Below are 53,914 nucleotides of genomic sequence, written 5' to 3' on the forward strand. Positions count from 1 at the left end.
ACTGGACTGCATCAAAGAAACAAGTAATCTAGAATACAGAAAAGTCATTGGTACAGTCAGCATCCGTTAATGTTCTCCATAAACTATAGATTTGAGGGGAACTTCCCTACTTGGACGAAAAGTATCTAAAACTGTAACTACCAGCATACCTAATACCGAAATATTGAAAATTTTCTCCAGGATGAAAAAAAAAAAAAAAGGCTCTCCACCGTCAGTAATTGTATTCGGTATGCTGCAGAAGGACGTAGCCAGGAGAATAAGGGAAGAAAAATAATTAAAGAGCATAAGGATTAGAAAGAAGTAAAACTTTTATCTGCAATTGACATGATTTTGTACTTTGAAAGTTCTGAGGAATGCACAGATAATTGAAATGAATGACTAGGTTTAGCAAACTCCCTGCATATTAAGCTCATTATGCAAAAATAGTTTTTTAATATACCAGCAGTGAACATAAAAAATGAAAAACTTAAAAAGCAATACCACTTACAATAGCATCAAAATTCCTCAAGTGCCTCGAGGGAACATTACCTAACTCCATATTTTCAAGAACTGTTTCTAGAAAAAAAAAATCACAAAACTTGAGAGGGCCATATCTAGTTAATGGATTCCAGGACAGTTTTTAAAAGATCTCAGTTTTCCCCCAAATTAATTCATATATTCAATGCAATCTTAAAAGTCCTACTAAGTTTAATTGAAATTAAACAAACTCTAAAATTCAAATGAAAATTCAGAAGACCAATAATAGTCAAGGCTATCTTCTGAAATAGAGTGAAAGAACTTATATTACCAGGTATCAAGGAAGAGCTGTCATAAAGCCACAGAAATTATTATAATTGGTGCAGAGATAAACAAATTGACCACTGGGACAGAAAAAAGATTCCAGAAACACCCATGTATAATCTAGTCACTTGGTTTTTGCTGAAGATGATAATGCAGTGGGGAGAGGATATTCTTTCTAGTAAATGCTTTGCCAGTTAAATTTAATAATTTAATAGAAAATAGAAGAGTGGGTTGCGATGGATTACAGATCTCAGTATGAAATGTAAAATAATAAAACTTTAAGAAGAGAACTTAGCAGACTGTATGTAACCTTATAATGAGAAAATTTTTCGTTAAGACCCCCCAAGTCACTAAACTATAAAAGCCAGTTAATTTGGAGTTATTAACTTTCTGAAACTTAGGTTTATTAAAAGTACCCCCATTAAGAACACAACTAGGCAAGAAACGGGGGAGAAAATATTTGCAACCTATGTATATGACAGCAGAATTGAGTGTAGAGGAGGGGGTGGTGATGGTTTTTGGAAGGCGCCACTTGGTAAACACTTGGGGCTCTGTGGGCTAGACAGTCTCTGTGAATATGTCTGTTTCAATAAAACTTTATTCACAAACACAGGATTTGACCCAAAGGCCACACTTTCCAACCCTGGATCTAAAATTGAAAAAGAATACAAATCAACAAGAAAAAAATAGAAAAATGGGCAAGAGATTGGGACATCCACTTAACGAAAGAGAATATCCAGATGGCCAGTAAACACGAAAAGGTATGTTATTTTTATTAGTAATCAGGGAAATGCAAAATTAGAACCAGCCCCCCACTGAGATGGTTAAAATGAAAGCATGAAAAAGAATCAAGTTTTGGCAAGGAGGTAAGCAACAGGAAGCCTACTCTGCTTGAGGTGTTGCCAACTAGTATGACCATTTTGGAAAGCTGGCACTTTGAACGTGCGTATACCCTTTTAACCCAAACCTGGCAGATAGGCGCATTTATGTCAACCAAAGGACATACTAAAATACTCATTGCATAAAACTGCACAAACCAGAATTCTCTGAAGGCAGGCATGCAGTAGAATGAACGAACCTAGTGGCATATTTCACTGCAGAAGACTTTTGAGCGTTGAGAACGAGTGAACCTTAAGTATTTGCAGTAGTAGCTTGGTTTCACAGAGCTGAATGACGGAAACCAGACACAGAGGCGCACACACCGTATGACCATCTGTAAAGCATAAGAACAGAAAATCTTTATGCAGTTAGGAATCAGGACAGCGGCTAGCCTTGGGCAAGGCTGAAAACAGTATTTATCTGGTGCTAGTAATACTGTTTCTAAACCTGGGTGCTGAATATCAGTGTTCTCTGCACTTAAGACGAGTGTCTTTCTCTGCATGTATATTGTTTTAAAATCCTGCATCATTTTGTGCAGGAAATATTCTTTAGTTTTAATGGCAACTACAGAGATTTCCTACACTGTGACCTTGAAGCTTAATATAAAGTATATTTTAAGTAAAATATTTGGAAAGGTGACTGGGCCATTACATATTTTGTCATCCTGCCCTTTTGCATATATAAATGGGTCTAAACCACCTCTTCCAATAAAGAACTAACGTGCGTAAACATTTCATAATTTTCTCAAATAATTTTCACATTCTGAACTTGGGATGTGTCTTCAGCATTACCGTCCTAGAGATGACCTTGCTGGGAGGTAAATCCTTGTAACGGTGACTTTGATCTGGTGGGAAGTTGTACTCAGATGCTTTCCACTTCGTTGTTACCAGCACAGATGTGTGTGAAAACTCTGTGACATGAAAAGTAAGAGCGCTTGGCGGGTTGGGGAGGGAAGAGGGTTGGCTGAGCTCAGCGGCCCAGCAAGGAGGATGTTTCAGCGTGGAATGGAGTGGATGGTGTGCACTTGACTTGATTTCCCCTGCCTCATACTAGACAATGCTTGAAGTGTATACTGGCTAAAAGAGCAGTGATCCAGGAGCTGGGGCTTGGCGGTGTGCTTTCCCGGCCGCCAGCTGCCTGTTCGCTCCCTCAATCCACTGGGCTTAACCAAGAGGCATGTCGTCAAGCATGGCCATGACCTCCCTTTCATCCCAGACAGAGCCTGCCTCTTTCATCATGGGATTGCCCCCTCAATCCCCATATCTACTACTGCTCAACTTGGGGTCAGTTAACTTTTCAGATTTTTTTTCTCAAGTCTCTTAACTATGCCAAAGACATGGATATAGACCACTTATAATTACAGAACCTCACCCCGTGCTCTTTACTCCATCCCAAATCATGCCCAGTTCTCTGGTCCGTCCAGCTAAGCCCTTTAAAGAGGGGAGATGTGTGCCCCATTTTACAAGAATGTTACAGTATTCCCCAAATTAAATTACACAAAGGCCCAAAGATGACCACCATGGTAATCATGACAGAAAAGTTTCCCTTTCATATTAAAGAAATCAGATTGCTGTAGTACCTGTTAGACTGGGGAACTAGTTGAATTGTTGACTTGCGAGCAGAGTATGGAGTGAAAATAAGGTCCCAAGATCCTCCAGGGGAAGCAGGACGGTGGTGTCAGCGGAGGAACATGTAGCATCTGGAGACGGCAAAGAAACAGGTGCAAATATCCTGGCATCTGCCGAGCAAGCTCCGCAACTGTTTTCTCCGCGCAGTCAACCAACCTGATGACCATGGAAGAGGAAACCAAGTACTTAGCTCATGACCACCAGACACCCCACAAGCCTGCCAGGACTAGGGAGTAGATGGAACACACAGGCAGATGTTCAGCCCTCCCTCCACCCCATACCACCCAAAGCTAAGCTTTCACAGCAACAGAAGAAAATTGGCAGGATTTAGTGGTTAAAAACGAGGAAAGGGAATCCTTCTGTAGCATGGCTTCTGGGGGGTGGACAAAGGAAATCCACACCAGCTTTCCCAGCTTGGGGGTACACAGGTTCTTCATAAACCCTCACTGGGAAACAGCAGTGTGAGTGGCTTTTCCTGTGGACAAGATTTCAGGAACTCCTGGGAAAAAAGAAGCTCAGGAAAACCAGAACACCACAAACAGCCTGAACTACCACCACTAAGTAAACATCCTCAGAGAACGGAGAGTGTATTGCTAATGTGAGGTAGGAGTAAGTGAAAAAGAGGTGAAATGTTGAGTATGACCAGTAAAAATTCAGGAGTTCAGATGAGCAGGTGACTGATGAGCTGGGAGATACTGTGTGGCAAGAATAAAATGTGCAGTGGGGGGGGGGGGGAAAAGTGGAGGTTTCTGCAAGGTAACAGGAGTCTCCGAAGTGGGGGAGACTCCAGCAGTGCAGAGGAGAAACTGCGTGGTGGGGGGAGTACTTAATTTCACATACTTGGAAAAAAACAAAATGACCTCAAAAAACCAGGGCTCCAAACAGAAAAGATAGGGAATAGCCATGCCTCATCAAGTGAAATGTAAGGATACTGAAGATAAAGTTTTGCAAGTTTCTTTAAAGCGCAATCACGCCAAAGAATAATTTCTGATCTTCCATTTCTGGTCACTGTGATGTAACAGGAACCAGATTTACCCTTCTGACTAAACTGAAAACTTGGACAAAATAAAGTCACGGCCTTGGGACAGTGGGCAGAGGACAGTGATTCCCCTGGGTGCCCGGCATGCTGCCTAGACAGACTTTCCAGCCCACAGTGCGGGAAAGGGCGCCCCAAGTCATTTGGGTGGGCTTTGAGAGTGGACCAGAGGAGAGCCCCCAAACCAGGGCCCTTGCTCTTCGAGTAGAGGCGTGGCTCTGGCCTGGGGTGTGGCCAGGGGGCGGAGGCTTGTCCTGACTCTAGGGGGAAATGGCTAAAGGGCGTGGGCGTGGTTGTGTCTTGGGGGAGTGGCCATAGTAGGACTTGGGTAGTGCATAACAGTGGGTGGGGCATGGCTGCCATGGAGGCGTGATCTTTGTGTGAAGGGTAGAGTGTAACAATAAGTGGGGCGTGGCGATGCCCTGGGGGCGTGGTCGGAGTGGGGAGTAGCTTCGGATGGGGCGTGGCTCCCATTGCAGGAGGAGTTCAAAGCTCTAGGAGCAGCTCAGGAGAGAACCGTCTGGAACTAATAGCCCTTGGTGAGCAGAAGGCCAGTGACAGGGCTGTGGGCGGACCTGAGAGCAACGGGAAGATGGTCAGGCCTATGGGCCGGTGAGGAGTTATTGAGGCTTGGGCTTCAGGGCCGTGCCTCGGGGGTGGTGGGCCTACCACGTGGAAGGGGGAGGGGACAGAAGGGGTCAAATGGGGGTGTTGGTGGAATAGGAGGCAGTGCCTGGACAAAGGGCAGGGCCTCTGACCACCCAGCCCTCACCACCTTGCCAGCAGCCCTGCCTGCCCGGCCATGTGGCGCCTTATGGTCTTGATGCTGCTGCTACTCCCTGTCGTCCCCATTCCCAGCGCCACTGCTGTTCCCATCCCGGATGCCAAAGCCCAGGACAGCCTGCAGGGCCTTCTCCAAGGTTGCAACCCTCTCTCGCTGGGGTTTGGGGAGAGGAAAATGACAGAGAGAAGAGGCGGGGCAGATGGCAAGAGAAGTCAGACACAGAGCAAGGGAGAAACAGATAAAGGGAAGGGGCCTTAGGGACAGAAACATAAAACATGACAGACGAAAGACCGAGATTTAAAAAAAAAAAAAAAAGGAACAAAACGGTGGTAGTGGGGGTGGACTGGTTTGACCCTCCTGGTCAAAGGGTGGACAGGGAAGGGGGTGAAGAGAGAAGGGGCCCAGGCTGGAGAGGACTTGCTGTGGGATATGCACAGCTTCCCCTCTGCCCCAGGGACCTAAGTGCCGCCTCAGGAACTGCCACTGCATAGAGCAGCGGGGAGCAGCCCCCTTTCCAGCTAGCACCAAACAGGCCCTCCTGGAGCCCAACCTGTTCTCCTTCACCAGGTTCTCAAGCTGCAAGAGACAGAGGGACGTGGGCAATCGCAGATCAAGTTACTCACTCCGGCTGTCCTCCTGGGTTATGAGCCCCAAAGTCCCAGAGGCTGGCCTGCGGCTCTGTGAGAAACCTCCACGGCTATAGGCCATCTGCCCCAGTCGTCTTAAAGGGGGCCTGCCCCAAAGGGAGACCTGGGGCCTCCCTCAGTTCCAACAGCCCACCCCCCAGACCCACTCGAGGCTCATCAGCAGCTGTTGGTTCTGGGGGTGGGCATCAGAGCGCTGGCAGGGCATAGACATGTACCCTTACCAGACCCCAGCTCCATTTAGAAATAAAGTCCTTTCTTACAGTCAGCTGTGCTCTTTCCTTTCAGGGCCAGTCCCCAACATCTGGCCAATTAAAAATAATTTCTTCTACATAATTTACAAGCCCCTGTAGCAAGATGATGTGCGATGCTTACCAGAGAGTGTGGCCTGTGTGAGTTTTCAAAAACATTTTGTCGACAAGAATAGATGTTGTTGAGTCCACTGAGTGGTGTCTGGAGGGAACCCCCCCACCACCTCCCTGGAGCTCCAGCTGCAAGCTCCCACTTCAATATTGCCTAGAAGGGTGATCACATTGGACTGTTTAAAAGTATTGGAGTCCTATTGTCCTAATGCTGAAATTGACAGTTAAAACACACTTTGATGAGTTGGTGAAAGAAATGGGTCATTCATAGTGGGGGACATCTACCTCCTTTCAGAGGTAAAGAAGCACTATTCAGTTATGTTTCAAGGTTAAAGTGATGACATATTCCTCTTTGGTTCTGTGTTCTGGGGACTGTGGGTGTGTCTGCGCCATATGGCAACATGGGCATGGCCAGCTGTATTCCAGCCTGTGAGGGTCCTGGCCATTGTCTGTATAAGTCCCTGCTTGATCCAAGCCAGAGGAGCTGACCCACAATGACATCTGCCTTTAGCAGATGGGGAAGCCAGGTGGATATGGTGGCATCAAGAAAGGGGGTAGAGGGCTAAGCTGATGCCAGAGAGGTTAGGACCATGCTGATAGAGTAGGCCTGGCATAAGGCCAGATGGATGGACCAGACTGCAATCATAAACTGGGCTCAGGGGCACCTGGGTGGCTCAGTCAGTTAAGCATCTGACTCTTGATCTCAGCTCAGGTCTTGATCTCAGAGTTTTGAGTTCAAGCCCCACATTGGCCTCCACGCTGGACACGGAGCCTACTTAAAAAAGCAAAACAAAAAACTGGGCTCAGGCAGGGCTCGGGGTGCAGAGCTGGTGGAGGAGCAGCTGCACCAGGGACCCAAGAAAGCATACCTGATGGAGTTATCAACCAGCAAGAAATGACACCCTACTGGTGCAGGGGGAGCCTGGCAGATGGTTGCTGTGCCCCGTTTTCAGGCCACAGTGTGACTTAGTTTGCTCTTTGGCTTGTCTCTGGAACCCCCAGGCCGATGGAACCATCCAGTCAGATGGCAGCTGCTTCTACTAACAAATTCCTATCCAGGACCAACAGGATGTGATATCGGGACCTTCTATATCCTTGGGGCCTGTGCCTCAAATCTCCAGACAGGTTCATCCAGCTGCTGGTTCAGTCTCTGTGCTAGGGCTTTGCTCATGCTCTTCCACTGCCTGGAATGCCATCTCTGTTCTCCTACCCTCAGCCATTAGGATGGGAAAACATGAGTCATCATTACAGAGCTCACAGAAGATACTATGAACATCCTATGCCAGTAAGTTTGAAAATCTGGTTAAAACATAACTTTCTAGAAAACACAACTTACTAAAACTAACACAAGATATGGAATCTATAGTTTACAATCCTCCCATCAAAAAGTCTACAGACTCAGCTCACCAGCAAATCCTCCTTAATGCTTTAGAAAAATATTGATGACAATCTTACATAAATGTCTCTAGAGAATAGAAAATGTGTGTTAGGAAACCAGAATAGCCTTGTTGCAAAACCTGAAAGGTAAATTTTGAGAAAGGACCAATGTCAATTCCATATCTCTCAAAAACACAGATGCGAAGATTTTAAGGTATTAGAATGAATCACCATTTTAAGACAAGTTTGGAAATGGTGACTTAATTAGGTAGAAAAAGCTCAGCCTTGAGTTTCTGGCCATGAGCTGTGTGTGTGTGCCCGTGTGTGCCCGTGTGTGCATGCTTTCAAGAGGAAGGGGAAGCAGGGGGTCTCCATTTCCTTAGCTGTAAAATGAGAACAGTAGCGCCTCCCACAAAAGGGGACTCCCATCCTCTTAGGCTGTCACTTTTGGTCAGCAGTGGGCTTATGAAAAGGTGTTCTAAATGAATTTGTCATCGAAGGCTTGGCATTTATTGATCACAGATCAAACTACCGGCTGAAGTTGTTTACAACTCCTCTGTTGTCTGGCTCTCGAAGGTACACAAAGTTCGTGCGGCAAACCGTCTGTTCACACACCTTAAAGCCTGTGTATGCTTTCTTGTCTTGTGAAAAACGTCTCCTGGTTTCTCCCTACCACACTAGGAAAGAATGTTTGGTCCCGCTTCCTCTCTCTCCCTCTCTCCCTGTTCCTGCCTGTGTTGAGGCTTCATGTGGTCAGCTGCTTGGCACAGTGTGCCTCTGTTTTGGGGGAGCTCCCCATCCTCATCCTTTCAGCCAATCTCCTCCTGCTCTCACCTGGGAGGATGGTGCTCCCTCTTGAACCTGACAGAATCTCTCTGACACAAGGGGCTCCACAGGAAAACATGAGATTTTTTGAAATTCCAATTTATAGGGACAAGTACCAAATTTCCTTTCCAGCAAGTTACACTCACACCAACTGTGTGAGAAAGCCTGTTTCCTCTCATCCTTGTCAGCTTTGGATTCAGAAACATTAAACACTTTTTGGCCAATATTTTTGCAAAAGGAAAATATTGCACTTCATTATTTATTTTCCATTTATTGAATTAAGAGTAAACCTGAGGGGACAGGCACTTCCATGATGGAGGAATAAGGACCTCTGAAAATCTTCTGTTCCATAAAAACAAAACATTGATGAACATAATGGTCATAATCAACTTTTCCAGAACTTTGGAAATCGATTAAAGGCTTGCAACGATTTGCAGAGACTTTATTCAAGAAAAATGGCTGGATATAAGAACAGTGAACTTCAAGCACTTGAATTTGCCTTATTTCCATGCCCCTCTCCCCATCTCTGGGGTCGCCTTGAAAACTGCCTGCTCTAAAACACAGGAGCAGTGAAAAGCAGCAGCCTAGCCGCCACTGGAGGGACCAGATGGGCTGAAACTCCCCAGAAGCTCCATCCCCAGGGAACTGTCAAAACTTGGCCTGTGTGGCAGCTCCCCAGAAAAGCCTCATCTATAGGAACTGTATTTTCCCTGATTGTGAGCTCACTGTGGGAGTAAAGCCCTATCCCCAGGGCATTTGTCAAAACCAATTAGTGGCCTTTTAATCACATTGTAGCTCTCTGGGGTGGTGATACCAGTTGAGGCAAACAAGAGGCTGGCCAAGAACTTAAAAGGAAAACTTGGGGGAAGAGAAGCTCTGACTTAACTCCCCCTTGCCTAGGAGACCATGCACACGCTCGGGAAGTACCATGGACAGCGTTAGTCTCACATCTGCTTGGCCTTGAGTCTCTGAGCAAGCAGAAAGGCTAGTGCAGAATGAGGGTAGCCCCAACACACAAGGGGCCCCTTGACAAAGCCTGGAAGACTTACCAGTTTAAGGCATGTATGGGAAGCTCTGTACAACCATTAGCTGAAAACTAGGATAACTGAGCAAAGGCTTCACACAAAGAATACAGACTTTACAGAATTAGTCAAAGAAAATAACACAACCACAAAGAGCAAAAACTCAGAGGAGGGGGAAGGCAATCCCATTGCCACACTGTTATTTAAAATACCCAGTTTTATGTAAAAGAGAGAGACATGCAAAGAAACAGGAAAGTGTGGCCTATACACATAAAAAAGCAGTCAATAAATACTGGCCGTGAGAAATCCCAGATGTTGGAGTTACTAGACAAAGACTTCAAAGAAGCTATTTTAAATATGTTCAAGTAAATTATAAAATCCATGTCGGTGGGTTTATGAGATATAATTTGTATGATGATAATAGCACATACAAACATGGGGAGAGAAAAAACAGGTATATTGGGGAGTGTTTTTATATACTATTTAAGTTAGGTTGGTATTAATCCAAGCTAGACTGTTTTAAATTAAGATGTTAAATCAGGGGATGCCTGGGTGGTTCAGTTGGTTAAGCGTCTGCCTTTGGCTCAGGTCATGATCCCAAGGTCCTGGGATCCCGCCCTGCTTAGTGGGGAGCCTGCTTCTCCTTCTGCCACTGCTGCTCCCCCTGCTTGTGTTCTCTCTCTCTCTCTCTCTCTCTCGCAAGTAAAATAAAATCTAAAAAAAAAAAAAAAATAAGATGTTAAATCAGAAGACAAGAAATAACAAGTGTTGGCAAGGATGTAGAGGAAAAGGAACCCTCATGTACTATTGGTGGGAATATAAATTGGTGCAGCCAGTATGGAAAAGAGTATGAAGATTCCTCAAAAACTTAAGAACAGAAATATATGATCCAGTATTCCCACTACTGAGTATTTGTCCAAAGAATATGAAAACACTAATTTGAAAAGATATATGCACAGTTCTGTTTTTTTGCAGCATTATTTACAATAGCCAAGATATGGACAATCAAAGTGTCCATCTTCAGATGAATGAATAAAGATGATGAAATCTTGCAAATGGCAAGATTGCAAATGGCAGGATTTCATGGATCTTGAATCCATGGGTGGACCTAGCGGGTATAATGCTAAGTGAAATAAGTCAGAGGAAAACAAACACCATATGATTTCACTCATATGTGGAATTTAAGAAGCAAAACAAATGAACAAGCAATGAAAAATGACAAAACCAGACTCTCAAATACAGAAAACAAACTGGTGGTTGCCAGAGGAGACATGGGTAGGAGAGTAGGAAATAGGTAAAGGGGATTAAGAGGACATTTATCTTGAGGCACATGGGTGGTTTAGTCAGTCAAGCATCTGCCTTTGGCTCAGGTCCTGATCCCAGGAGTCCCACACTGGGCTCTCTGCTCAGTGGGAAGTCTGCTTTTCCCTCTCCATCTGCCCCTCCCCTCTGCTCCTGCTTGTGCTCACTCCCTCTCCCTCACTCTCTCAAAATAAATAAATCTCAAAAAACAAAAAGAAGGTAAGCCCCAAAAATATGTAGTAAAGGAAACAGAATTAAAATGGTACAACTAGAAAACATCTATTAATACAAAAGAGGGCAATGGAGAAATAAAGGAATAAAAAAGACAAGGTGTACATAAAGCAAACAGGAAAACTCTAGAAGTAAGTCTCCTCCTTATCAGTAATTACTCTAAATATAAATAGATTAAACCCTCTGATCACAAGGTAGAGATGGGCAGAATGGATTAAAAATGATCCAGGGGTGCCTGGGTGGCTCAGTCAGTTGAGAGTCTGACTCTTGATTTAGGCTTAGGTTATGATCTCAGGGTCATGAGATCGAGCTCCATGTTGGGCTCCATGGTGGGTGAGAAGCCTGCTTAAGATTCTCTGTCTCCCTACCCCTCTGCCCCCCACCCTGCTCACTCACTTACTTTCAGATGAATGAATCTTTTAAAAAAATGTGATCCAGCTGTATGCCATCTACAAGATTATCACTTTATTTTTTAAAACATTTTATTTGAGAGAGCAGAGTGAAAGAAAACATGACTGGGGGAATATGGAGGGGGGTGGAGGGACCTCACTGGGAGCAGGATCCTCAGTGAGCAGGGAGCCCAATGTGGGACTTGATCCCAGGACCCTGGGATCACAACCTGAGCCGAAGGCAGACCCTTAACCAACTGAGTCACCCAGGTGTCCAAAGATTATCACTTTAGATTGAAAGACAAGAATTGCTTGAAAGAATGAAAAAAGATGTACCATGCAAACAATAATAAAAGATAAATGGAGTGACTAGACTGATAGCAGACAAATAGGGTTTTGTGACAAAAAATTGTTACTAGAGGTAAAGAAGAATATTTTACAATGACAAAAGGATTAATCCTTCAGGAATGCTTACAATTATAAACATACTTACACCTAACAACAGAGCCCCGAAATATCTGGAGAAAAACTGGTCAAAGAAGAAATCAAAAAGGAAATAAGTATTTTGAATCAAATGAAACAATTTTAACAATGTATAAAATTTTGTGGGACATGGTTGAAACAGTGTTTAGAGGGGAAGAGCAATAAATGTCTACCTTGGGAAAGAACAAAGGTCTAAAGCTAATGACACCTGCTTCCTCCTCATCATACTAGAAAGTGACTCAGATTCACCAAAAGGAAGAAGAAATGAACTAATACATGAGGAGAAATCAATCAAATAGAATATATAGCAAAGAATAATAGAACAGAAAAAATGGAGGAGAAAGTTGATGAAATTGAAACTTGATCCTTTGAGAAGACTGATGAAAATAGCCTCACCAGGTTAATTAGGGAAAAAAAGAGAAGCACAAATGACCACTGCCCACAGATCCTACAGATACTTAAATATGTGAACAATTTTATCCCAATAGATCCAGCAATTCAGATACACTGCACAAATTACTCAAAAGACACAAATTCACTTGAGCTTGTTTACCATACATTAAATAGAGGAGGTTCCTTTCGCTCTCTGGTTTGCTGAAAATTTTTCTCAGGGGTAGATGCAGATTTTAGCCAAATGCTTTTCCTGCATCTATTGAGATGAGCCTATGGCTCTGTTGCCTCCACATTTTACCTGATATTGGTCATTTATTTCTTCCTTTTGTCCTGATCAGTCTCACTGGGGATTTATCAATCTTCTGGCTTTCCCCACCACCCAAAATTGTGGTTTTGTTCACCTTCTCTATTGTTTTAGTTTTCCCATTTTTGGTGATTTTTGCTCTGATCTTTATTTTACTCCTTTCTTGTGCTTACTTTGTATTTAATTCGGTATTCTTTTTCCAGTGTCTTAAGGTGGAAGCTGGGTTTGATTCACGATCTTCTTTCTAACATAGGAACTTGGCACTCTAATTTTCTCTTTAACCCAGTGGTTGGCAAACCATGGGCCATTCAACAAACTCAGCCTACCACATGGTTTTCTTCCACTCCTGACCTAAGAATGCCTTTATGTTTTTAAATGGTTGAAAAAAAATAAAAAGAAAAATAATATTTCATGACACATGAAAATTCTGCCCAGTTCAAATTTCAGTGTCCATAAATAAAGTGTTACTGGAACGTAACCATTATGACTCACTCCCATATGGCTCCATTGGGACTACAATGGCAGACTCAACCAGGTGTAACAGAGATCAGTTGCAACAGAGACGGTGTATATCCATTCTGTAAAAGAGGAAAAGTGACTTCAAATACTGTACTTTTAAGACCTGGTGGAGTAAGATTATTTTGTCACTGATTTAGATGGCAAAGCCTTGTGTTCGCCATAGCAAACCATAACTGTGCTAGAAAGTACAATAGATATTGACCTTACCAGGCTAACACTCATCATCATCTTTCCAGCTCGTAGGAGAGCATTAGAAACATTAGAAAGCTTACAAGAGATGATCTCATCACATCAGACTTTCTTCACAAAAATAAAAACGAGGTTTGGGATGCCTGGGTGTCTCAGCCAGATAAGCATGCGACTCTTAATTTCCACTCAGGTCATGAGATCAAAACCCAAGTCGGGCTCCGAGCTCAGTGGGGAGTCTGCTTCCGGATTCTCTCTCTCTCTCCCTCTCCTTCTCCCTCTGCCCCTCCTCCTGAACTCTCTGTTTCAAATAAATTTATCCTTTTTAAAGATGAAGCTGAAATGAAACTGAGTTTCTGAGTGACCCATTTATTAGCCAAGCAAGGAAAGCTACCTACCTAATGGTGAGTCAATTAAATCGTGAGGGAGACAGCTGGGGGGAAAACTGTGTACAGAGAAGATAAACATATTCTGAGATGTCTGGCCTGTAGGTGAGAAGACGAGTCAAGGACATTGAGAACAACATCAATAGTCAATTTCAAAACAAAGCAAGTGACTTTGAGTGGTTTTCCTTGTCTCTCAGTAAGTTGACATCTGTTACTGATACCTCGAAGGTTGTTCATTTGTTTGAGAAGCCAATGCCAAGTTTGACGTGATTGAAGAAAAGCCGCAACAGATATCAAGACACAACCATGGGTGAGAACATTTTCAAAGATCAAGTTCAAAAGAGCAAATGAGGCTCACAGTTGACACTACTGATTGATAACACAGGAGAGGTTGGAATAGCTTTCAAAAAGTACCTGCTGATAAAGAAGGCAGTTAATTACCACAGACTCTAAATGCCTTCTGTCTTCACAGGCTTTGTACATTCATCAAATGAGGTCTCCTCCTGCCCTATAGATATTTTCGCCAACATCAATTGCCACGCATTGTGGAAGATTCGCTGCTTGATGAATTTTTTCAGCTTTTGTACATCCAGAAATTTTTAAATGTCTCCTTTCTTGAAAGATAATTTCACTAGGTACAGATTTTTTTTTTTCCTTTTTGGTTCTTTATAGCTATTCCTCCACTGTCTTCAGGCTTGCTGACAAGAAGTTGGTGATTACTCCTACATTTATTCCTCTGTATAGAATGCATCTTTTTACATTGCTTGACTTTGTCCCACAACTTGTTGATTCTTTTTCCTCTTGTCTTTATTTAATCTTGGATAGTTTCCATTGCGGTGTCTTCAAGGTCACCAATCTCTCCCGCATTGTCGCCACATGGTTTATGTTTCATTTGGACCCAGCTGTTTTCTCCTCTAGAAGAAGTTTGACTGTCCCCCTTTTAAATACTCCCCATCTCTCCTTGGCGTGACCAATCTTTCTTCTAGCTTCCAGAACATATGGAATACAGTTGTGATAACCCTCCCAGTGTCCTTGTCTACTAAATCTGTCATCTCTGTCATTCCTGGATTGGTTCTGATTGATTTTTCACTTCATTATGGGTCATGTTTTCTTGCTTCTAGCATTCCAGATAATTTTTTTTAAATGACGGATGACACATTACAGAGATAGTTTGTTATTCTCCATAGCTAATCTGTCAGGTTTCCTGGTGAATCTACAAACAAGTGAAATTGTTTTCTCTGATACTGTTCATCAGCCTGCGTTAAGACAGATTGTTCTGACCCCCTTGCTAGTTCATAGCCCCCCTTAAAATGTTCAAACAAGATTCACTGTCCCCAGGCTATCTGCAGTGTTTACTTTTCCCTTTCCCTCTTTTTTAAAATTTAAATCTCCCACTTCCTCCCCTCTCTTTTGCTTATTTAGAACTCAGTCCATGGTTTTGATCTCTGCTGTACACAAACAGCATGATAATGGTTAACTATATGGCTTTGTGTTTTTCTTTGACACCAAACAAACACAAAAGAATATGTATTTTTGGGTTCAAAAACAAGCAAAATTATATAAGGTGCTAAAGCTAAAAAAAAAAAATTATTTTCCCTTAGGGAATAGGGAAGAGAACAGTGGGGCAGGGAGTGAGGAGGGTCTCTGGAATTCTGACAGTGTTCTGTTTTTTCACTTTGTGAAAATTCAGTTGTATCATTCTGGGTAGTCTATCACATTTTCTGTAAGTCTATCACATCAATTGTAATGCTTATTTTTTTTAAGATTTTATTTATTTGACAGAGAGAAATCACAAGTAGGCAGAGAGGCAGGCAGAGAGAGAGAGGAGGAAGCAGGCTCCCTGCCAAGCAGGGAGCCTGATGTGCGGCTCAATCCCAGGACCCTGAGATCATGACCTGAGCCGAAGGCAGAGGCTTAACCCACTGAGCCACCCAGGCGCCCTGTAATGCTTAATTTTAAAATGATGACCAACATCTGGTAAAAATAACGTTGGATTCCTACTCCACATCTTATGGGGTAAATTGCATGTCGATTAAGCACTTAATTGTTAAAAAAGAATCAAACCACAAACGTTTGAGAAGAAAGGGTGGAGAAATAATTTTTATTTCAAGAGTGTTTCAAGTGTGATGTGCAACCTAGAAGCTACAGAAGAAAATATTGATGAATCTGACTACATTGAAATCAAGCAATTCTCCACGGCAAAACCCGCCATAAACAACATCAGAAGACACATAGCGAGCCAAGAAAAAGATTTGTAATTCCTCCTACAGGCAAGTTGAATTCCTTTAATATGTATATTAAAACGTAATCAATAAAAAGCTAAGAGCCACAAGCAAATAGAAAAAAATGGGGAAGGAAAGGGATACGAATGAACAGTGCAAAAAATAGAAATGCCTTTTAAAATAGGAAAAGGAGGTCAACTTCACTTACAGAGAAGTGCAAATTAAAATTATGCTGAGACAGCGCATTTCTACCAAATCGAGGACAGTCCAACAGCATCGTGTTGGTGAAGGTGGAGGACGAGCTGGTGTTTTCATATATTCCAGACAGGAGTCGTTAGTGCTATAATAAAGACGGAAAGTAAAATGTGAATCGCTAACAAAATAACGAAGAAAATTTAAAAAGCCACTGGGTGGCTCAGTGGGTTAAGCCTCTGCCTTCGGCTCGGGTCATGATGTCAGGGTCCTGGGATCGAACCCCACATCGGGCTCTCTGCTCAGCAAGGAGCCTGCTTCCCCCTCCCTCTCTGCCTGCCTCTCTGCCTACTTGTGATCTCTCTCTCTGTGACAAATAAATAAATAAAATCTTTAAAAACAAATAAAAATAAAATGGCTTTAAATACGATTTAAAATCCAAGGCATCTGGGTGGCTCAGTTGTTAAGCATCTGCCTTCGGTTCACGTCATGATCCCAGGGTCCTGGGATCCAGTACCGCACCAGCCTCCCTACTCAGCGGGGAGCCCGCTTGTCCCTCTGCTCCTCCCCCTGCTCGTGTGCTCTCTCTCAAATAAATAAATAATCTTAAAGAGAGAAAAGAAAAAGCACAAACCCGTTGACCCTAATTGCACACTTGCCAAATACCATGTAGATAAGGAAGGATATTTATTTCGGTATCGGTAGTAATGGCCAAAGATCAGAAACCCTCTGAATGTCCTTCAGCCCGGATTTGTTCAATAGGTGACAGCATCTAGTTGCACCTGGGTGGCTCTGTCAGTTAAGTGTCCAACCCTTGGTTTCCACTCAGGTCATCATCTCAGGGTCCTTAGGATTGAGCCCTGCTTCAGGCTCTGCACTCCGCCGAGAGTCTGCTTGAAGATTCTCTCTCCCCCTCTTCCTCCGTCCTCCCCTGACCCACCCTACTCACGTGCTCTCTCTCTAAAATAAATATTTTTTTTTTAAATAGCAAACAACCCACATCTGGGCATGCTATCCCACGTGTACTTAGACCATCTCTGTGAGGAGAAGCGGGTCTGATAAAAGCTGTTGCCTCTGGTTTAGAGGCAAGGTCACCCTTGGAATTTCTATTTTATTTTATTTTATTTTTAAGATTTTATTTATTTATTTGACAGAGATCACAAGTAGGCAGAGAGGCAGGCAGAGAGAGGAGGAAGGAAGCAGATTCCATGCTGATCAGAGAGCCCAATGCGGCACTCGATCCCAGGACCCCGGGATCATGACCTGAGCCAAAGGCAGAGGCATAACCCACTGAACCACCCAGGCGCCCAGAATTTCTATTTTAAAAAGTAAACAAAATGAATGCCTAAAATGGTTAAGACGACGATGGAGCAATTGGAAAACAAGGTGTAATTCAATGGAAACGGGAACAGTGAGCAGGCTACAGAACCATCCATTTCCACAGGGCTCTGGTCGTCTCTGCAACGGGGCGGTGAGAAGGCGAGAAGTCCATGGAGCTGAGTTTCATTGCTCTGCACCTTGGGGTATTTTCAGGTGACGGTGGCGGTGGTGGTGAAAGTGCCCACCCCCACCCCCGCCACCAGCCACCCCATTCTGAGATCTAGGCTGCTTAGTTCAAACTTTGGCACTTTCTCCATCCCAGTTTACCCCCAGCTCCCGCTGCATTTCCTCCATCACTGCAGGGAGGGGGTGGCCTCCGTCCCCCTGGCCCAGAAGTTTCCAACTCTCCCAGGACACCTCAGTTCAGATTTCCCAAGTCATCCTCCCTGCTCATCCCTCAGCCGCGAGCCTTCTGAGACCGCCGTGCCCCTCGGCACCGCAGCGTGGGGCCAAGATTGCTAACGAGACCCTGGGGCTTTGGGTGAAGCCAGACCCCTAAATGGGCCCTGGGAAACCTATTAAGTCCCTCTTTGCTTACTGCGAGCGACCCCGGGAACAGAGGCAGAGATCACGGGAGAAGAGGGGTAACGATGTGGTGCAGCCAGGCCTCCCCCTGTTTTCTGCAGAGTCCTCCTGTAGTCCGCTGCTACTTTAAGATTTGTGTCCACAGAGGAACTGCTGTTTGGGCTGTGAGGAGTGAGTAGCTTTCCAGGTGGGGAAGGACACTCGGAGAAGGTGTGCTTGGTTAGGGAGCGGCGGGAGATGGTGGCACGTGCAGGCTGCGGCGTGACTTGTGGGGAAGGCGTGGGCAGGAGATGGGGGGACCGACAAGGCCCGTGGGTTCCATGTTGCGATGGCCAGAACTTGCCCTTTTCCCACCAGGATCCGGGTCCCCCGCTCAGCCCAGACTAGATCGCCACTGCTGGGCATATCCCGCTCTCCCTCCGGGGTAGTTCAATGAGCAAGGTGCCCGGCCAGCTGAGATGCTGAGGCTTTAATTCAGGTAGCAGTTTGGGGTCTGGTGACCCAGAGTCTGGCGTGAATGAATGAGTTTTCAAGTTTTGGTCTCTTTTCTCCAGGGATGCCACGGAAGATGGGGTGTGGGTGCCAGGGACTGAGAGCAAAGCCCCTGCTGGAATTCACCAGCTTTAAACCCCTGTTTGCAGTGGAGCAGAAATCCCGTGGTGGTGGGCTCGGGGGCGGTCTCAGGTCCAGAAGCCTGGGGGACATAGAAGACTCTCCTCCACGCTCTGTGTCTCATCTCTGTCTCTGTCCCTTTCTGTCTTTCTCTTTCTCCCTGTCTCTATCTCTCTCTGGGTCTCTGTTAGCCCAGAGCCTGATGAACCCCTTGTGGTGGGGATGGTCTTCCAAAGGCCACGTGGCTTCCCTCCTGCTCTGCCTGCGGCTGCCCTCAGCAGTCACCGCGGCCTTCAGCAGTCACCTCTTCCTGTCCCTCGTCATGTGCCTTGTTCTCTTTCTCCCCCTCAGAATCTGCTTCTTTCTCCCTCCTCCAGGCCCCTTTCTCTTTCCCTCACAACTGGCTGGGGAGGGACCCACAGACAAGGCAGACACAGAGAAGAGCTCAGACTTCAAAATCAGACCAACCTGGGGACCTCTAGCTAAGGGAGATGCTGTGTGACTGCCCCAAGTCTCAGCTTCCCCATCTGAATTCACAGTGATGGTGACATGTCTGCCTCCCAGCAGCCTCACAAAGACCCAGTATTACTGTGCATGGGGCGCGTTTAGAGCACACCGTCAGGGCTGGACGTGTGGCAGTGACTGTCACAGCGGGGTTGACGCCGTGGTTCCGCACCACACCACCCCCCACGCCCCTCGGTGTTGGGAGGGAATATGGGACCGTGGCCAACAAAGGGAAGTTGGAGACCCTGTCAGTGTCCCCGGGCAGCTTTCCAAGAGGCCTTGGTGGAAGAGGTGCGGGGAGGGTTTAGGGAAGAAAAACCAAGGCCGGGCACTTGCAGGCTTCGGGGGCTTGGCCTCAGGCTGGAGAGGCCGGGTGACACTGGTCTGCCACCTACCTCCGGCTCTGCTGACGTGGCCTCGAGGCACCCATGAGAAGAGGGAGCAGCGGTGAAACAGGAAGGAGCGGCGGGAGGGGGTCGGGTGGGAGGGAGGCCCAGGCCGGTGGTTCCCGGGGGGCCTGAGGGCGCCTGAGGGATGGCCACCGTGTGGTTTCGCAGTGAGGACCGGAGGCAACCATTTGGTCCGGCCAGCTGAGGCTCCTCCGGTGAGCTTGCATGAGGTTTCTGAGGGGCGCAGTTTTAAGGACAGGGGTGTAGGAAGAGAAAGGTGAGAAGCAGAATATGTCTCTTAGTCGAGTGAATGAAGGGGACGGCAGGCCCGCAGACAGGGACACAGACGGGAGGCAGACATTTGGGAGAAATGGGAATGAATTCCCTCGCTTCCAGTAATTCAGCAATCAGCAGACATGACTCAGACTTTCCAATCCAGGAACCCGAGTTTAGCGCAGTTGCCATGACAACTGTGGGACAAGAGGGTGACACCTGGGAGACAGGGGTCCTCACCCACGCGTCACGTGTGACGTCAGCCCAGCTCTCCCCTGTAAGTAATGTGGGGACCGCAGGGTGTTTCAGGAAGCCCCCCCCAACCAGGCCCCTGTGTGCAGGGACAGGTCTGCTCAGGACAGGCGTGTCACGCGCTCCACGCGGAGCCCGTGATGTCCGTGAGGCAAAGTCAGAAGTCACACGGAAGGGCAAAGAAGGGAGAGTTAAGCGAGGAATTGTCATCTGTCTTCGGAGGGTCCTTCAGGGGGGCAGTGCTAAAGGCAGGAGGGCCGCGGGGGTCTGCTGTGATCCCTGGGGGAGAGGAAGCCTGAGAGGGGAGAGAACAGAGGTCTCCTGCTCAGCTGTCCTGCAGGGGTGGGGAGGGGTGCCCATCCACAGTGACTTCTGACTTCAGAGCTGAGCCTGTGTGGCTCCTTTCACATAAGGTCGAGGACGTTTCCTCGAGAAGTGACGCAGTAAGTAGTTCAGGACAGATTGAGTTGGAAGTGCCGGTGCGGGTGTGGGCAGTATTACTGATGGTCTTCGGCTCAGAGGAAGGAGAGGGTCTGCTGGGGGCTCAGGCTGCACATCACAGCTGGGGCCACGGGTGCTGGCGCTGCCGCTTATGAAGGCTGCTGTCCGCCGTAACACGGAGCAGGTGCACGTCTTCTCCGGGAAGGAGTCAGAATGGACGGGCCCAGGATGACCATGGGGGTGTCCTGAGTCCCCCTAAGGGGAGAGCGGAAGACATAAATAAGACAAAAGACAATGGCCAGGGCAGGTGAGGGCAGGAGGGTGTGTGGTCTGTCCTTGGAGAGCCTGGGGTGTGACCTCCCCGGGATGGGCAAGTGCAGGTGGTAGGATGGGCCTCTGGGGACAGGAGACTCTGGTGTTGTTCCAGCCCCTCACCCCGGGCTTTGTCCCAGGATCGACCATGTCCATACCCCAGAACCAGCTGCTCGGGAAAGAGCCCGTCCCTTCAGAAATCAGACCCCTCAGGCCACTGTCCACTCAGGTGCCTACCCCCACCTTCCTCCCTGTAAGGCTGGCCCGTCGGGTACAGCAACTATGCGTTCCAAATGCTGGATGGACCTGGGGACTGGGTGGACAGGTGTGCAGAGACCCCTGGGTGCACAGGGCACGGAGGCCAGAGGAAGAGCGGACGGTGGCTCCAGACATCTGAATTCCTGGGAGACGCTGGGCTGAGGGCAGAAAGGGGCAGAAAGTGCCAGTTTGGGGATGAAGCCCGGTGTCACGGATGGAAGGGGCGTGGGGACTGTCCGTGTGTTTTCTGGGAGGGATGCGCCCCCGCGACCCTCCTCTCCGGCCTGCCCGCCTGTCCCCCCTCAGGTCCCGACATGAGCTCTTGGCCAGAATCCAACTGGACCGCAGCACAGGAGTTCGTGATCCTGGGCTTCTCTGGGTGGCCCCAGGGGCTGCGGTTGCTGCTCTTTGCCTTCCTCCTGCCGCTCTATCTGGCCACGCTAGCAGGAAACCTGCTCATCCTGGGCCTGGCCATCCTGGAGCCTGCCCTGCACACCCCCATGTACTTCTTTCTCGGGGCACTGTCCGCTGTGGAGGTGGCCTACACGCTAGTGCTGACCCCACGCATGCTCGCCGGCTTCCTGCTGCCTCGGGGGGGCCAGGCGGTGGCCCGAGCCACCTGCGCTGCCCAGATGGGCCTCTTTGTGGCGCTGGGAGGCTCCGAGTGCCTGCTGCTGGCTGCCATGGCCCTGGACCGCTACCTGGCCATCTGCCGCCCCCTCTCCTACCCCCAGCTCATGACCACAGGGCTCTGCTGGTGCCTCCTCGCCTCCTGCTGTGCTGGGGGCTCTATCCTGGCCTTGGGGCTCACCACAGCCATTTTCCAGCTGCCCTTCTGCCAGGGTGGCCTCGTCAACTACGTCTTCTGTGACCTGCCGGCAGTGTTGGTGCTGGCGTGCGGGAACCGCCAGCTGCAGGAGCGGGTCCTGATGGCGGCTTGCCTGCTGCTGCTGGTGCTGCCCCTGGCCCTGATCCTGCTGTCCTACACCAGGGTGCTGGTAGTCATCCTGGGCATTGGGGGGCCTGCCGGCCGCTGCAAGGCCTTCAACACGGTGGCGTCACACCTCACGGTGGCCGTGCTCCACTATGGCTGTGCCACGGCCATGTACGCCAGACCCCTGAGCAGCCGTGACCTCGAGGAGGACAAGTTGGTCTCGCTCATCTACATCAGCCTCACGCCGCTGCTCTACCCCGCCATCTACACGCTGCGGAACCGGGATGTGCAGGGTGCCCTGCAGCGGGCAGTCAGCGGCAGGACGCCAGGGACCGTCCACCAGGCTGACCTCAACTAACAGTGCGAGCCAGGGGGTGACTGTCCTGAAATCTCCTTCACTGAGGGGAACCTCACTGCTCCGGAGCCGTCTGAGGCTCCCCAGGATGGGCTAGATGGAAACACGGTGTACAGTGTATGAGGACTCCAAAATCGGACCACAACCTGGTTCTTTGGCGTCCATGCACATTTCAAGCTGAACAGTTCCTGCTGGTGACCACGCACTGTGGGATATTCCGCAGCCCTTGTCCCTACCCAGTAGATGCCAAGAACATACCACTGCTCCCCCACACTTGAGATGCCCCAAACTGTCACCAGACATGGCCAAACATCACCCAAGGGACGAGGGAAGCCCTGGCTGAGAACAGCGGCTCTGACGTCTGGCCACACAGTATCCATTTGAAGAGAAATGAGTGCATGTGCAAGAGGTTTACAGCTGCGTTATTGATAATAGACAAAAATCGAAAACAAGCCAAGTGTTCATGAACATGGAATAGACACAAGATGGGGTGCCTGGGTGGCTCAGTTGGTGAAGCATCTGACACTTGATCTCGGCTCAGGTCATGATCTCAGCGTCATGAGTTCAAGCCCCACATTGGGCTCTGTGCTGGGCGTGGAGTTCACTGAAGATTCTCTCCCTCCCTCTGCCCTCCCCCACCCCACTCTCTCTCCTCCTCTTAAAAAAAAAAAGAAAGAACTAGACACCAACAACTTTGTGGCGTATTCACGTGACAGAATTGTACACAACAATAAGAAAGAGACACGTGTTCCTGCTGGCAGACACAGCCATGACACTGACTATGAGAAGCGAGGCTCGGAGAGTACACACCAAATGCCTCCCTGCTCATAAGGCCAACGACAGACTCATCGGTGCTGGCTGATACCGTAACAGGGGTTGCCTGGGAGAAGGGTCGGGGTTGGCACAAGCACCGGAGAAGTTCTGTATTTAGATCTGGCTGGTCATGACATGGGCATACATGTGTACAAATCCCCATCAAGATACTTACCTCGGGTCTGTGCACTTTGCCGTCTATAAAGTAAACCACAGCTGGTTCAACTGTTTGCCAAGTACGGCAAGACTTCGGGATTGCCGTGACTTTGCTCCTGCTGCTTTATGCCCCTGGTACACTTTCTTCCTCTCCTCTACCACCTGTGAACATGCCTTCCTCCTCTCGTGACAGAGTCTGCGACACCAAAATAGAATTTCAGCATGTGCCTCACTTCCCACTCGCCTACCCACACCCCCCACGCAACTACACGGTGAGCTCCTTAAAGCTAGACCTCAGACCCTGTCCTTCTAGTTCCAATCTGTGGACTTGGTGGTTCTTAATAAATATGTGATGGGAGGAACAAACCATGCATGAGCTCCTGAGTTCTCTGGAGGTCTCACATACGGGCTACAGGCCCGGGGCAAAGCTCCGGAGTCCTACCAAGAGCAAGAATCTGTCCAATGGAATCCTCCTCTGGGTTCTGTTGTCAGAGTGTCAGAACTGGCTGAAAACCTCAGCTGGCCAATTCTGGGGCCCAATTTACCAGTCAATGCAAGGAGCCTCGGAAGCAGCGGGCTTGTAACTTGGTGTCCTAACTGCATCTAGAAAACTCGGCAGACCTGATTGTACCAGGGCCAGAGGTCCAGATCGTGCGGGAGGGAACTCTTCCAAGAAACATTCCTCCTCCCCTAGAGTCCCATTCAGACACTGGAAGTCTGAGAGGCTGGGGAAATGGCCCATCTATAGGGGCTGCCCTGGAGCCCGGGAAGAAGGGAATATGTGAGGCCACACAGGGTTCCCAACTGCTTCAGATGGCTTGTGACGGGGGGGCGGGGGTGTGTGTCTCTGTCTGGCTATCCGCCCACCCACACCACCTGCTTTGTCACCTTTCATGTCTCCCTCAGGCCGGTGCTAGGAGGAGAATGGGATGTACCGATGCACATACGAGTTCTGGCTCCAGGCACCAGAGGCAACTCCCACCCCTGCCCCCCGAAACCACCAGGTAGGAGAAAGTCTTGTATTCTGAAGGGCCGGTGCGTGGCCATCTGTGGTTGTGCGTGGGTCTGGTTTGGCTTGGTTCCGGGGCTGGGCTTAGAGGAGGGGCGCCCCACTGGGTATGCACCACCGAGCAGCCGGGAGCTGTCCGAACCCCTCCTGCTGCACAAGGTCCTTTAGAATCTGGCGAGTCTCGAGACGCATCAAGTTATGGGTTCTTTTTTCCTTTATTTACTGATGTTGGAGATATCAGTGATACGTAATGACAGTAACCTCAGTTGTACAGCACAGTTTGATAGATGCGTATAGTGTAACATGATCACAAGCACAGTTAACATCATCTCACATTTGCCGCATTTTCCCCCTTGTGATGAGAACGTTGAAGATTTACTCTCTTAGCAGCTTTCCGACACACGACACTTTCCAGTTTCAGATTCTCCACCATCCCCCACCGATCTGACCTTACAGACCCTTAATGGAAAGGTCTGCAGTGGCTGTCCCCCCGTGGCCCCTTCCCTCTCCGGGGTATCCCCATCAGCCTCCCCAGGATATGAGGAACTTGCAGCAACGTGACAGTGAGAGGTCCCGGGAGGATCCCCAGGCCTGGCATGTCGGCGTCCTGCAAGCTGCCCAGCCCAGGGCCACATCTGTGGGCTTTGACTTTAGCGAGGAGCTTGCTAACCTCCTCGGGCCTTGCAGGGGGTGCTTGGACCATTGGCATCAGGCCACTAGATCCCTTGCCACCATGTGCCCGGGGTGGGATCCACAATAACCCACAGGGTCGAGGGCCAAGGTGTACAGCAACAGAGGGCACACAGGTCCCTGAATGCGAAGGCCCGTATGGCACCAGGAAAGATTAGGAGTCCCGGGGCCACCTGGGAGCACAGCTGGCAGAGAAGGAGAGTCTCTCTGTCCTGTAAGGGCACATAGGGCCCCTCTACTGTAGCCCATACTCCTGTCCTGGCCATTACCCCAGGCAACAAGTGCTCAGAGCCTCGGTCAGGCAGGTGCTCAGAGTGGGGAAGCTCGCTCACTTGAGGCCCGGCACCCGCTGGGGGAACTCGTTGGGGCATCAACAGGTAGAAGACAGACTCACAGCATCTCAAACCCACCCCCCGCCTCAGTCCACCCAGGTCCAGGAGGACTCTGGTTGCTTCTTTCCCAGCTCGCACTTTGGGATGGGAAGGACTCTGCACGATCAGCAGCCTCGGGGCAAAGCAGCGCCCGCTGAGGCCAGCAAGCTTGGGACCCCAGACAGACCGGCCCACCCAAGCAGAGCCAGTTAGCCAGCCAGGAGCAGGAAAAGTCATTCCCCGAGGACCCTCCCAGCCTGTTCCTGGGGCCAGCTGTTAGGACTTTGTTGAACTAATACTTGTTAAGAGGAGCGCTGGTGGTCGGTGGGTTCAACAGCAGGCCACAGGAGAACAGGAATCAGAGACATTTATTATTCACGGGGCCCTGGGGGCAGGGCAAGAAGTACACAGCAGGCCTGGAGGGGCCACACAGGGACATCAAGGCAGAAAGCAGAAAGAGACTGGACCCAGGGCACACAACTTTATTAGGGCCCGTAGGCTAGGACCACACTGGTCCATTCAAACCAGAGAAGCTGGGTTTAGGTAAGTGCCACGGGGGTCTTGGCTAAGGGGCGCATAAGGCAGACAAGCGCTGGCGAGCAGGAGTCTACAGCTTGCAAGGATGTGGGAGGCAGGCATGCGGGACCTCACATTTGCTCGTGGCTTTGCAGCTGCGATCCAGGGGCCGGCGACAGTGTCGGGTCCCCACAGACGGCGGGTCCCCGCAGACGGCTCGGCCAGATGTTTTGGGTGTGGAGCTGCGATACCTCGGAGCAACTTAGCCAGCTGTCGACAGGTACAGGTGCGTTATCTAAGATGCGAATTTACTGTTCACCCGCCTGGGCACAGGCTGCCTGAGCCTGTGAGCTCACATCTTGTCAGATCCGAGCCGTCTTTTCTTGTCTTCCTGTAGTCTGCCTCTTAGGAACTCCTGCTTGCTTGTAGCGTTTTAATCTAGATGCTTCTCTGTAGACAGACTCCTAGGAATCTGCTTTGCTCCACTCTGTTCCCTTTCTCTGCAGCTGAGTATCGCCTCCCGCTGGGCTTTCCGCTCAGCATTTTGGTGTTCACGTTGCAATGCCCATATTTCTCATTTCTAGACACTCTGTGAGCTCCCCTGGCCAGAGACCAGCTCTCTGGCTTTGTGCCTTGCTGTCATGTGGTTTTAAGTCTTTGCTTTCAATCATTTGTGAAGGTAGTTATTTCTCTAGAATTTTGTGTTTCCATGACCCTAAAATACTGGACGTTATTTTAAGTGTCTGTTATCCGTCTCGCTGTAGCTTGGTTTTTCATGTTTTGCAGCTGGGGATTATGAAGTCATGTGGGGTTTTGTATGTCAAAACGCCGGCAAATGTGGGTTGAGGGTGTTCCCCTCCAAAACGTATTGTGTTTGCTTCTGTCATCTGTTTCAAAACGGGGCAAATTTCTATATTGACTGCTTAGTTTTAAGACTGGGACAGGAATAAGAGGAATTCCAAATTCTGACTCATACAGGATGCTGGTCAGAGCTCATGAATCATCGGGGTAAACCTTTCCCCATCAGAGCCCGAAGGAGAGGCAGACAAGGTTCCGGAGCAAGGGAGACTTTTCGCTAGCCCCCCCCCCTTTCCCTGCGTGTACAGACTTCTGAAATTTCTGACTCTGTAAGTTACTTCAGGACCCACTCTTCGCCTTGTGTGCCCCACGGCCTTGCCTTGCGTCCTCCTTTGGTCTCAAACACCTGAGCTTTGGGGTAAACCAAGTTAAACGCTCGGGGCAACTCCAGCTTCTGGCCTCCAACTGCATCTTTGGCTCTCCGCTTGGCTTGCCTTGCTGGCACCTGGACACTGCACTAGTTTTCTTGCCAGCCCACCTATGCATTTAAAAGAATCTTATCTGTTACCGGCCATCATTTCTGGTCACTTATGGTGGAATGGCTTTCGCCTCAGGTGGACCACCGTTTTGCCAGGAAAGGGAGCTCTAACCTTACACGATATGAAACCTGATTATGAACCAGTGGGTGGAGAGATCGTCAGGAGAGGCCAGGAAATGGCTGGTATTCAGATCCAGCAAGCAAACAAAAAATGGGATGGGATGTTGGTCTGGGGTCTGGAGTCCTGGCCTAATAAGCTCCTGCTGCTCTGGGTACGGAGTACGTCACAGAGACAAAAGGGCATGATTTCATGTGGGACGTCCTGGTACAGGTAATTCCATCCACTCCGGTGTATCTGCCTGACAAGCTCACATTTACAGTCAATTACCAACATGGCTTAAAACAAATCAGACTCTTTCTAGGCTGCGTCCTCAGGAACAGACCTGCTATGTGCCCCCTGGGATTGCTCTGATGTTTATTAGACCTATTGTCTTAATGATTTAATTTTGTCACAGATTTCAAAGCCCTATAGCCACAGTTAATGCAGATAGACTTTATAATGAGGTATACCCTGTAAAAATGTATCACTCTAGAGCATCATTCATTGGTTTTAAGAGACGAGCCCTTCCTGATTCTCCTGACTAGTCCACTCTCCCCTGGGTTTGCATCTCCACACACCTACAGCAGTGGACTTCCTGCGGAAGGGTTTTCCACACTCACAACCTCCAGAAGTGCGACCGCCACCGACACGCCGGGACTCGGGAGCTGAAGCCCCCGCTCTCCCCTCACCCGTACAGCTTCTCCCGGGTGTGGATTCTGTGGTGGCGGATGAGGTTGGCCTTCTGGGAGAAGGTCTTCCCACACTCGGAGCACTCGTAGGGCTTCTTGCCCATGTGAGTTCGCTTGTGTATGATGAGGCAGGAGTTCTGCGAGAAGGCTTTCCCACACTCGCTGCACTTGTAGGGCTTCTCGCCCGTGTGAGTCCTCTGATGCAGGATGAGGTGGGACTTCTGGAAGAAGGCTTTCCCACACTCGCTGCAGCCGTAGGGCTTCTCCCCGGTGTGGGTCCGGAAATGGATGATGAGGCACGATTTGCGCGAGAACGACTTCCCGCACTCTTTGCAGCCGTAGGGCTTTTCCCCGGTGTGGGACCGGTGGTGCTCGATGAGGCGGGACTTGTGGGAGAAGGTCTTCTCGCACTCGGAGCACTTGTAAGGCTTCCCTCCTGCAAGAGCTGAGGCGGGCAATGACAGGCTCGTCTTCTGTGATGGCATCGTCCCGCCGCTGCCATCCCCCCCGGGTTTCTCTCTGGGGTGACCTCCCCGGCTAACCCTGCAGCCTAGCCCCTGGGCCCCATGCGCAGGGGGCTGCTCACCCCCATGCACATCCAGGTGTGTCCTGAGTTCTGATTCATAGGAGAAGCCTTTCCCACAACGCGGGCACCTGTGGGCTCTCTCGGCGCCGCCAGCTCCCCAGTGGGCACTCCGGGCCTGGTCCCCACGGAGGGCTTTCCGACACTGGTCACACTCACGTGGCCGCCCTCCAGAAGGGGGTGTTTCGAGCTTGGAGTAGAGAAACAGGTTCCCCTGTCCGTCACACTCAAATCGCCTTCTTGCAAGGTAGGCGTTGGGGCTGACGTCTACATTGCATGGTAGCCTCCTTCCACACGAGTCACATGTATGGACCTGCTGTTTTGAAGGAGCAAGTTTTGTGTCCTGACAGACTGTCTTTTCAATTGGGTTACACTCGTGGTGCCCTTTCTTTGTCGGTTCTTGCTTGTCTAGGAACACAACGTGCCTCAGAAGTTGGTCTTGGTGTTCCTGTGGTTTTCCTACTGGGTGGTCAACCTGCAAAATTTCTTCTAGGAGAAAAAAGTAATGACACAAACTTGTTAATCCTTCAAGGGTCAAGACCCAAAACTAAATGATTTCACAAACACTTAGGAGGAAGATTAACTTTGTGGTTTCACACCTCATTGCCAAGATTCAATCATCACAATCATAAACCTACTACAAACACGTTCTAGTCTCTTGGCTTTTTTTTCTTTTTAAGATTTACTTATCTTAAAGTGAGCCTGAGTGGTAGGGCCAGAGGGAGAGGAAGAGAGAATCCCAAGCAGACGCCGCGCCAAGCACAGGGCCCCACACGGGGCTCGATCTCACAACCCAAGCTGAAATCAAGAGTCAGATGCCTGACCGCTGAGCCACCCAGGCGCCATATCCCTTGGCTTTTGAAAGGAAAAAGTGGGATACTGAAAAGAGAGATTTACTGTGGACAGTAAATACACGTAGCTTTGCTATTAATGAGTTTGACACAGTCAATTGGGAAGGTGAGGACACGCAAGTAAAAGGGAATGAGAGAAAAACTGGAAAGGTAAGGGGCCTGTTGGTGTCCCCGTCACTGTGGCAACCAGGCAGAGGTTCTTAAATGTGGGATTCTGCATCCCGTGCTTGCATCCTCATTTGCTTTTAGCTTCGTTTACATTTTAAACCACAAACTGTACCTGCTGGTTTACCTCTCATACCCAGTCCCAGAGCAGCCAAGGAGATCCTTAGTTTAGAAATGTTACAGTTTCTTGAGTCCCACCACCAAACTCCTAATGGACAAAATCAATGCCTACTGACCTTCCGCCCTGCCTACATCATGGTGTCCCAGGTTGGGACCCAGCCAGGGGGTGTTTTTAAAGCTCCCCAGGTGATTCTGGTGTGCATCCCTGATTAATAACAACGTCCCTGAAACAAATGTTTGATAAAAGATCCTGGAAGGAAAAAAGGTCCCAGAAGGAAGAGGAAAGGAAGAGTCAGTGACCACCATGTGTGTCCCACAGAATAAGGACAAATAAGATAAACACTCTTCTCGGGATTATACTGGGACAGGGAGAAAGGAATTTATGACCCATTAAGCAAAATGGTGCCATGTTACATAGTTTTGAAAGAAGAGTCATTTAAAGTCACATAAAAGGGAGAAACTAAGTTTCTGAGGCATTTTACGGTAAAAGAAAAGACAACGAAATAAAAATGAGTGGCAAAAAATAAGTTATTTTAAAATAGGGACGATCTACAAATCCCTGAAAACATGAGGAAATCTGTTTCACAACCATGGGAGAAAGGGTCAGACTGAAGATTCTAGAGAAAAACTGAGCAAGCAAGGTCTCAGATGGGGACAGTAGGGTCAAAATAAAAGAATAAAAATAGAATAGGTCTTTCTCTAAAACCCAGGGAAAGGAGTGTGATCCCGTATCGTCACGTGATGTGTGCAGGTAGCGGGAGTCATTTGGGGCAACTCAAGGTCTTGGGCCAAGGCTTCCACAACTGCTTGCAAAGATCCAAGCCTTTTTAAGAAGCCTGAAATCCACCTGAAGTTCAGCTCTGTGACCAACCAGATGTCCACTCACCCCACCCTGCCCTGCAAGCTGGTCCTCTCTCACCTGGAAAGCTCCATCTGAGGATTTCTTCCTCCTCCATCCATGGTTCTTGCCCTTGCTCCAACCTGGAGATCACAGCTGGTTTGGTGACTTGATACCCTGTTGATGAGAAATATCCCTGGTTATGAGGATCTATGCCAAGCCACGTGGGCCATCTAAGGAAGCAGAAGGTTCAGGGGGCTCAAGAAACACTTCCATCTTGGCTGAAGAATGGGTTTCTAACTTGGGAGGTAAATTCACAAATAACGCGGGCAAGATAAGAGCCAGAGCCTTGTTGAACTGAAACCCAAGGCCAGACATGCTTAGTCCTTGAGAAGTTTTGCGTAAGCGAGAAAAGAAAGGAGCTCGGATAGAACTGGGAAACATGGGAAGCTCGCCTCACCCACTGAGACCAGGTGGCTATAGTTCTCCAGCATCACATCCCGGTACAGCATCCTCTGTGTGGGGTCCAGCTGCTGCCATTCCTTCCGGGTGAAGCCCACAGCCACGTCTCTGAATGACAACGACCGCTGGAACAACACATTCCTGATTAATCTGGAATGCTTGGCACAGAGCACCATGGCAAAGGTGTAGCAGTGATGGGTGTTAACACTTTTGATGTCAGGTTTCCCCATGTTAAGTGATTTGGGAACTTAACATGCCCCTAACTCTGTACTATATTTTGTGGAAGAGAAGAAAAAGCTCATTAGGAAAGATCTCGCTTCTGGATCTCTATTCATGCATTCATTCATTCAGTGTGTGAGCATCTATAGAAGATTATAGGTTAATGGCATTCTGCTTGGTGCTTGGGGTTGAAAGCTGAACGCAGCATTACTCTTGCTCTGACAGCTTCTGGAGTCTGGTGGAGCGAGATAAACGTTAAGACTTCCATATGGCTATGAGGAAGTATATTAAGGACAGAACAAAGACAGCAGTCAAATGTCTGATGTCAAGTTAAGCTTCACTGGAGGCTGCCTTTGTGCAGAATCATGAAAGATCAACAGCACGTCCTGATGTGCTACCCCTAAAGGGTATTTCCTATCAAGAGGCATGGCATGAGCAAAAGCAAGGCGTCACAAAAAAATCTGGTAGGAAGTGCAAATACTTGGGAATGTCAATGTAGAATTTGTGTGTGAGAGAGAGAGAGAGAGCACACGAGCGCATACATCACAAGACAAAGGGTTTTTCTCCTACAAGACAATGGGGACTCCCATCACGGTATTTAAGGAGCAGAGCTACAAGAGATGACAGGATGTAGAAAAAGGTAGGGAATCACTGGGAGAGAATGAGTAAATAAAATTAGGGCACAATTACAATCATGACATGAGATATTGTCAAAATTAAGGTGGCAACAAGAGGAAAAGAACAAAAGGATTCTACACATGCAGAACAGGGCTTGGCTCTCTTTTCTCTTCTCCTTCATCTTCTCTCTCTGGATGAATTAAGGACCAAAACAACAAATTATTTTATATTGAATGTGGTAAGACTGTAACCATATCTAAATCATGTTTAACACAAATATGGAAGTTAAAAGACAAAAACATAAGAATAACTATAATCAGATTTACTAATGGAAACACAATATAAAAGGAAGTAAAACCTGACATAAGTAACAAAGCCTGAATGTGTGAGGAAGTAAAGTGTAGAGTTGCCATATGTGATTGAAGTTAAGTTGTTATGAGGCTAAAAGAGACTGCTAAAAGTCTAAAATATTCAGTGCAAGCCTCATGGTAATCACACCAAAAAAAAAAAAAACCTGCAATAGATACACAAAAATAAAGAGGAAAAAATCAAAACATATCCCTATAAGATATTCTCAAACCACAATAAAGACAAGAGAGGAGGAGGGGAACAAAGAAACTACAGAACAGAAAACAATGAACAAAGTGGCAATAGTAAGTCCTTACCTACCATTAATCACTTTAAATGTAAATAAACTCAACTCCCCAAATTAAAACACATAGAGTGGCTGAATAGATAAAAAAAATAAATAAACAAAGACCCAAGTATATGCTGTCTGCAAGAGACTCACTTTAGAGTTCAGGACACATATTGGGTAAGAGTGAGGGGATGAAGAAAGATGTCCCATGCCACGCAGTAGTAACCAAAAGAGAGCTGGTATGGTTATACTTGTATCAGACAAGATAGCCTTTAAGTCAAATACTGTCACAAGAGACAAAGTCCTTTTATAATTATAAAAGGGTCCATTCAACAGAAAGATATAATAATTTTAAATACATATGCACCCAACATCAAAAGACCTAAATATATAAAGCAAACATTGATAAATCACAAGGGAGAAACAGAAAGCGTTACAATACCAGTAAGGGACTTAACTAGTCCACTCTCAATAATGGGTAGGTCGTCTAGACAGAACATCAACAAGAAAACAGCAGACATGAACAACGCTATAGACCAAATAGCTCTAAGAGATATCTACAGAACATTCTACCCAAAAGCAACAGAATACTCATTCTTGTCAAGAGCACACAGAATGTTCTCCAGGATGGATCACAGGCTAGATCACAAAACAAGTCTTAACAAACATAAGAAGACCAAATTTGTTCCAAGTATCTTTTCTAATCACAATGAAATGAAATAGAAATCAGTAATAGAAAAGGGGGAAATTCAAAATTATTGGAAATTAAATAACACATTTTTAAACATCATTGGGTCACAGAAGAAATCAAAAAGGAAATTATAAAATATCCTAAGACTGATGAAAACACAACAGACCAAAACTTAAGGGATGCAACAAAAGCAGTAGTAAGAGGGAATTTTGTAGAAATGAACACCTACATTGAAAAAGAGAAAAAAAAATCTCAAATAAACAATCTAAATTTGTACCTCTAGAAAAAGAACTAAGCTCCAAATTGGCAGAAGGAAATAAAGATTAGAGCAGAAATAAATGAAATAGGGAAGAGAAAATAATAGAAACAAAATAAAACTAAGAGTTGGTTTTTTGAAATGATAAACTGACAAAACCTTAGGCTAGCTAAGAAAAAAAAAGAGAAGACTGAAATAAATAAAATAGGAAATGAAAGAGGAGACATTACAGTTGATGCCAGAGAAATAAAAAGATCCTGAAAAACTATGATACACAATTCTATGCCTATGAACTGGACAACCTAGAAAAAAAATTAACACAATTCTAAAAAAAAAAAAAAAATACGACCTATCAATACTGAATCAAGGAGACACAGAAAGCCTGGGCATACCAGAAACACATAAAAAGAATGAAGAAGTAACCAAAACACTCCTAACAAAGAAAAGCCCAGGACTTCATGGGTGAATTCTGCCAAAAATTTAAACAATAATTAATACCAATCCTTCTTAAATTCTGCCCCCCCAAAAAAAAACAGAAAAAGAGGGAACACTTCCAAATTCCTTCTACAAGGCCAGCATTACTCTGATATCAAAACTAAAGACCTCACACAAAAAGAAAACTACAGGCCAATAACCATGATAAGTATAGATGTAAAAACCCTCACCAAAATATCAGCGCATCAAATTCAACAGCCCAGTAAAAGGATCAGACACCATGACCAAGTAGGATTTAATCCCTGGGATGCAAGGATGGTTCAACACATGAAAATCCAATCGAGACAGCACATTAACAGAACAAAGAATAAAGATCACAAAATCTGCTCAACAGCCGCATAAAAAGCATTTCGCAAACTTCAACACCCTTCATGATTAAAAGCTCTCAGCAAACTGAGGAAATAGGAAGAACTCACCTCAACACAATAAAGGCCATTTATGAAAATTCCTGAGCTAATATCACATTCAGTGGTGAAAGCTTTCCATCTAAGACCTGGAACAAGGCAAAGAGGCCCATTCTCACCTCTCCTGATCAACCCAGTACTAGAAGTTTGGCCAGAGCAATTGGACAAGAAAAAGAAATAAAAGGCATCCAAAGCAGGAAGGAAGAAATGAATGTTTCTGTGCTAGAAGAGGATGTGATCTTATAGAATGTGGGTCTCAAGGAGATACCTGCATTCTCATGCCTCCTGCAGCATCGTTCACAGTAGCTTAGAGATGGAAACTGCCTAAGTGTCCCTCAGCAGATGAATGGACCATGTGGTGTGCACATACTACAGAATATTGGCCATGAGAGAGAAGGACATCCCTTCATTTTGGACAACACGATGAACCTGGAGGACATTATGCAGAACGAAATAGGCCAGACACAGGAGGACAGACACTGCACGATCCTACTTTAATGAGGGCTCTAGAATGGCCAAACTCCTAGAACTAGAGACTAGTGTGGATGGTACCAGGGGCTGGGAGGGGCAGGGAAACGGGGAGGTGCTGGTCAAGGGTTCAGTGTTTGTTACAAAAGATGAATAAGATCTGAAGATCTACTGTACGGCCAAGGCTCTGTAGTTAACCACCCTGCATTGTATCCTTACTATACTGTGTGTAATGTTCGTCCACAAGGCCTCAGCTCCCTCTTGGGCTAGCAGGCTCCCTTTGCGCCCACCCCGAGCAGGTGGTGCTCCTGGGGGCACCCCACTGCTGACCCAGCCTCTTGGCCCTAGACGTGGGTTAAGCTTGGCCAGTCTGAGTTTCTCCCAAAGACCACGCAAACTGGCTCTGTGAGGGGACTCGGTTCCTATTTCTGGCAGAACTCCTGGGGGTGGGGTGTGGGCCATGCCTACTTCTGGCCTCCTGGATGATGTTGGTGTATGAGAAGGAAGTCACAGACGCAGAGGCAAGGGGCTGGAAAGTCTCCATGTGACACCTGCGTTCCTCGATGTGACAGTCTCTGAGTCCCAGCTGCACACCTGCTCCTCCCATGGTCTAGGTATTGCCTAGTTCTAGACTAGTTCTAGCTGGGTTTCTGGCTCTTGAAACGTGGATTCTGGCCAGCATACTTCCTGTTCACGAGTTCCTGCACCCAGAGTAAAGAGAGGAACCTGTCATGACTAATTCGAGAACACAGGCTGGGAGCAGACAACATCACTGACATCTGAAGATCACAGTGACCCCATAAGAAAGGGGGGCCAAGGGCAGATGTGTGAGGTCTAAGTCATGAAAAGAGGAACCTCAGAGCCCAGGAGAAAAGGCCAGGAGAGCTCTACCCATCTTCCCTCCACGCTCCTGCCAAAGACTGAAACTGAGCTGTTCACTCTCCATCTGTGTCCAAACTTACTATGAGAAGGAATTTGCAGAACATGGGACTCGTTCCTTCCTCTGCACAATGCGGTGTCTCCCCTAGGTTAGTCTGACATCACAAGGCTGTTTACGCAGAAGTGCAAATTTTGATTCCTTAAGCAACCGCGCTCACGGATTTCCACACTGATGGAAGATCCACTGTTTAGTTGGGGAAAAAGTCGCAGAAGCTTTGCTGGTGCTTCTGCCGCAGTGTGGTCATTACAGAGGACCCTGCCTGCTCATGCCATGGCCCGTCACGTGAACTCCTCAGTACCGAAAACAGCTTTATTTCCTCTAAGAAGTTGACATGCCAGTCCCAACAGACAACACAAGTCATACACTGGATGGAATCCGTCTTTTCCAAGAGCCAGCAATGTCAGACACAAGTTTATAGAGCAGCTCCTAACTCTATCCGCCCGGCCCTGCCCAGGGCCGCCTCCTTCTACTCATTTCCCATCTTCAGTGACCCTGGGTCCTGTTTGCATTGTTTTTACTGGATGCATTTTTAGACGCATCCCCAAACCCACCCAGGAAAGCAGAGTAGAGTATAAAGAAATGCCACGGGGCACCTGGGGGTGGGCACAGTCCGTTAAGCCTCTAACTCCTCATTCCAGCTCAGGTCATGATCTCAGGGTCGTGGGATCGAGCCCCACATCAGGCTCCCCTCTCAGCAGGGAGTCTGCTTCTCCCTCTCCCTCTGCCCCTCCTCCTGCTTGTGCTCTCACTCTATCAAATAAATAAATCTAAAACAAATAAAAGAAATGCCATACTCACCTGGTACATGGTCCTTCTCTGATGGGCCGGGAAAAGCAGACACCTGTGGAAGCAGAGACGGGGTGGGGAGAGGAGAGCACGTGAGAGGCCAAGCTCACTGCAGGCACAGGGGGAGGACAGGCTTCCCCCCAAGGACCCCACCACCACACAATGCCTTCGCCTTGGCATGTGATGGGGGACCCCACCTTGTGGGGGTCCACTCTCGACTTTTCTACTTAATCCACCTATGTATCTGTGTTTCAGTCATCAGTGTGCCATTTACTAACCCCTCCCCTCGTTCCCCAGAAATTAATTCATAGAAATTTATTCTGAAGAAACAGTCACGAGTTTAGGCAAAGAGTTAGGTGCCAAGATATTTATTACATTTTGTTAAAACTCCGAAATAAAAGAGGAAATAACAACCAATGAAGGAGGATGAGTAAACACACTACCTCCAAAGGGAAATGAACCCGCTATGTAACTTATGAAAATAAAATCATGGAAAACTATTTTAGCGACAGCATACTCATCACTGAATAAAAAGGTGGCCGGAAACTACCGGCTCCCACACACACAGACGCATGCACACACACATGCTCACGCAGAACAATCTCTGAAATGATGTAAGACAAAAAGGCTAGTGGTTAGCTCTGGGCAGTTGGGTCACGACCACTTTATAAAATACTTTCTTTGTCCTTAGATGAATTTCCTAACTTTTTCTATGACTACCAGGCACTTCGCATATAAATGTTACTTTTAAAACATTTGTTGTCTACTAAGCTTCTAACCCAAAGCTCGTCACCAGGCCTGCCCCTGGCAGTCATTGAGGACCACTCCCAGGAAAATATAAAAATGGGTTCCTGAAGGCCGAGTCCATTAAATGGAGTTCAGCTAGGGCGGGCGGGGGGCAAGGAGCCGTGGCCCTCCAGGCCCTCCCCGGACGTGTGGGGCTCCGTGCGCTCCTCCTCCCGCACCGGCGGTCTGTCCGCTGTCACTCCTCATCACAACCGCCCTGGCTCATCTGTGCTGACTTCTGCCCGGGAAGCAGTCCCGGTCTGGCTCTGCCACTTACCAAATATGGGACAAGATCTGATGGCTTCTCCTGAGCCCTCCTCCTCCTTTCCTCATTTTGCCAGGGAACAGGAACACGAAGGTTCAGGAGCAAATTTACTGTGGCTGGAAGCGTCAACTGGACCCCACACCTATCTCTCTCCTGAACACACACGAGGTTGATCTTACGTATGTTCCTACTCGGGACAGAGACACGCGGGAGTTGGGTCCGAGAAGTCTGCAGAGACACTAAAACTCTAGAGTTATAGAAACTCCGTAAAGAATTCTGAGGGTGTTTTGGTTTTAATTAGAGACTACCTACATTTTTAAAAATAAGAGATTAGTCAGTCAAGTTTGATACAATTCAAGCATGCCATGCTACGCATCAATTTAAACTATCATACAAGAAACTATCAGACATGGAAATCGCTTCTGGCTAGACCAGTAAGTGGGGGAAAGAAAAAAAAGGAGGATATGTAATCCATAAACACGTGATTCACAGATGGGTATCAGGTAGATGGATGGGATTTTCCCAGGTCCCTGGAGTTTCAGCTAAATTCCCAAACACCCCAAATTCTCCGGGGGAGCTGCTAGACCCAACCTGACAGATGCCTCCCTTTGGAGAAGGAATGGCAGAAGGAGAGGTGTCTACTGAAGGTGTACGTGGGGTTTTGCTTCTTTCCCATGCCAAGGGGGGTGGTTACAAGAGAACCAGAGGGAGCCTGCAAAAAGTAGGGGGGGTAAAATTGCCCCCACCATGGGCTGGATGTGTGCCCAGGTGCAGAACTCTGGGGCACATGGTGGTTCAGCAGACAAGGGGGGGCGTGCTCTCCGGGGACAACTTTGTGCATGCAGGAGCCCGGCAGCAAGAGTGAGCCTTGCAACCAAGGAACTCAGAAGTTAGAGGCCAGCAAGGGCCACCATGGTGATCAGGTGAAGAGAGGGGGCAGGACCAGGAGCCCTGTGCCCAGCCTCCATGTGTTGGAACAGGATGTGAGAGTTCCTGGTGGCACCTGGAGGGTGGGAAGGTAGGTGGGCGTGAATTCTACTGCAAGGACACAGAGAAGAAGGACCACTGAGCCAGGAACTGGGGCTGGGCACCGAGATCTGCCAGACAGCCTGGGCTGGTATCACAAGCTCTGCACCCCCAAAAGGCCATCAGGTGGCTTCCAGCATGACCGAGGGCAGCCAGCTAGGCAGGTGAAGCTACCAAGAGAACCAAGCAAGGAGACATCTGTGCTATTTTCCCCTCCTCCTGCCCTGCCCCTGGTGAAGAAAGAAGCAGTCCGATGAGGAGAACGAAGGGTTAAGGAAGAGGAGAGGCAGAAGCAATCACAGGCCTTCCATCTGGGGAATGAAGACCTGCAGCCCCACAGCGGGGAGCAGGGGAAGCTCAGAACTGGGCAGGAGAGTGAGCTGTGCGCTAGACCAACAGCAGCCAGCCAAAGACTGGTCTTCATCACAACTTCAAGTGACTGAACCACTCTGGGTTACCAGAGAGCTCCTCCTGGCAGGGACGTGTTCTGAGTTGAACTCTGTCCCCCAAGAAGATATGCCGGGGATCCTAGCCCTTGGTGTCTCCGAATGTGACCTAATTTAGAGATAGAGTCCTTGCAGATGATGATGGAGGGTGCCCCAACCCAGTGAGACTGGCATGCTTGTGAAAAGGGAAAACTGGGCGCAGGGAGAACATCAGAGAAGATGAAGGCAGAAATGCCAAGGACTGCTGGCAAGCCCCCAGAAGCAGGGGAGAGGCCCAGAGCAGGTGCCCCAGCACGGCCTCAGAAGGAACAAGCCCCAGCCCAACCTGAGCTGAGACAGATCCCATCCCTGAGCTTCAAGCCGCCCCCGTCTGTAGTACTTTGTCCTGGCGCCTCCAGGGAAATGAGGACAGGAATGCAGACCCAAGAGTGTGGGTCCATAACCCTGGTCAGAGGGGACACTCTCCTCTCTCTCCTGTTTGTGCACATCCCATTTCAGCCTGTAGAGTGGGTTTTTGTAAAAACATATAAAGAAAAAAATTCTGCACAAAACACACACAATGTTAACAACAGTGACCTTCGCGTGGTCGGCTCCGTTTTGAAACCGTGGCATTTAACTAATTTTTTTTAAGACAATCGACATATGCTCACTGTTCAATATTTCAATATTTCATAAAAATATATCATCTTACTGGGTGTTCTCTCCATGACCGCCTATCAGAGTCCTTCCCCTGGAGGAGAGGAAATCCGTGGGAGGGTCTGAAGGGGTGGAAGGTGGGAAGGGGCGGGTTTTAGCGATGACCCGAGGCGCACGGGAGGAAGCCGCCGCCTGGCGGACGGGAGCCCTGGGCGCTAGAGCTGGCTCGGCCTCTAGAGAGCTGGGCGGCTCTGAACACCGCTCTCACGCGCATTTTCTTTCGTCTTTAACATGAGAAGGAAAAATGAAATACTCTTAGGTTAAGAAAACAACTTCTATGCCTGGACTATACGAGGAGGGTCTATGTCTCACGAGTGGAGTGCGGGGCAGTGGGGATGGGGGGTGGGGAGGTGGGTGGGGGGCGCCATCCTCCAAGAGTCGCGGGGATCCCTTCCCTTGCTCCTGTTTCTCATACCCTAAAGCAGGGGATCCCTCTCCAGCTAGCAAACCTTCCCCTAAACCAAATCCTAGATGATCCCGATATGATGGCATCCCCCAAATTCACCGTCCGCAAGCAGGTCCTTGGCTGTTTTAGGGACGCTTTTCTGGGGGCTGCCCTGTACTGCGTGGACCTCCAGCTTCAGCCCTAAGCTCTAAGGGGGAGCTCAGAGAGGGTGCCCTGCGTCCAAAGTAGATTGCTGCTCCCCGGGTCACCTTTACAAGAATTAACCTATTGGTGGGGTGCCTGGGGCTTGAGGACTGGCAAAGCTCTGCTCTCCTGCGGAGAACTTACCGCGGGGCGGAGGCTCAGCTCCTGCTTCCAGGCAGTCTGGGGGTAGAAAGGAGCTGGAATATGCAGACTGAGCCACCCGGTCCCAGCCTGATCCTTAGCCTTTGCCAAGACGCTAAGAAGACCTGCAAACAGACAGACAGTGTGGTGAGACTCACGTGAGAACATCGGCAGGACATCTACCTCTGACTCGGGGCAGAGAAGTGTAAACACAAGAAGGACCCCACGCCAGCCCGTGTGAAGAGCCCAGAGAAACCTCAGCTGACAGCAAACTAGGAATCAGGGGCCCTGGGCCTCAAACCACCAGATGCTGACTTCTGCCGACCCCCATGAGCCTGGAACAGACTGTACCCTGAGCGCCCCGGGGAAGAGGCCCACGGTCCCACGCTTTGATTCTGGCCTTGGAAGACCTGAACGGAATGACAGCCAGTCACGTCCCTCTGGACTGGACAGAGCTGCGAGGTGACAGTGGGTGTTGCTTTAAATCACTGGGTGTGGGGTCATCTGGGACCCAGGCCTCTGCGGAGGGCTCAGGAGAAGGCTTAGGGCTGGGCACGAGACCATAGAGAGACTCCCTGGGTAGCAAAGGTCTGGAGGAGGAGAATGGCTGCCATTGTGGAAAACACGGGGAAGCCCCATCCTTCCAGAAACTTCTGAGGAACAAAGTCTTATACTGCACCAAGGGAAGGGCAACAAAACCTGTTGCTTCCCGAGCACAGGTGAGACTGCCAGCTCCTGACAGGGAAAAGGGGGGAAAAAAACTCCCCAGTGGGAAGGGAGCAGGCATGTGTCCTAGGCTCCTACTCCAGAGGGAGGGGCAGCAGCCCTGACAAGGTGCCAGCCCCTTGACTCAGGGACGCAGGGCCCCCTACCACCAGCCCAAGCAGCATTGAGAAACAAGCCAAGCATCAGCACGGAGAGAAAGTAACAGCAGGGAACAGTGAGCAGCCCACTCGAGGCATGGAGTGAGGCTACGGCCAGACCGTAACCAGAGCAACAGGAAATGCCAGCCCTGTCCCCTCCTAACCGGTCTTGCAGAGACCAACCTCCAGCCTCCAAGCCCCACGTACAGCAACAGGGGAGCAGAGGGCTCCACTCCCACCCCCCAACAATGCCCCACATTCATTTAAAAAAGAAAAAAAAAATTACAAAAAGCAAGAGAGACACCCACTGCAGAGACAAAGCAAGGGCCAGAGGCCAACTTGATCTTGAGTCTGGGCACACGAACACACGGATGGGAGGCATACGTAGCCCAAGCACATGTAAAACACGCAGGGGAAACCAACAAATCCCCTATCATAGTGAAAAGATTCTAGCACGTGTTTTTAGAAATGAAGATTCCGGATACAAAAAACAAATAGCAAGCGTATACAACATTTGGTTAACAATTTAAAAACTTGACCTATGGGATCGGACAGAAGAATGCGCTTGATAACAAGAGAATATAAATTCTTTTTAAGCACATCTGGGATAGTTATAAAAACTGACCTAAAAAAGCTAAGAATAAACTTCGACAGATATGTTAAAAATGAATATTGCATAGATGCCACTCTCTAAACCAAAAAGCAATACAACTAGAAAATAATAAGAATGCAGAATTATTTATAACAATGACTGCAAAAATATTACACATCAAAATGGAGATATAGTTACAAAGACACACTTTAAAAAAAAAAAAGTACAGCCCTAAGATACTTTAACAAAAAATTACAGCCCTAAGATACTCATTAGATAAAAATGGAAAATTAACGACACGCATCGCAGGAGGCCAGCACAGAAAAATGTAAACCCAAAAGCCATAAAAGAAACAAGTATGAGCAGAGATTTTTTTTTTTTTTGAGCAGAGATTTTAAAAAGAGGAAATCAAAGAAATAATAGAACGGCTTAAAAAAAAAATCCTGCCACCAATGTATTACCTGAATGCAATCATGGTGAGACATTCAACAAAACTACACTGAGGAACATTCCACAAAACAACTGGCCTGGATTCGTCAAAATTGCTATTCTATTGAAGACAAGGAAAGACTACGGATCTGTTCCAGAGAAAAGATGACAAAGGGACACTGGAGGGATAAAAGCAGCGCATGATTGGAGATCTCCTTGAGTCAGAAAGGGTCTCCCTGAGACGACGGGTGCAAATTGTGAGTAAGATCTGTGGACAGTACTGTATCAGTGCTAATTTCCTGGTGTTGATCATTATCCTGTGGCTGCGTGACACAATGGCCTTGGTTTTGGGAAATTCACACGAAGTGTGTACCCACACGCATATATATGGAGGGGAGAGGAAAAGGAGAAAGCAAGTTGTCTATGTATGATTCAATGATGGCCTCTGTGGAGTGGACCCTAGCAGGCTGAGACCAGCAGCTCAAAAGACCAGTAGCACCAAACTCCAATGTTAATGTGCATTCATGTTAAAGACAAGCCAAATAGAAACAGATTTTTAGTCATTTAGAGCCAGCCTGCTTTGCCTACCCCATGCATCTGTAGCCAGCATCAGGTAGCCAGAGATAAAATACACCATGTGGCTAGAGAGACCCCAAGAACCTCTGAGCCAGAGATACCCAGGGGTATCCTTGTCCTCCTCCCTTCTGGGAAGGGGACCCCTTGGCCCTAACCTCTGGATGGTTTCATGCTGTGAGGGACCTCGCCCTCACTTGCACGCTTAAATAAAGCTTGTGTGTGCTCCTGGTCACACAGTCGTATCTTTTTCTTTAATCGGCCCTGAAATCCCTCAAGCCCCCTACACAAATGTGGTAAAATGCTCACATTTGAGAAATTCAGATGAAAAGTGTTCAGGAATTCTCTGTACATTCTACCATTGTGACTTTTCTTTACTTCGGAAGCTCTGCCCAAATAAAAAACCGTGAAGAAGAAAATACAATCAATTCTTCGAAAAGATTAAAACTAGTAACATAACTGGTTTATGTTTAAAACTAATAAAATAGACTAAGTTCGAGCACCATTGATCAAAAAAGCAAGAGGAGTCAAAAATCCAATTTTTAAACATGAGAAAAAGACAAATTTCAGATACAGCAGAGATGTCTTTAAGTTACAAGATCACTAAACACAATGCAATGCCATAAATTGGAAATTAAACTGGACAGTTTCCTAGAAAAATATCAAATCCTAAAATTGACAAAGCAACAGAAAACTGGAAAAAAAGAAAAAAAACCAACCACCACTAAACATTAAATAAAATGGATCGGTACTCAGAAATAGATCCATCAAGGAAACACCAGTCTCAATCAAAATCTAGTCAAGATTTTTGCAACGTGCATAAGCCATAAATGGATTTGTATCTGGAATATATGAAAAAAATACTAGAAATAAATGAGAAAAAGACACAGCCAAAGAAATACAGGCAAAGGTAATGAACACACAAAACAATATATTGTTCATGACCACATTCACATCTAGTAAGTAAATAACATGTAAGAATAAAGCAATCTCAGGGGTTGTTACCCATGGAGGAAGGGAAATGGAATGAGGGGTGATATTAAAATAGCTCCAATGGTACTTATAAGGTTTTAGATCTTTAGAAAATCCAAATCAAACAAACTTTTCACATCTCCTCCGTCTAAATGGTGACTGCAAAAAGTTTCCTTTTCTCACTTCACTGTACTTGGAGATCTTTTCTAAAGGGACTAGCTGAAAACAGTTAAGAAAAGATTATGGGTTGTGATAGAAGAAAACCTCCTTCAAGAAGACCCAAATTCGGGGCGCCTGGGTGGCTCAGTGGGTTAAAGCCTCTGCCTTCGGCTCAGGCCATGATCCCAGAATCCTGGGATCGAGCCCCACATCGGGCTCTCTGCTCGGCGGGGAGCCTGCTTCCTCCTCTCTCTCTGCCTGCCTCTCTGCCTACTTGTGATCTCTGTCTGTTAAATAAATAAATAAAATCTTTAAAAAAAAAAAAAAAAGAAGAAGACCCAAATTCAAGTCATGATGGAAACAACTGATAAGCCTCATCAAGATGCAGAACTATAGTACCAGTTTCACTTCACCCCCTCCCCGCCCCGGCTCAAGTGTGTTCTGTATCTTGAGCAAAAAAGTCTCAAAGAACTACAGATCCAGCCCCATCTTTGCATCTCCGGGTACCCCCACTGTGGCTCTACCTCTCTTCGTGGAGTGTGGGGAAAGAACCATCTACACTGAACCGTGTCTGCCTCCTGCCTTCTTTGACACTCTGCAATCGGATGCACTCGCACACCCCCCGCTTCTCTCACCCTCGCCAGCGCTGGCCTGGCTTCCTCCACTCACTTTTCCTACCCCCTTAGCTCAGTCCACATCAACTCTACTCACTGCTGGTCATATTCACACCAAAAGAGAAATTTCATCACCCCACTGCCTTGCCTAAAACACTTCAGGTGCTAATGGAACCCAGTCTGTAGCCGCTAGCCCAGCTTGATATGTTCCCCAAAACCACCTCCAGCCTCCAGCCTCACCACACTGCCCCCAGGCTCTGCCATGGTGCAAAATCCAGCAGTACCTGCACGCTTCATGGGGGCCTCTTACCTTTGCATAGACTGTTCCCTACCCCTAATCCTTTTGCCCCCTGTCACCCATGGAGACCTTATTTCAAGTCGGATACTCAGTCACGCTTCCCCCAGCAGGAACTGACCTCCTGCCTGGGGGTCCCTTCATCCAGTAGGGATAACTATCAGAGCACCCACACCTTGGTGTGGCCCTTATCTCTTCACAGGACGGACACCTCCATAGGGTTCTAGCCAAGGATGGGACTCGGTGCTTCCCCAGTGCCTGTCCCAGACACTCAACAAATGTTTGTCGGATGATGACTGCCACCGCAGATCCATGAAGTACCAATCATTTCACATCCTTCCTTCCTTGCCCTCATAGCTCAGAGCCTACCGTTGGCTGCGACGTGGGGTCTGAAGGAGTGACAGAGGGTCGGACAGGAGGGGGTTCCTTCCTCAGCAGTCCCTCAGCCACGGGAGGCCGGGCTGCACCAGCGGAGTTCAGGGACCTGGATGGGCAGAGAAACTCCAGGTCAAGGGATGGAAACAAATACACCATCGGGAAAGAGGGGTGACCATTGGGGGTAGAGCTGCCCCCGAGCTCACCAGGGCCACGGCTGTCACTGGGTCCACCGCACCAAGCCCCCTGCGGACCGTGGGCTCCGACGAGGCTTGGCTGCAGGACGGCAGAAAAGCAGTGAGACCAGCCTGCCCACGGCCCCCGCCCCAAACCAGACAGGAACCCCGACCCTCCCCAGTAGACGTCAGACGGAGCCCCCCCCCCCCCCCCCCCCCCCCCCCGCACCACCCGCCACCCAGCACAGCACCCCTCCCAGCGTCCGCCAGCTCTGCAGCCGTGGCTCTGCCACACGTGCCCTCTCTACCGCTCAGGCGGAGGGAATAGCCAGTCCCAGATGCCGCGGGGGCCTCAGGACCCGCCAGGTCCAAGGTGCTGACCACCGCGAGCCCAGCCTGAGGTCCGGAAGTGCGCACACCGCTCTCGGAGACCTCCAGACACAGCCGAGATGCCCCTGGACTGGATGAAACTACAATTCCCGGGAGTCTCCGCGATGAGGTACTTCCGGTCGGCGGTCCACACATTTCCGGCCACGGAGTAGCTGGTGTGGGCCGGCGGGCTAGGCGCTGTGGCCCCCCCCAGTGGTCCCCCGGGATGTGAGTGAATGCACCCTCTCGCACATTGTTGCCGGCGGCAGTCGCCCTAGGGTCTTCCCACGAGATCGGATCCGGGCTGTCCCTAGCCCTGTGCCCTGTTGAGGGATGGGTTATGGCTGTCCCCCCTTGGCCCCATTTGGGCGCCAACCTGGGCTTGTCCGTACACCACCTCCCCAGAAGTCTACTACTACCTGAGGGGCTCCATGTTGGGCACTTGATTTTGTAAAAACAAACAAACAAAAACCACTCCTATCCTTCACTCCTCATTTCACAGATGAGGAATCAGAGTCAGCCTTTCTCAATATTTTCACTCTGGAGGAACCCTTGAAATAATTCTCAGGTCTCAGGGAACCCTTGCCTAACTATTCGGTCTACGGCTTATGGTGGAATAAGGCCGTCCTGAGGTTATGCATAGGAGATACTGAATATACAAGTGCACAACAGCCGAACCATGGACAGAGAAGGGACTCTGACCTACCAGCAGCGCAGCCTCCCCAGAAACCAACTCCCTTGTCCGCAGTGAACAACGCTGGGAGCCAGATTGCAAATCTCCAGCCACGGTCCCGGAAGCTGAACAATCCCTTTTTTTTTTTTTTTTTTTTTTTTTAGATTTTATTTATTTATTTGACAGACAGAGATTACAAGTAGGCAGAGAAGCAGTCAGAGAGAGGAGGAAGCAGGCTCCCCGCCGAGCAGAGAGCCCGATGCGGGGCTCGATCCCAGGACCCTGGGATCATGACCTGAGCCGAAAGCAGAGGCTTTAACCCAGTGAGCCACCCAGGCGCCACCAACAATCCCTTTTCTAACAGCCCCAAATAATGAGGACTTCATCAATAACTGACAGCTTTCCTAAAGTTCATCCTCGCTTCTAACTCGGGATCAACCAGAGAAAAAAAATTGATTATACACTGCTAACCCATCACACAGGATGCCTCACTGCCAGTGCTAGCCTCCAGACTTCTCCTGCCACCAGCCTCCAATGAAGGCATATTGGAAGCCTTCCTTTCATCCCCCACTGTAGAACTTTCTCATTCCCCTGCCTGACTTTGAGTTTCTGCCGAAATGCAAGGAACATTGACTGACTCCTTTGGTATAGCAAATTCTGAATAAATAGGTTTTGCCTATTCTCATTTGGTTGGTGTTTATTTTCAGAGATATATTTGTCAAGGTTTTTTTCCATACATTCTATTTCTTCTGGCCAGCTACTCTTTTTGTGTGATATTCCCCTCATCATTTGCCATTAAACATTTATTATTCAAAATTCACCGAGTGAAGGTAAAGGAATTTAAAGCTTAAAATGATGCTTTTCGTATGCTTGTAGCACTTGAACTCTTAAGTTATTAAAGCTTAATGCTTTGGGAGATCCTATGTTATAAAATAGTGCCAGTAAATTGTACTGATTTTACAAGGTTGCTGGAATTGCCTATAGAATTTGAACAACCAAGTATGATATTGGTCTAAAAGAGATACTCTTTAGGACATATATGTATTGCGTGTGAGAGAGAGAGGTCAGGGCAATGAATGCTATCATGTGATTTTTTAAAACAATAAAATGATATAAATTTAAATTTTAACTACTAATATATTCAAATAGTTTCTTATCAGTGAATTCATGATGCCTTATTGGGTACAGCCTATAAGAGCTTTTAGAATATACTCTTAGATTTAGTTCATGATCTTTTAAAGAAAAAAAAAAAAAGGTAATCCTATTGTTTTGTTACAAGAAGTTGCCTCTCCTTTTGTTTCTCCTTCCTGTGTCAGGTTTGGGCATCAGGGATTTGAGTCCTTTGCAGATTCAGCAAAGCTTATAGCTTTACAGCTTTTGTTCTAGAGATAGTTACAAACAGCAAAAATTATCCTGTTAAAAAACATTCAGAAAGATTCATTTGTGAAACTTCTGAGTGTAGAAATTTTACAGGTTAATTCTCTTGGGGTTTCGTGTCTTTTGTTTTGTTCTTTTCTTCCTGTTAAGCTGATTTTGGTAATCTATATTTTTACCAAATTATTCTTCAATTCAGTATTTTTATGATTTTTACCAAGGTTGGTTTTTTTTTTAAATTAGGCCTATTACTTTAAATGTCCACATCTATTTTTTAGAGAATTTTCCCAGAATTGTTATCTGTTTTGTAATGATTAACACAACCAGAGATATATCTTTTTTTTTTCCCCCAAAGACTAGGCTTTAGATTGGTTTATGAATTCAATTTTTTTCTTTTCTTCTCTGATAAGAGAGAAAATAAAAGTCTTATGATTATCTTCTAATATCAAGATGACAAGGAATTTACTTTAAAATAAATGGGAGCAGGGCGCCTGGGTGGCTCAGTGGGTTAAGCCTCTGCCTTCGGCTTGGGTCATGATCTCGGGGTCCTGGGATTGAGCCCCACATCGGGCTCTCTGCTCAGCAGGGAGCCTGCTTCCCCCCCTCTCTCTGCCTGGCTCTCTGCCTACTTGTGATCTTTGTCAAATAAATAAAATCTTTTAAAAAAATAAAATAAATAGAAAATAAAATAAATGGGAGCAGGATACCTGCGGGGGGTGGGGGAAGGGCTAGTCAGTTCAGCATCTGACTCTTGATTTAGGCTCAGGTCATAATCTCAGAGTTGTGAAATTGAGCCCCACCTGGGGCTCTGCAGTGAGCACAGAGTCTGCTGGAGACTCTCTCTCTCCCTTTGCCCCACCCCTCTCTCTCTCTTAAATAAATAAATAAATAAATAAATAAATAAAATCTTTTTAAAAATAATAAATGGGAGCACTCCATTTAGGAGCATTCCAATGCTAATTACAAAAGGAGAACTAAAAATGGACAGAACCACATTATTTAGGATGTGGATGAAACTGCTGTAAATAGAGATGACAAAACAACAGTACCTTAAAAAAAAATCATAGACGATTTTTTTTTTTCTCACACAACCCTCTGGGCAACTCCAAGGGAGTCAGAAAACTAAGCTCTTTCTAGATTACTCCTGTACTCTCCCAAGATAGCCAGCCCCACATCTGTCCCTTACTCGGCAGTAAGAAGGAAAAGGAAGAGCCTAGAATGAGCTTTCTTGTAGGGCACAATCCGAAAGAGGCACAAGTCACTTCTGCACACATCCCATTGGACAGGTCTCCGTCCTATGACCCCTCCTGTCTACGAAGAAGACTGGGAAATGAAGTCTTTATTCCAGGAAGGCAATGTTCCCAGCTAAAAATTGAGGATTTACTTTAGGAGCAGAGAACAGATATTGGGAAATAATGAGCAGCTTCTGCCTTTGGAGATCAGAGAGCTTGCAGGAAGTCATGGAGAACGCCAGCCAAACGACCGAGGCAGATTGTGATATTAACCACAAGCCTCCCCCCTACCTCATCGAGTTAGACTGCAGATAGTGCTGCATTTTATTTATTTTCTCCATTTCACCAGAGGACAAAATTTAATCTTCTAGGAATAGGATTGAAAATGATAAGCAGCAATAACTAGCCAGATATGCCAGATAGAGCCAGAGACAAGGGGATCTAACTGCTCTGATTACAGATTCTCATGTTTTTCAATTTATCTGAAGAGCGTAAGAAATGCATAGTGTAACAAACTGAACAATACAAATAGAGAGAGAAAGCTGACACCCCTTGCCCCCGGACTCCCAAATAACAAATGTAAATAGCCTAGTGCCTAGTCTTCCGTATAATTCTCTTGCCTCTATGTAATCATATGAAATCATACAAAGGCCATTCACTTTTAATATAGCCATTAATATGTTTGGGCTTAAATCTCTCATCTTGCTCTTTGGTTTCTGTTCATCCTATTTGCTTTTTATTCTCCTTTCCGTATTTCCCTGCCATTTTTTAGATTTTTTTTCTTTTTAATGATTCCTGCCTTAGACCATCGGCTGTTAGAAAAGAATACCAGAGAAAGGGCAGCTTATAAACACAGAGAATCATTTCTCACAGATCTGGAGAGGCTGGGAATTTCAAGGTCAAGGTGGCATCAGATTCAGTGTCTGGGGAGGACCTGCTTCCAGGTTTATAGACTCAGACTATAGGTCTTCTCTCTGTGTCCTCACGTGGTGGGAAGGGGGATGGAGCTCTCTGGGGCGTCTTTTATAAGGCACAAATTCTACCAATGAGGGCTTTACCTTCCTGACCTCCCAAAGACCTCGCCTCCTAATATAATCACATTGGGAGTTAGGTTTCAACATAGGTATTTGGGCAGTGAGGATGGCGGGGGCACATTCAGTCTGTAGCATAGAGGCCAGTCTTAGGCAACAGGCTTGAGCGATGAAAACATGAGTAAGGCATAAGGACCCACAGCGACCCCTGTGCTGAATGCAAACAGTCCCATCAGAAGACCGACCTTGAAATAGTCACAGACCCTAACTCACCAATGGGCCACTCGCAAGGTACCATAAAAGGGCAATTCCGTATGTTCCCATACCTCCTCACCTCCCCCTTAAGTCTAGCCCCCACCACCACGTCCTGGCACACAGCCTCCCCTCTGCTGTCCCACAGCCTCCCCTCTGCTGTCCCACCTGCTGCTCCCTTACAGTGAGTTTAATAAACTTCATTCTCCTTTGTTCTGCCTCAGGTGGAATCCTTCCACCACCCGAGCCACCAGCCCCCGCCTGATCATTGCCCCCACATGTAACAGTTACACTTTAGTTCTTTTGTTGGCTTATTAGCTGTAACTCTTTATTTTTTTAGTGGTTGCTTTCTATTCACAGCATCCATTTTAACTTCTCGTGATCTACCTTCCAGTGATATTACAGGACATCTTACCTAACACTCTCTGGCACTCTGTCCTGAGAGCACTAACTATTTTGGTCTCCTTGGGCTTCTTAACTCAGGGAGTCTACTGGGCTTCACCCAAGTTACTCCCTTTGTCCCGAGGCTGGGGCAAACACAGATTTTCCCCACTGAGTCTCCGACCCCACGAAAGACAGTTCACTGCCTGGTGTCCAATGTCTCCCAAATATTTATTTCACATATTTTTGTTACTTTGTTTTTGTTTTTGTTTTTCAGATAGAAGGGTAAATCTGGTTTCTGTTACACTATCTGCACTGGAAACAGAAATTTATCTTCATTTTTGAAAGATACTTTCACTGGATATAGAATGATAGGTCAACAGAGTTTTGGTTTTTTACTGTCAACTCTTTAAAAAAGTCATCCATTTTCTTCTGACTTGCTGGATTTATTCTTCTGCAAAGAAGTTGCCTTTATTTTTTTTCCTCTGTGTAATATGTTTGCAGTTCCCTATTAAGAATTTTAGAAAAGGGGACGCCTGGGTGGTTTAGTGGGTTAAAGCCTCTGCCTTCAGCTCAGGTTGTGATCCCAGGGTCCTGGGATCGAGCCCCGCATCGGGCTCTCTGCTCGGCTTTAAAAAAAAAAAAAAAAAAGAATTTTAGAAAAGAAACAGCAAACTAAACTGAAAGAAATTAGGAGGATAATGGTCATAAGACTGGGGAATAAACTGATAAAATTGAAAATAAATGAAAACAATGAGGGTCAAAAATCCAAAAGACCTCATTGTGAGAAACAGAACTATATCACTTTGAAAAGATACAGAGTATCTTCATGATTTTCTGGGTGCCTACCTGGCTCAGTCATCAAGACCAATATCAGTCTTGATGTTGGTGTGTGACTTTTTTTTTTTAAGATTTTATTTATTTATTTGTCAGAGAGAGAACATAAGCAGGGAGAGGGGCAGGCAGAGGGAGAAGCAGGCCCCCTGCTGAGTGAGGAGCTTGCTGCTGGACTCCATCCCAGGACCCAGGGATCATGACCTGAGCCAAAGGCAGACACTTAACCAACTGAGCCACCCAGGCGTCCCTAGTGTGTGACTCTTGATCTCGGGTCATGAGTTCAAGCCTCACATTGAGTGTGGAGATTACTTTAAAACTAAAATAAATTTAAAAAAATAAAGTATAGAATATCTTCACAATTTTAGAAAGAGGAAGATAAATTTCCTAAGAAAAACACAAGAATCATTAACTAGAAAGGAATAGATTGGTAAGACTGCATCAAGGGTAAGGACACCATAAAGAGGATGAATGAACTAGCCATAGCATAGGAGAGAAGATCTCTGGTATACCTATAACTCACAAAGACTCATCTGAAGAATTAAGAATTCCTAGAAATCATTGAGGAGAAAAAAAAAAAAAAAGGCGATGATGCAATAGGAAAAAGAAATGATTAAAAAACCCAAACAGATATTTTCCAGAAGAGAACACCGAAGTGGGCATTTTGGGATACAAAGAGGTGCTCAACATTAGTAATGATCAAGGAAAAGCAAAGTACAAACCACCAGGTTGGCAGGGGCAGCACCAAAGATAAGCAAGGTTGTAAAAACCAACGGGGCACTCATTACTGGGGAAGAGTGGCTATGAATACAACTACATGGGGCAACGCTTTGGCCTGCTGCAGTAAAGCTGAGCGTGAATGTTCGCTGTGCCCCAGCAAACTTACCTTTAGGTACACACTGATGAGGAAATTTCTCAACCTCAGCACTTTGACATTTGAGGCCAAATAATTCTTTGTTGTAGGGGGCGCTGTTCTGCACCCAGATGCCAGAAGCCCCCTCCACATTTATGGCCACCAAAAATGTCTGCAGACACTACCAATGTCCTTGGAGTGGTGGGATAGGGGCAGGGAGGAAAAATTTGTCCCAACTTGAGAACCATGAGTTTAATATAATCAAGTAGCTTATGCAAACTGGCCAGGGAGTTACAGCCTCATCAGACCAGAGATCTAAATCATGAGAAACTTGAGTTTAGAGTATGTGGCTTGCGGGGTAGAATCTATTTTCCTTCTTCCATGGCTGAAGCCGGGGCCATCTTCCATGGGAACTAATGGGGTTCCTTCAATAGCTCCATTTGAGAGCTGGACTTGGAATCCTTAATTCAAATATGCAACAGGGGTTTGTCGCTAATTCCTATTGGAAACATTGCCCCCAACAGCAGCTCTCGACCTCCGGTTCAACGTCAAATCTCTTTCCAGACACGGAAACTCACCCCATAGAGAAGGCAGCTCCATGCTCTTACAAAAAAAGTAGTAACAATCTAACAAACAGCCAATGACAACACAGTTAAAATAAGACAAAGTCGACGCTATAAAAAGTCCCAGATTTCAGGATTACGAACTCCTGATATCATCAAGCTTCAGCTGAGGAATTAATATCTCATACTGAAAGGTCCTCCTCCTTAGAAAAATTTGAATAACTAAATCTCTTACCCCTTACTTCAAAAACCCACCTATGTGGGTTTCAGGAGCCTAAGTAGAATTTGCCATCCTTCTTTCAAGTCTGCTCTGTCTTCCATAGAAACTAATGCTTCCTTCGGCATCTCCAAGGTGGACCAGTTCTCTCCCAAGGCTATTGTGGTCCCACTTTTCTAAGATCCCGAGAAGTCAACAGGATATCTATAAATACCACAGCAGATTAAAGAATTCAGAAGTTGCCATTCTACCCTAACAACAAATTAAAAACGGACTAAACTAAAACAAAACAAAAACAAAACAAAACAAACACCTCTACTTAGATCCATCGGAGATGTGAGGTCACAGGGCAAGCTGTGGTCCCCCCAAATCAAACATACAGACGGGCAGATTCTGAGACTCACAACTTACTGGAGCAGAAACCTTCCCATGAACCAGTCTGGGTTAAGAAAACCTCAACTGTAATGGATGAATTACTGGAGCTTCAGTGTGGACAAGTCTGAGAGTCCAGACCTGGGGAAGGTGGTGCACTTTCAGGACTTTTACCTTGGGAGTTTCACCTGGTGCTCTCAGTGAAGAGGGAAAGAAAACGGCCTCATGCTTCCTGCAAGGGGGAGGGGAAAGTAACCATTTTTAAATACACCAGAGCATTCCGTTCTTCTTAACGAGGCCGGCCCTCAGGAGAAACTAGTTAACCAGAGCCTACCCTACTGGGGCTTTATCAGAGCCTAACTGACCCCGGGGAA

General features: G+C 47.2%; 2 protein-coding genes and 2 long non-coding RNA genes across 10 annotated transcripts; 2 read left to right on the forward strand and 2 right to left on the reverse strand.

Moving 5' to 3' along the window:
* Positions 1 to 4,810: 4,810 nt before the first annotated feature.
* LOC116876513 lies at positions 4,811 to 5,940 on the forward strand. The gene is made up of 3 exons (XR_004384398.1): positions 4,811 to 4,862; positions 5,107 to 5,243; positions 5,675 to 5,940. It is a non-coding gene; the product is annotated as an uncharacterized LOC116876513 (long non-coding RNA).
* Positions 5,941 to 21,204: 15,264 nt separating this feature from the next.
* On the forward strand, positions 21,205 to 22,182 carry LOC116876266 (olfactory receptor 10AC1-like). The gene has a single exon (XM_032872317.1). The coding sequence runs from the start codon at positions 21,205 to 21,207 to the stop codon at positions 22,180 to 22,182; it is 978 nt and encodes a 325-aa protein (XP_032728208.1).
* Positions 22,183 to 27,489: 5,307 nt separating this feature from the next.
* Positions 27,490 to 45,236, reverse strand: LOC116876511 (zinc finger protein 300-like). Of its 7 annotated transcripts, XM_032872742.1 has the most exons (8): positions 43,108 to 43,396; positions 40,345 to 40,466; positions 39,607 to 39,835; positions 37,456 to 37,682; positions 36,405 to 36,447; positions 30,877 to 31,003; positions 30,498 to 30,593; positions 27,490 to 28,931 (listed from the first exon to the last, which is right to left on the reverse strand). In XM_032872742.1, exons 4-8 carry the CDS (start codon positions 37,509 to 37,511, stop codon positions 27,856 to 27,858), a joined length of 1,398 nt encoding a protein of 465 aa, XP_032728633.1. In that variant the 5' UTR covers positions 37,512 to 37,682; positions 39,607 to 39,835; positions 40,345 to 40,466; positions 43,108 to 43,396; the 3' UTR covers positions 27,490 to 27,855. The 7 variants fall into 7 exon arrangements, with proteins under 7 accessions (XP_032728633.1, XP_032728629.1, XP_032728635.1 ...); XM_032872738.1 differs by lacking the exon at positions 43,108 to 43,396 and adding an exon at positions 45,208 to 45,236 and having other exon boundaries at positions 36,405 to 37,682; XM_032872744.1 differs by lacking the exon at positions 37,456 to 37,682 and having other exon boundaries at positions 43,108 to 43,395.
* A 42-nt stretch (positions 45,237 to 45,278) lies between these two features.
* LOC116876514 lies at positions 45,279 to 45,842 on the reverse strand. The gene is made up of 3 exons (XR_004384399.1): positions 45,698 to 45,842; positions 45,420 to 45,489; positions 45,279 to 45,322 (listed from the first exon to the last, which is right to left on the reverse strand). It is a non-coding gene; the product is annotated as an uncharacterized LOC116876514 (long non-coding RNA).
* Positions 45,843 to 53,914: the final 8,072 nt, after the last annotated feature.

The sequence above is a fragment of the Lontra canadensis genome, unplaced genomic scaffold (assembly GCF_010015895.1).
Source record: "Lontra canadensis isolate GAN:19392208 unplaced genomic scaffold, GSC_riverotter_1.0 scaffold45, whole genome shotgun sequence".
Classification (NCBI taxonomy): Eukaryota; Metazoa; Chordata; class Mammalia; order Carnivora; family Mustelidae; genus Lontra; species Lontra canadensis.

What these genes read in the sequence shown, in the direction of transcription:
- LOC116876266 (XM_032872317.1), top strand. Translation starts at nt 21,205, where the DNA reads ATGAGCTCTTGGCCAGAATCCAACTGGACCGCAGCACAGGAGTTCGTG.
- LOC116876511 (XM_032872738.1), bottom strand. Translation starts at nt 36,572, where the DNA reads ATGCCAAGGCGAAGGCATTGTGTGGTGGTGGGGTCCTTGGGGGGAAGC. An exon ending in AGAGAAGGACCATGTACCAG is followed by an intron (nt 31,004 to 36,404) that starts GTGAGTATGGCA and finishes GTGTTGTTCCAG; the next exon opens with CGGTCGTTGTCATTCAGAGA. An exon ending in CCTCAGATGGAGCTTTCCAG is followed by an intron (nt 28,932 to 30,497) that starts GTGAGAGAGGAC and finishes TTTTTCTCCTAG; the next exon opens with AAGAAATTTTGCAGGTTGAC.